The sequence below is a fragment of the Pan troglodytes genome, chromosome 1, assembly GCF_028858775.2.
Source record: "Pan troglodytes isolate AG18354 chromosome 1, NHGRI_mPanTro3-v2.0_pri, whole genome shotgun sequence".
Lineage (NCBI taxonomy): Eukaryota > Metazoa > Chordata > Mammalia > Primates > Hominidae > Pan > Pan troglodytes.
This window is the reverse complement of record NC_072398.2, coordinates 212,297,597-212,367,817: the sequence shown is the minus strand read 5'-3', so window position 1 is coordinate 212,367,817 and position 70,221 is coordinate 212,297,597. Positions and strand designations below refer to the sequence as shown.

The 70,221-nt window shown below is 52.6% G+C and overlaps 2 protein-coding genes and 1 non-coding gene across 4 annotated transcripts; all 3 read right to left on the bottom strand.

Annotated features, from left to right (window-relative positions):
- Nucleotides 1–6,666: 6,666 nt before the first annotated feature.
- TAS1R2 (taste 1 receptor member 2) lies at nt 6,667–26,759 on the bottom strand. Its single transcript, XM_016950300.2, has 6 exons — nt 26,578–26,759; nt 24,382–24,682; nt 21,267–22,040; nt 16,394–16,603; nt 8,786–8,909; nt 6,667–7,595 (listed from the first exon to the last, which is right to left on the bottom strand). Exons 1-6 carry the CDS (start codon nt 26,757–26,759, stop codon nt 6,667–6,669), a joined length of 2,520 nt encoding a protein of 839 aa, XP_016805789.1.
- Nucleotides 26,760–38,542: 11,783 nt separating this feature from the next.
- Nucleotides 38,543–69,918, bottom strand: ALDH4A1 (aldehyde dehydrogenase 4 family member A1). Of its 2 annotated transcripts, XM_009449480.5 has the most exons (16): nt 69,580–69,918; nt 57,131–57,224; nt 56,481–56,573; nt 53,585–53,632; nt 52,592–52,747; nt 50,398–50,547; nt 50,243–50,317; nt 48,819–49,006; nt 46,401–46,474; nt 44,517–44,713; nt 44,309–44,356; nt 43,412–43,564; nt 42,479–42,600; nt 41,559–41,677; nt 39,901–40,054; nt 38,543–38,934 (listed from the first exon to the last, which is right to left on the bottom strand). In XM_009449480.5, the coding sequence occupies exons 1-15, from the start codon at nt 69,639–69,641 to the stop codon at nt 39,942–39,944; spliced, it is 1,692 nt and encodes a 563-aa protein (XP_009447755.3). In that variant the 5' UTR covers nt 69,642–69,918; the 3' UTR covers nt 38,543–38,934; nt 39,901–39,941. The 2 variants fall into 2 exon arrangements, with proteins under 2 accessions (XP_009447755.3, XP_003307883.3); XM_003307835.7 differs by having other exon boundaries at nt 38,543–40,054.
- MIR1290 (microRNA mir-1290) lies at nt 64,186–64,262 on the bottom strand. The gene has a single exon (NR_035641.1). It is a non-coding gene; the product is annotated as a microRNA mir-1290 (primary transcript).
- Nucleotides 69,919–70,221: the final 303 nt, after the last annotated feature.

Sequence of the window (70,221 nt, the reverse complement as noted above, 5' to 3'; positions counted from 1 at the left end):
GTCTTCCCCTCCCCAAGCTCACCCACTTTCTCTCCAGCTCCAGCTCCACTAGCCCCCACTCTTTTTTTTTTCTGACCTTCCCAGTCTCCCTGCCCTGGGTCCTTGCCCAGGCTGCTCCTCTGTCTGGTGCACTCCTGGTGACACCTCCCTTGCTTGGCTCACAGTGATTCGTTCTTCAGGTCTCTACTTGAGGCCTGAATGCTCAGGGAGCCTTCCTCCACCTCCCAAGGCAAGAAGCCTTTTCTGGGTGTCTCTGTGGCACCATGAGCCACCCCATCACAGAGGATCGCATGGTGTTGTGAGCATCTGCCTGGTGTCCTGAGTCCTCCACTAGAATGTGAGCTGCTTGGGAACGGGGACTATGCTCCTGGGTGCATACCCTCAGTGCCACACAGGGCCTGACCCTTAATAGTGCTCAATAGCCATGTGCTAAGTGAATGAATAAGTGAATGAGAGTAAATGAATGAATGAGTGAATGAGGTGTTGGCCACCAACACCCTCTCCTTGCTCACAGACTCACTCTGTCCATTACCTTCCCTATTTCCTGGCCTGCTGCAAGTTCTCTTGGCTTCTGACCTCATGATCCATTAAAGTTCTGTTTCACTCATTCATTCACTCATTCTTTCTTTCTTTCTTTCAAACAGCGCCTACTGAGCACCATTCTGTGCCAAGTGCTTTTCTAGGTTCTTGAGACACATCTGCAAACAAAATGGACAAAATTTGCTGCCTTCACGGAGTTTACAGTATATTGGGAGAGACAAAGACAAAGAAGTGAACCATATAATGAGTTAGACAGTGGTAAGTGTTAAGGAAAAGAGTTAAGCAGGAAGAGAAATAAATGAGGGAGCGAGCCACGTGCCTATATGGAGAAGAGCATTTCATGAAGCGAGAACAGCCAGTGCAAAAGCCCTGGGGCAGAAATCATGGCATGTTCAGGGGATGGTGAGGAGGCCAGTGTGGCTGCAGAGGGGTGTAGGAGGCAAGAGGAGGCTGCAGAGAGGTCACAGAGGTAGAGGGGAGCCTGTGGGTCTGACACACACATCAGGACTTTGGATCTTCTGTCCAGTGAGCTGGAGAGCTCTGGAGGGTATGGAGTAAAGAACGAACATGAACCATTTCAGAGTTTTAAAGGACCACTCCTGACTCGGAGGGCAAGGATAGAGGCAGAGAGGGCAATTAGGAGGCTGTTGCAGGAATCTGGGCTTACCTATGTTTGGGGTATATTTTGAAGGTAGAGCAGATAGTTTTGCTGACAGTGTTAACAGAAAAACCAAACTCTGTCAAATATCTTAAAGAGGTTTATTCTAAGCCAATATGAATGACCACAGCCCGGGGACACACAGTCGCAAGCAGTCCTGAGAAAGTGTGTCTGAGGCAGTCGGATTACGGTTTGGTTTTATACATTTCAGGGAAGCCAGGGTTACAAGAAAAGAGATAAATCAATCCATGGAAGTGATACATTGATTTGGCCCAAAAAGACAGAATATCTTGAAGTGGGGGCTTACAAGTCATAGGTGGATTCAGAGATTCTGTAATCCACAATTGCTGAAAGGAAGAAAACTTTGTCTAAAAAGTTTGAGTTAGCAGAAAGGAATGTTTAAGTTAAGATAAGGATGCTGTAGGCTGGACACAATGGTTCACACCTGCAATCTTGGCATTTTGGGAGGCCAAGGTGAGCAAATCACTTGAAGTGAGGAGTTCAAAACCAGCCTGGCCAACATGGTGAAAACCTGTCTCTATGAAAAATACAAAAATTTAGCCACGTGTGGTGGTGGGTGCCTGTAATCCCAGTTACTCCGGAGGCTGAGGCAGAAGAATTGCTTGAACCTGGGAGGCGGAGGTTGCAGTGAGCTGAGATCATGCCACTGCACTCCAGCCTGGGCAACAGAGCAAGACTCCATCTCAAAAAATAAAAAAATAAGGATGCTGTATCAGAGTCAGTCACGCTATGGCCTGTTTAGCAAGATCAATGGCCTGCAGGTTGACTTAACCCTTCCTTGCCATGGCTTTCGGTCTTGCTTATAACTTGGTATCTTATTGCCACAAAGAGCCTATTATGTCTGTCTTATGATCTCGATTTTACCATGAATGCTGGTTAGTTGTGCCTAAACCCCAAAATGGAAGGGACATAACGAGGCATATCTGACTTCCCTTCTCTTCATGAACTAGGACTCTGTTTTTAAGGTTTCTCTGGTCCCCTTGGCCAAGAGGGGGTCCTTACCATAAGGTGCGGGATGGGAGAAAAACAGAGTCAAGGATGACTCAGGTTTCTGGTCTGAGTGATGGAGATGCCACCTGTGAGACCCGACCACACCTTCCTCCTTACCTATGAGGCTCAGCTCCAGCCTCTGCCTTCCCCTTGTCACCCTTTCCTTCCCCCTCTGCAGCCCCAGCCACTGGAGGAAATTCTGGCCCATTTCACCTGGTCTGGAGCCAGGTCGCCCGATTGCAGCCAATTCCCCACAAAGGACACTCCCACCAGGTCAGTGCCAGCCCTGCAAATGGCTCCAGGGATTGCCCTGCCCAGCCAACAAGTGCTCAAGGCTTCAAGCAGCAATGGGCCGTAGATGACCACAACAGGTGAGAAAAGAGCTGCACAGAGAACAGAGCTGACCCTCTCCTGCAGGAAGTCCCAGACCAGAAAGACAGCAGCCAGGTCCCAAGCGTTAGGACCAACGGTATGAAGCTCAAGAGGCTATGGGAGCAGAGAATCCCCTCTGCCACAAGGCAGGAAAGGCTTCCCGGGGGAGGAGGCATTTGACCCGGGCCCTGAAGGATAAATACAAGCTTCCCATAGGAAGATCAAGAAGGAACATCTTGAGCAAAGATGTGAAATCAGGAACCATGTTTGGGGACAGCCAGGAGTCCAGTGGGGCCACTGGGAGGTGAGGCTGGGAAGATGAGCAGGATTCAGATTTTGTGAGGCTTTCCACACACAAAGGAGGTCAGGCATGACTGTCCAGGAAGCCCTCACTTAATGCTGTCGCGGATAGGTTTTTGGAAACTGCGACTTTAAGCAAAAGGACGTACAGCGGGTCCTCAAATAACGTTGTTTCATTATAATATATTATAATAAGGATGAGAACAAAATATTGGTTTCATTATATGCCTTGTCTTTTTATCTAAAGTCACAGTTTCCAAGAATGTAGCAACGACGTTAATGAGGACTTACTGCCCAGGCACTGGGGAGCCACAGGAGGTTCCTGAGGCAGGAGGGCTCCTGACTGTGTCAGGTTTAGGGGACATGACTCAGGCGGCCAGAGACTGTGGATTTGGGAAGGATGACAGGGACCAAAGAAAGGAAAGCTCGAAAAGTGGTCGAAGAGAGGGGCTTGCAAATCAGAGTGTCCAAAGGAAAGGAGAGGGATGGTGGCCAAAATCATGTCCTAAGAGCACCTGGGACCTTCAGACCAAAGAAGAGATGGCGTGAGGAGAACACAATTGCTGTAACCCCTCCCAAATCCCCCCCTTGAGCCCAAATCCTAGCTCACTCACTTAAGAGCTGGGTGACCCTGGGCAAGTTAATCAGCGTCTCTGAGCTTCAGTTTCCTTTACAGTAGTACAGGGATGCTTTGGGTTGCAGAGGACAGAAAATCCAACTCAAGTTAACTTAAGCAATAAGGGATATTAACTGACTCATGAAATGGAAGGTTTCAGAGGCAGGGCTGCCGTCAGGTGAGATCCAATAGCTCACAAAGAGTTTTAAGGGCTGAGTTTTTCTATCCTTCCTCTTTGCCTTCTGTAAGGTTCAGCTTTCCCCTGAGGCTGACTCGCCTCGTGATCCCACAAGAACTGCCCCCAGCTCTTCGCTCTAGGGCCTTGCAAGTTACTATACAAAGAAGCTTGGTTCCAGCAAAGTTCTGAGAGTCTCTCTGATTGGACCAACCAAGGTCATGTGCCCACCTCTGAGCCAATCACTGCAGACTGGGAAGAACAGTGCTGATTGGCTTGGCCTAGGTCACTTGCTGCAGCCCTTGGAGCCAGGAGATGGCCTCACCTTCCCTGGAACCATATAGGGGCTGCCAGGTAGGGCGGAGGGAAGGGGTGTGGGAGGCATCAGCCTGTGTCCACCAACGTCACTGGTACCCATGGGGCATGGTCATTCTGGGGACTGGAGATGATGTGTGAAAAGTACCTGGCACACAGCAGGTGCTCCTTGAAAGGCAATTCTTTTTGTTATTGTATATAAAAGGCATCATGAGAAAGAGGAATTCGATTTTGTGGGGAAGGGAGAGACAAGATCTTGCTCTGTCACCCAGGCTGCAATGCAGTGGCACAATCACTGCTCACTGTAGCCTTGAACTCCTGCACTCAACAGATCCTCCTGCCTCAGCTTCTTGAGTAGCTGGGACTACAAGCGTGCACCACCATGCCCAGCTAATTTTTACTTCTGTAGAGATGGGGTCTTGCTACATTGCCCAGGTTGATCTCAAACTCCTGGCCTCAAGCAATCTTCCCACGTTGGCCTCCCAAAGTGCTGAGATTACAGGTGTGAGCTACCATGCTTAGGCTAGGAATTAGATTTAATTCATGGTCCCAAAGGATAAAACTAGTGTCCATAAACTGAAATCCCAGGGAGTAGGGTTTTGATTCAATCTAAGAAGAATTTTTTGACAACTACAGTTGTCCTCGGTGAGGCTCCCATCACTGAGGGGAACTTTAAAGGCTTAAGATCCCAGCCTCAGGGCTGCTTTAGGAGGTGTGGAGCAGAGGCCCCCTGAGGTCAGTGGGATTCCAGGATTCTCTTCTCTCATGGTGGTCTGTGAGGCAGAACCAAGAAATTAGGTGATTATCTCTTTTACAAAAAAAAAAAAAAAATTAAACCAAGGCATCAGAAGCATGCAAGAAAAGAGAATTAATAGCTTAAAACTCTCTGAGCCTCTGACAATCTGGTCCCCAGGGCAAGGGGGATGGGACACAGCCGCACCCAGGGACGGATCATTCAGTGTGGCTCCCTGAAAGCTTGGGGCTGGGGTGGGCCTTGGCCCAAGCTCTGGGCTCCCCTGGGAAGTAACTGGAGGGGACAGAGAAAGGACATTCTGGAAAGACCCTGACTGTCTATTCTTGGGGTCTGTGCCCAGCAGTCTCCAGCCCACTAGGCCAGGCCAGCGCTGGGGACTGTGGGAAGAGGACCCAGCCACAGAGGAGGCTGGTCACAGTGGCCAGACAGGGCCTGGATGGCATCCCAGGTGACCCAGGAGAGGGGTAAACCAGCATGTGCACAGGATGCTGACAGTAGCCACCCAGAGAAGACAAGGTCCAGACACCCAGGGCCAGGCGCCCCACATATGACCCTAGCTGTCCTTCGAAGCTGGGTTCTCACAGTCCGGCCACTCTCAGCCACACGATCCTCCTGGAACTGCCTGGTCTTCCTTCCATCCCAACTTTCCTCCTGCTGTCCCCACCTGCCCCTCCCCCACACACCCAAATTTCCTGCCTTCCAACACTTCTCTGTCCTTCAAGACTCTTTCCAAATGTCAGCTTCTCTCAAAGGCTTTCCTGGTCACTGCACCCACCAGCCACCTGCCTAAAATCTGAAGTCCCTGCCATAGCACAGTTCCTTGTCCGGGGAGCTGGAGCCTTCCCCCTGTGCACTGTGGTGGGGACAGCTTCCCAGGCAGGGCTGCCTGGATGTTACTCTGTAGAGGACAGTGGCTCCAGGAATGGGCTCTGGGGAGGGGAAGGAGGTGCTCAGACAAGCTTTATGACTCTGGGTAAGCTCCATAAACTCTTTGAGTTCTTCTTCCCCCTGCCCTCACCCCACCATCTGTAAAATAAGGAGCATAATTGCACCCAACCAACAGAGTTTTGTGAGGAATACATGGGTAAAGTAGTAAAGTTCTTAGCCAGGGACTTGGCAATAAATGTTAGCTGTTGTCCCCATCAAAGTCAACACAACGGCCCAAAGTCACACAGTTTGGAAGTGGCACTACTGGCATTGAGACTGAGGTCTCTCTGATTCCACATGTTCTTTCTCAGGGGACGTCCAAAAACAGGAAGGAAGTACATTCATTTCACCCAAGTGAGGTTTATTCACAAGCATTTGGGAAGCACGCTATGCCTGGCCATCCTTTAAAGATAACCCAGGGACCTGGGCCCGAGCGCTTCGGGAATAACGAAAGGAAATGGACACGTGAGACAGCTACCAAATGGAGCCATGGCTGCACTATCCGAGCTCACATGCTGAACGGCAGGCCCCACCCGCCTACACCAACCCTGGCCCAGACCAGCCCAGCCCACCCAGCCCAGCGCACCCAAGGCCTCCCTTGGCCTTGAACATGAGTGAAGGGAATGAGCTGCAACCCGCAGGTGCCCACTGTGACCGCCAGATGCGGCTATAGGCTGCTAAATCAGACTTTGTCTTTGGAGACCAATAGGTCACCTTGGGTGGTTTTTTTCTAGAAGATGACAGTGCCTGGCATGTAAAATAGGTCAAGGGAAAGCAATGAAGTGTGGATGTTTTAAGACACCCAACACTAAGTGGGTAAAAATGGCCCAGATGCAAAGGACCTCCAAGGAATGCTAAATTATTAACCAGGGCAAGGTGGGAGTAATTGGGGATGGCTTCCCTGCTTCCATCTGGAGTTGAACCAGCCAGGGAAGAACCCTGGCTTCTGCCTCCCAACTCCGTGGCCCTCCCTCCCTCCCAGATGCCACCGGGTGGCACTAGTCCCTCCTCATGGTGTAGCCCTGGATCATGCTGTTGAAGTAGGCGGGCGTGTTGCGCTCCGGGTAGAAGAGGATCATGTAGCACTTGGGGCCGAAGTAGCCCAGGCTGATGGCCAGGAGGTTGAGCACAGTGACCAAGAGGTCCACGATGGTGACCAGCACCCCACTGTAGGCAGACATGAAGGTGCAGAGGGAGACGGATGAGGTGAAATAGAAGGTCATGCTGAGGGTGATGAACTTGGCCTCGTTGTAGTTGGTGGGCAGCTCTTTGCCCATGTAGGCGAAGCTGAAACCCACCACTGAGAGCAGGAGGTCCAGGCTGGTGTTGAACAGCAGGCTGTTGCGGTAGTTGGGGTTACAGGAGACAATTGTGATCTTGGGGTCATCGGGGTCAGTACGGGTGGTGGGACTGAGGCCCGTGGCCAGCATGCCGATTACCACAATGACCATTTTGAGTACCGTGATAAATGCCATAGAGACGTAGGGCCCCTGGTAGCGGACCCAGTAGCTGTAGGCGCGTGGGAAGCGGCTGGCCATCTTGAAGGCGCAGACGATCTGGAAAGAACGCACGGCGATACAGGAGATGCAGATTGTGAAGCAGAGGGGAAAGAGGGCCTGGCGGCAGAGGCAGGTGGAGACCTTGGGCGGCCCCACGTACACCGGGACCACCATGTATGCCACCAGCAGCAGTGTCAGCATCAGGAAGCACATGGGGCCCCCAGCCGAGCGAACTATGGGTGTCTGGAAGTGCCTCCAGAATATCACCAGGATGGCCAGGGTGCTGAGGAAGCCCAGGGCGGCCAGCAGGGCCACAGCGATGGTGGGTGCCTCATGCCATTCCAGGAAGACCAGCTGCCGCTTGAAGCAGGAGGTCTCACTCTGGTAGGACCACTCGTTATTCGGGCAGGCCTGGCATTCATATTCATCTGCAAAAACCACAGCGACTCCCATTAGCCAAGCCCATCTTCCAAGCACCTGCATCCTCCCAGCCCTGCACAGGGCCAGGTTCCAGGGATGAAGAGAGAGCACCAAGGGCAACCCTTGCATTCACAGCCAGTACTCCTCAAGTCTCATGTGCATTGGCTCATCAAATCCTCACAGCAACTGCATTTCACAGATGAGGAAACCAAGGCTCAGCCAGGTTAAGTAATTTGCCCAAAACCAGTAAGTTAGAGAAGCAGGACTTGAACCCAGGTCTCCTTGACCCAGAGCCTACCAACTGCAGTTCCTCCCTTCCAAGACCTCACCCTCTGGTGTGAGAGGCATTCAACCACTTACTCAAAGAATGCATTCAATACACGTGTTTTTGAGCACCATCCATTGTGATAGGGACCTGGGGTGGAAGGCCACAGAGAGATGGATAAAACCCAGCCCTCACCTCCCCGCTATTGACTGACTGTGGGAGGAAGGCCAATGAAATCATTCCACAAACTTGTTCACCACCTCCTCTGTGTCCTGTGGCCTGCTAGGCACATATTAAATACTTGTATTGGTAAATGTCATCATCCATTTAATTTACATGAAGTCATGAAAAAGAATTGAGCTCCAAACTCTGAACTGTGCTAAACACTAATGTGGACAGAGATGACGTTGTCTGCATGTTCCTAGATTTTATGTTCTATAGGGAGAAATGATCATTCTTCTCATCAAGGAAGTCATTCAACAAGCACCCACTGAGCAACTGTGCTGTGCTTTGAGCTACACTAGGCACTTGGGAGGCCAGAGGGACAAATGAGATGGTGTCTTCCCTGTCTGCCAGAAACTTTCCTCCTATTGCAAATACCATTCATTCATTCATTCATTCATCCAGTGGGTGTTCCCCAGCCTGACTCCCTGGGCCCTGGGCTATGTGTGTGTGGAGTGGGATCAGCTGCAGTCCGGCTTGGGGGAGTGTCGTCCCTTCCCTTCTCCCTCCCTCTCTTAAGCAGCCTGTATGGAGGATTTTGCTCTACACTAGGTTTTGGGAGGATACAAGAGGAATCAGATCTGGTCCCTGGCCTTTGGACACTCACACCCCCTGGGGGGTACTCCAGAGACCCTGCCAAGGAGGACAAGCCCTAGAGACTCCAGGGGCAGGGCAGGGGCAGGTCAGGAGTGCTAGACCTGTGAATCATACCTTCAGTGTGGTTGAGGAAGGTGCCGGGAAGGCAGTCGATGCACTCGAAGCAGCAGACATGGATGCCCACAGGCTTCTTCTTTTGCCCTGACTGGCACCTCTTGGAACACATGGACACAGGGATCTGGAGGGAGGAGGGCAAGAGACCCTGAGTCCTCTTTTCCCACATTCTGGGGGGCCCCTCCCCTCTCCAACCAGCAGGATGTTCAGGGGAGGAAGCCTAGAAGCCCCCTAGGTTTTGGGGTGGAAACTGTAGAAAAAAAAAAAAACTCTCATGCTTCTAGCAGGGGATAAGGAAAGGAGCCATTTTGAAATATGCTCAGAGCATTCTGTTCTCCTTAACAGATGCCTTTCCTCAAGGGAAACCATTTTACCAGAACCCAACTGATGTGAATTTTACCAGAGCTTAACTGACATGGAAAGAGAAATTCTGAACTCCAGCCCTCTCTAGCCTTCTTGTCTTACCTAAGGGGGTGGGGTGAGAAGCACTTATGAAGGTCACAGTTCCGGGGCACAGGCTTACTGAAAGATTGAGACCTAATCACAGGATTACAGAACACTTCCCCTCTATCTCACCACCACGTCAATCAAGGGATACAACCGAAATAACTGCAAGGCTGAGACTGCATTTAAGAAGGAATATCTAGGGAAACCCAAAGATAAAATGGGAGACAAAAAAGGACACTGGAGAAAATTTTGGCCTCTGACACCATTGCTATTTATTTATAGCAAATAGTAAGCATAGTTTTAATAAACTTGAAAGGACTGAAATAATAACAGGTATGTTCCCCAACAACAATGTAATGAAATAGAAATCAATAACAGAAGGAAGTTTGGGGAATTCATAGACATGTGGAAATTAAACAACATACCCTTAAATAACAATAGGTCAAAGTAGTATTCACAAGTGAAATTAGAAAATACTTTGAGATTAATGAAAATAAAAACACAACTTAACCCCACAAAAAGACAAATACTGTATGATTCTACTTATATGAGGTGTCTTAGGTAGTCAAACTCATAGAAACATAAAGTAGAAGGATGGTTGCCAGAGGCTGGAGGAAGGAAGAAATGGGGAGTTGTTCAATAGGAATAGAGTTAGAAATTTGCAAAATGAAAAAGTTCTAGAGATCTGTTGCACAAAAATGCGAATATACTTAACATTACTGAAATGCATGCTTAAAAATAAACAAATTGGTAAATGTTATGTTATATGTCTTTTATCACAAAAATAAAAAATTTTAATGTACCAAAATTAATGGGGTACAGTGAAAACAATACTTAAGAGGGAAATTTATTATTATAAACATCTGTATTTAAAAAGAAGAAAGATGTTACATCATTAACACTCACTATCTTATCAAATCACTAACATTCACTATCTTATCATAGAGTTTACTCTTTCACTCTCGATCTCAATGTAGTCCACATGGAAGTTGTTCATCTTGACATTCTGCAGAATATCACGCTGGTCTATGATATTCATGACACCGTGGTAATTGGACCTGGTTAGTAGAAAGTAGCAAGCACTTTTATATCCAAGTAAGACCTATGAATGCCAGAGGATTGGAGATAAACCTTGTAAAGATTCAAAACTTGGGGCTGGGGGTGCTGTTACGTTGGTGATGTTTTTAGGAGGCCAAAGGTACAGAGAATGCCAGGACATCCATTCTAAGATAATAGACAAGTCATCCACCCTACACCTGCTACCATGAAAGTATGGAACTTTATAAACTTCTTTAGATTTGCGGGACAACATAAATTGCTCCTGGAAATACTACTGCAACCCGTTTATCAGGTGATTCAGAAGGCTTTCAGTTTCAAGGCAGAGGGTAACAAGTCCAGAAAATGACTCTGAAGAAGGCCCTGGCTTCTGTATAAGCGATCCTGCCACTGGGGCCACATGATCGAGGAGATCTGATGATGTTTGAGTTATCTATGCTTATAAGAATTGGCAAGCCCAAAGAGAGAGATGCAACAATGCCATGCCTTCTACAACAACATTCTACTCACTACTTGAAAATCAACTCTTGGAGTCCTGCTGGGCCATCATGGAAATTAAGTACCTGGCCCCAGGACATCAAGTGACTATCAGATTCACAGAGTCTTATAGAGAGGCAGGAATAAAAACAAGTCTTCATATAAGGGAAATGGTATCCAAGAAGCACCAGTGGGTCCAAGTAAATTTCTTAAATCAATTATTGTGACTCCTGTATCTATTTCTGTTGTAACAAATGCCTCTCCCTCAAATCATACCTAAGACCTCATGGAGAGATTCTTTATGACAAATAAATAGAGGAGAACATTCAGGAATGATTCACAAGTAGGTTGGTTTGATATATTAATGTGAGCTGACAGTGGACTGCTGCCATACTAAGCTTTTTTCAGGGATACAAAGCTTTTTTCAGGGTGAATTCTGAAGGACAGTAATGATGGGAGATACTGCTTGTATGTGGAGATGCAAGCAGGACACTTGGTTGTTTGCTTTGTGTGAATGGAGAGATGTCCTGAAGGATGGATATTCTTGAGATCCTGGACATATGGAATGGCTTGGCTGGTTGTTCAGGGGCCTGGAAGGAGCAAGAGTGGAAGAATGGAGACAAAGTTGCTTGGGGAAAGGTATATGTATGGATCCATGAGAGTGAGCACAAAGCATGAAGATCTCTGTGTCTCATGTTAATGCAAACCAGAGAGCAAACACAGAGTAATAGAAACCAGATTGAAAGGTTGACTTGTCCCAGCCAGGCACCGTGGCTCATGCTTGTAATCTCAGCATTTTTTGGGAGGCCAAGGTCGGCAGATCAATTGAGGTCAGGAGTTCCAGACCAACCTGGCCAACATGGCGAAATGCTGTCTCTACTAAAAACACAAAAATTAGTCAGGTGTGATGGTGCATTTCTGTAATCCCAGCTACTTGGGAGGCTGAGGCAGGAGAATCACTTGATCCCTGGGGGCGGAGGTTGCAATGAGCCAAGATTGTGCCACTGCACTCCAGCCTGGGCGACAGAGCGAGACTGTCTCAGAAAAAAAAAAGAAGAAGAAGAAGAAGGTTGACTTGTCCAATGAAGGTCGGCTGGCTTTTGTCCTCAGCCACCCCAAGGCCTGCACAGAGTGGCCATGATGTCAGGGATGGAGGCTACAGATATGAACCCAACAGCTTGAGCTTCCTCTCATCATGGCTGACCTAGCTACTGCCATTGCAGAACACCTAACATTCCAGCATCAGAGACCCACCCATGCTGAGCCCTTGAGTTGATACAATTCTTCAAAAAGACCAGCCAACCAACTGCTGAAAGATCTATTACATCAGATCTTTTCCTCTCTGGGAAAATTCCAGGAAGGGAATTTTCCTTCCCTGATTTCAGTGCAGCATCGCCATCTGGGGGCTTACAGAGCAAATGATTTATTGATGCAGGACACTGTATCACCTCAGATCAGGAGTCAACTTCATGGTAAAGGGGTGTGACATGGGCATGTGACCACAGGCTCCACTGATCCTAACATATACCACATTACCCAGAAGTATCCTATCTAACCAGGTGATGAGATGGCATACTAAAAGCTCAGCTAAGGTACCATCTTCAGGACCCCCTGCAAGGTGGGGACACTGCCCTTTAAGATGAAGTTTTGAATGAATGGCTTGTGTATAGTGTTGTGGCCTCAACAGCTAGAATATGTGTATCCAGCAACCAGAAGGATTGGCTACATGCACCATTATTCTCAGGAACCCATTGCAGCATTGGTGCTTCTCCTCTCTACAATCTTACACTCTGCTGGAACAGAGATTCTGGTCCCCAAAGGGGGAATACTTCTGCCAGCAGACACTATAGGGCTCTACGATTACCATGTGGTCATTTTGGGTTCCTCATGCCAGTGAATGAGGAGGCCAAGAAAGGAAGAGGTAACTGACCTGGATTCGTGGATGGAGCTGAGGTGGTTGCTACACAAGTGGAGTAGGAAGGAGTAGGTCTGGCACCCAAGGACTCACCAGGCAACCCTGGGTGCTTCAATCCCAGTGCACCTGCTGGTGGGGATCTGCAGCAGGCACAGCCCAGAAATGCAAGGCAACTAATGGCCCAGACACCTTGGGGAAGAAGGTCGGGATCACCCCCCAGGCAAGTGACTGAGAGCAGCCAAATGCTGGCTGAGAGTGAAGAAACCCAGAATGGTAAGCAGAAGAGAGAGATGAATATCAGTGACAACTTTGGGTAGTGGCTAAGTCCGCCAAACTCCCTTTCTGTTAGAGACTGAGCTGGCGGCTGCTCTAAAAAGTCTGTGACTCCTCAGGCTCAAGGAAAGCCACTGAGTGGAACAAGAAATGGGCCTCTCTGTGGCCTGCCTCATATTTTCTCAACCCACTGTTTATTCCAGCCATTGCTGCAGTCACCAGTTTCAAGCAAGTGCCACCTGTCAGCACCTGGCCTCGGCTACACAGCTGTGTCTTGTATTCTGCCCTAAGGCTGCAGTATGAAATGCCCATGGGAGGCCTCTGAAGCTAACACCCCACAGAGCAACCCCTGACCACCAGGTGATGGGAGCTAGTGGATTACTGCCACCCTCCTCCCTCCTCTGGGAGACAATGCTAAGGTGGCTCTTCGGGAGGTCCCAGTAAGATTGACCTCCAGTTGCTCAGAGTAGTGTGTGGCTTGAGGTTGTTCTCTTGGACCAACTTTCCCTGTTCCCTGTGGAACTCTCCCCAGTCTCCCACTCCTGTTCCTGTCCATGTATCATGTCCTGGAATAAATCTTCTGCACATAAACCCTTGTCTCAGGCTCTGCTTTCTGGGAGACACCAAAGCTAAGACAGTATATGGGCTGAACTATATCCTGCTTAAAGTCCTAGTCCCCAGGACCCCAGAATGTGACCTCATTAAGAAATAGGGTCATTGCAGTCAACATAGTCATATAATTAGTTAAGATGAAGTCATCCTGGAGGAGGGTGGGTCCTTAATCTCATATGAGTGATGTTCTCATAAAAGGGATGAATTTGGAGACAGACACATGGAGAACACCACCTGAAGGTGAAAGCAGAGATGGGGTGGTGATGTGGGTGTCCCCACCCAAATCTCATGTCCAGTTGTAGTCCCCAACGTTGGAGGTGAGTCCTGGTGGGAGGTGATTGGATCATGGGGATAGAGTTCTCAAGAATGGTTTAGTACTATCCTCTTGGCACTCTCCTCCTGATTGTGAGTGAGTTCTTGTGAGATCTGGTCGTTTAAATGTGTGTGATATCTCCTCCTTCACTCTCTCTTGCTGCTCCAGCCATGTAACAAGGTGGTTCCCCCTTTGCCTCCCACCATGACTGTAAATTTTCTAAGGCCTCCCCACAAGCTGAGCAGATGCCAGCATCATGCTTCCTGTACAGCCTGCAGAACAGTATGCCCATTCAACCTCTTTTCTCTATAAATTACCCAGTCTCTGGCATTTCTTTGTAACAATTCAAGAGTGGACTAATATGGGTGGTGCATCTACAGTCAAGGAATATCAAAGAGTGCCAGCTAACCACCAGGAGCTTGGGGAGAAGCCTGGAACAGATTCTACCTCACAGCTCTCAGAAGGAGCCAACCCTGCTGACACTTTGATCTTGGACTTCCAGGCTCCAGAACAGTGAGACAATAAATTTCATCTGTTTAAGCTCCCTACCCACCCCAGTCTGTGATACTTTGTTATGGCAGGCCTAGGAAACTAACACAGACACCACCCTAATTTACTCCACAAAAATCCCCAAGGCACTCAGAAACTCACAGCATCAGGTACCTCTGCAACTGGGGATAGAGTGCTGTCGGGGACTGGGGGGAAGAGGGTGCAGGCTATTAGCAAAGGAGAGTGATGAAGTCTCTTCCAGAAGCTTTTAGATCTCTAGATCCCTTCCCCAACTCCACAAGGCAGGTCTCTATCCTTTCCTACTCCAGCAGAATTCTGATGGTCTACTCTCTAAAGAGGGTAAAATAATGGATCTTTAGATTGACAGATGTCAGACTCAGTTGAAGGCATAGCTACCAAACTAAAACAAGAGTATCCAATGACAGGCTGTATTAGTCCACTTTCAAGCTGCTGATAAAGACATACCCAAGACTGGACAATTTACAAAAGAAAGAGGTTTAATGGACTTACAGTTCCACATGGCTGGGGAGGCCTCACAATCATGGCAGAAGGCAAGGAGAAGCAAGTCATGTCTTAAATGGATAGCAGCAAGCGGAGAGAGCTTGTGCAGGGAAACTCCCATTTTTAAAACCTTCAGATCTTGTGAGACTTATCCACTATCAGGAGAACAGCACAGGAAAGACCCACCCTCATGATTCAATTATCTCACACCGGATCCCTCTCACAACATGTGGGGATTATGGGAGCTACAAGATGAGATTTGGGTGGGGACAGAGAGCCAAGCCATATCACAGGCTTTAGCCTGAATGCTGTATATAGAGAACCTCCACCACAGACTAGCTGTATGCTGTATATAGAGAACCTCCACCACAGACTAGCTGTGTGGCCTCAGACAGGTCACACAACCTCTTGGTGCCTTCAGTTTCCTAACCTATAAAATGGAGAAAATGGTAGCATTTATCCCCTAGGGTTGATATGAGAATTGAGGTCCTTAGCACCAGGCCTGGCACACACATGTTCAGTGAGTGTTTAGTTTGCAGAGGTCTCTGAACCCCTCTTCCTGGGGAGCTGGAAAGCCCTGAACATGCATAGTTCCCAATCAATGGGGGAAGGACAGGACCCCAGACTGTATACCCACGAATAGAGATCCTACCAGCTATTGATAAAGCAGAGGTCCCTAATCCCCAGGACACAGACCAGTACCAGTCTGTGGCCTGTTAGGAACCTGGCCACACAGCAGGAGGTGAGCAGCAGGTGAGCGAGAGCAGAGCTTCATCTGTATTTACAACTGCTCCCCATCACTTGATTACCACCTGAGCTCCACCTCCTGTCAGATCAACATCCGCATTAGATTCTCATAGGAGCACAAACCCTATTGTGAACTGTGCATACAAGGGATCTAGGTTGCACACTCCTTATGAGAATCTAATGCCTGATGATCTGTCACTGTCTCCCATCACCCCCAGATGGGATAATCTACTTGCAGGAAAACAAGCTCAGGGCTTCCATTAATATTACATTACGGTGAGTTGTACAATTATTTCATTATATATTACAATTATATGTTACAATAATAATAGAGATAAAGCACACAGTGTAATGCACTTGAATCATCCAGAAACTATCCTCCTCCCAGTCTGTGGAAAAATTGTCTTCCACTAAACCAGTCCCTGGTGCCAAAAAGGTTGGGGACCACTGCTCCAGGGTTGATGTGAGAATTGAAATCCTTAGCACCAAGCCAGGCACACACATGTTCAGTGAACATTTACCTTGTAGAGGCCCCTGAGCCCCTCTTCCTGGGAAACTAGAAAGCCCTGAACAGGCATAGTTCCCAATCAATGGGGGAAGGAAAGGACCCCAGACGATACATCCACAAATAGACATCCCCCCAGAGATTGATAAAGCATCTCCAGGCTCTGTCCCTAATGAAAAGGGCCCTAGCCACTCCAGCAAGAGCCCCAGGCCCCGCCCCAGGCCTGCCCACCCACCAGGCCCCCTGGCTGACCGTGTTGTTGATGGTGTGCCAGGAGATGTCTTGGATGTTCTTCAGCTGTCGCTGCAGGGGGTAGTAGGAGGCGACGCTCTGGAAGGGATTCTGGCTCCGGTCCCATTGCCACTGGACAATCTCCAAGTGCAGAGCCACGTCCCCTTGCGGGTCAAAGAAGATTTGGTGGTCCAGGAGAGTGAAGTTGACCTTCCAGATCTCCTCAAGCAGCTGGCGGGGTCAGAGGGAAGGGAAGTGGAGCTAGCATCAGAATCTGAGCCAGAATTTTTCCTGGACCTGGGAAAGATTCTACCATTCCATTAGCCCTGATTTCCAACTCTGTAATATGGAGGCAATAAATCTCCGAAAGGGTGGCAATTTAGGAGTCAGTGGCTGAGAGCTCTGCTTTGGAGCCAGGCACATCTGGGTTCAGGCCTCAGCTCTGCCCCTTGCTGTGAGGCCTTGGGCCTGTTTCTTAACCTCTCTGAACCCGTTTCCTCTTCTGCAAAGTGGGAGCAATAAAAACTCTATCTTCTGGGCTTGGAAGCAAAAAATAAGTTCATCTATGTTAGAGACTTAGAGCAGAGCCTGAGACAGGAAGCACTCCTACCAAGGTGCTGATAGATTTCCTTTTCCCTGGAAGTCACCTCAGTCATCCCTCTTGAACCCAATACATGAGATGAGGTATAGAGTCCACTGTCTCTGTCACCTGCAAAGGTCAATTGGGGTCTCCCCTGATCCCTGGGTCCTTCCTACCTCCCCAGACCTTAGGGTCAGCTCTCATTCCAGTCTCTCCCCACCTCCCAACCCCCCATCACTCTCAGTAGGCAGCAGCTGGGACAGACTAGAGCACACTTTGAACTGGGCATCCTCCGACCTAAAGTCCAGTCCCAGTTCTGTTCCCAATTTGCTGTGTGACTCTCAGCAAGTTTCTGAACCTTGCTGGGCTAACGCTGAAAGGACTTCCAGCTCAAGTATCCCATGGACCTGGCTCCTAGATTTTCCCTCCATAAATGGTAGTGTCCATTTGGCTATATCTTTAGGGCTCACCTGGCCTCAGGGACTGATACACACAGACAGGTAGCCAAGGGAGTCGGGCCCTGGCCTTCTCCCTTCCCTGCCTAGCAGGTGAGGTCCTGACTCAGAAAGACTCTTTGGAATGTGCACAGGTTGCTAAGCCCAAGGGCAATGGTCCTTTGAGCCAAGAAGGAGGCTCCAACCAGGTGGTCGGCCTGAGGATGAGGATCAGGATGGCAGAGGCCCCTGGGAGTCAGGTCCTGGGTGCCCATGTTGCACCTCTGCAATGACCTGCCCAAGCAGGGTTGAGCACTTGGGACTAGAGGGATCCAAGATATCACCCCCAAGGGGTCAGAAAGCACTGGCCTTGTAATTGTCCTGAGTGGGTGGGAGCCTAGACTATTATTGGCAGGGGCTTGGGCACCTTGGGGTTCCCTCATCAGGTTGAACCCCGTTTCCCCTTCCCCATCTAGCCCTACCCCTATCCCAGCATAAGCTGTACATTTAAGGCAGACTCAAGTCCACCTCTCCAACCCCACACTCTCTCCTGAGGCCAGCACTCGGTGTCAGAGAAGAGGAAGAGGAGGAGTACATTCAGCCTCTTCGCTGCCCCAGGTAATTTGCATCATGATTGCACATCCCCTCAATAACTCAGCAGGGCACATATGATTCCTTCCATTTAACAGATGAGAAAATCAAGGCTCAGAGATATTAAATTTGCCCAGGTTTGCACAGCTAGTAGTGGCAGCACTGGGATTCCATTCCAGGTCTGATTGCTAAGCTCTGCCCAGCTCACCGCCACCTGCCTTACAATGTACAAACAGGTGGGCCATATCCGAGATGCCCGAGGGGTGGAGAAAGGTGGAGAGAGCTGTGCGGGGAAGAGCCAGACCAGTGCCAAGGGCCCCATTTGTGAAATAAAAGGATTGGACCAGAACCTGAGAAGACCTCACAACCCTGACCCTCCTGATTCAATGACTGGCTGAACATTTTTTTTTTTTTTTAAGACGGAGTCTCACTTTGTCGCCCAGGCTGGAGTGCAGAGATGCGATCTCAGATCTCAGCTCACTACAACATCCGTCTCCTGGGTTCAAGCAATTCTCCTGCCTCAGCCTCCCGAGCAGCTGGGATTACAGGCGCCCTCCACTATGCCCGGCTAATTTTTTGTATTTTTTAGTAGAGACGGGGTTTCACCATGTTGGCCAGGCTGGTCTCGAACTCCTGACCTCGTGATTCATCTGCCTTGGCCTCCCAAAGTGCTGGGATTACAGGTGTGAGCCACCACACCTGGCCAACCTGCTGAACATTTTTGCTGGGATGGCCACAAATTTGCCAGCCTGGATTTACCCAACCTCCCACTGATCTGACCCCACCACCACCAGCACGGGCAACACATCTACCCAGTGTCATCTCCAACTCTTCTCATTGCCCCTGAGTCCTGTCTCTCTACCTCGCCTCTCATGGGGTGCCCATCCCCACTACCCCAGCACTATTTCATCACCATCCCTTACCACCACCCCTGGCCACTCCCTAGCTGGGTGCTGTCACCTCTTTGAACCTCAGTTTGACCTGTGTATGGGAGAGCAACCGTGTAGTAACAGTATCTGCTCAACAGTGTCTGTCTGGGGGTAACTGAGAATTCATGTAAAGAGGTGAACACCGTGTCCGGCACATAAGTGCCCATTCATTCATTCATCCAATATTCACTGAGAATCAACGCCAAGCCAGACCAGTGCTAGCAACTTGGGATACAGCATTGGAAAGGATTGACAGGGTCCCTGCTCTCACTGGCCTCAGTTTGGGAGGTGTGGGGAATAGCCAATAAACAAACAAAGGATATCAACACAATCACAACTTGGGATACCTGTTATGACAAAAATAAACAGAGTGCCGTGGTGTGACCCAGCAAGGAGGATGGGAGATAGTAAGGACACCACATACCATTTTGCAGGTTGTGCCCTTCATGAGGGGGTCCATTTAGGACAACTGGGAGGAACAGCTGGAGTCCAGCCCATTCAGGCCACAAAGCCATGTGCCTGCCACAGGTCTGCGTGCATCCAAAGCCAAAGAGCATCTTGGTCTAACTTGTCTGCACAAAAGGGCATCATTTTCTAATTCTCACAAGGACGCTGTTTATGCCAGCAGAGACCCTGGGTGAAGCCTACATAGGGTGGGCTGGGTTCCCTGCCGCTTGACTGCATCATCCCCAGCCCTAAATTGGCTTGTTGGGCTGTCTCAAGAACGTCATCTCAGAGCTTGGAATGCTCTATGAACTCCTGCTGCCTCTAGACAAAGCCGCCTCTCCTTCAGGGCACTAGATGCCCTCCAGTATCACCTGCAGTTCCCGTCGCCTCTCAGTCTTCGCCACTCAAGCCCAATCACGTGGCCAGGCCACCACTCTCCCACTCTCCTCCTGGAAGGTCCAGTGCCTGTTTACTCCCTTCCTCAGTCCTGCCTTCCCTGACCCTCTCCCACCATGATGATGCCCCTGCTCTGTGCACAGCTGCAATTCTGACTTCTTGCTGCACTTGGCAGACAGATCTTATTAACTGTCCTCATCTCCTCCTAGGTTGGAGGTCCCCCAGGCCTGGCACATAGTAGGTGCTCAACAAAAGGGATGGGACATCCTGGTTGCTATGATTGGTGCCCTTTGGTCTCCGCTGCTGGGAGAAGGAAGAAGTCAACTGTCTTTCATCATAGCTCCTGCCAGTTGCAGCTGGGAGGATGCCCAGAAGGTGAAGTGGGAAAATCACAGCAGAATGGGCCAGACCTGGGTTCAAAAGCATGGTCCACCACTTACCACTGAGCGATCACGGGCTAGTCACATTGACTTCCTGCCCCTCAGCTTTTCTACCTGTAGATTATCCTCACAGGAGGGTCATGAGTTAGATGTGATGTATACTCGGTATTCAGTGCCTAGTAGGCACTCAAAGAGGAGTAAAGCACCCATGATAATTATGTATATTATTAATATAACAGGACATACAGCAATACGCAGTATTTTTACCAACTGGCACCAGAATTCCTTTTAAAGAATAACTGCAATCTTTTAAAAGAAAAGTGTTTAAGGTTGCAAGGTTAGGATCTGAGATTATGGGATAGAGAGGTACAATTAAATAGAATGAGAGAGAGAATTTCTTCAGAGCAAACTAATTTGTTCTGTTAAGGAAGTGAACAGTTATTTGAGGATGGGAGAGGGATCTAGCAAGTGGGCGAAAGGGGAGAACAAAGAGGGGAGCTGGACAGGGTTTAGGGAAGTGGCTAAATAGCAGGGTGGGAGGCTGGCCCCAAACTGTGAAAAAGCCAAGGAACCATTTAAGAACAGAGATCTCCAACAGCAAAGTATAAAGTGTGCGTCTCTAATGTAAATCCCCCCTGCTCCTCTGATCCTCAGTAAAACCTTCTATATCCCAGAAAGCTTCGTGGTGGGAGGTCTCTGTGTGTGCCTGTGGATGTGGATGTGTGTGTTAAGCCAGAAGAACAGATTTAAAGTCTATGTCTGAACCAGGGTGATAGAGAACTAGGGTAATGAAGACCCATAAAAGCAATGCAAGGCCTTTAGAGGGTCCACGCGAAAACACAAGCCCGTCCCAGGCTCTCAACCCTGGAGAGACTGGGGGAGGGGGGCGCTGCGGTTCCCACTGCCTGTGGGATTTCCTTCTGGTGAATTCCACCTGAATCTCCCAAGAACAGACTACTATCTTGAATGGTGAGTGTTCAATTAATTTAAAAAGCAATTTTGTTTTGGCACCAGGAATGACTAGTGCTATGTGTCTGGAAGAATGGGATACTCATGCCCTTTCACACCCATTTGCCCAGAACCCCAAGGGAGGAGGATGGAGGTGCCCTGCAAACTCTATGGCAGCCACCCCCTCACCTGCCAGGGGTAGACCACCCTCTTGGTGCAGGTGCTGTTGTCACAGCCGAGGAGGCTGTGCAGGGCATGGGCCACAGCATAGACCGCAGAGTACACGCTGTAGACGACACGCTCCCCAGAGAGCCTGAGAATGGTGTTGAAGGACAAGGTGGCGTTCAGGCAGTTGTCGCACTCCTGGTTGCAGGTATAGCTCTGGCTGGTCCTGCTGAGGGGTGGCGGCCCAGCCTGTGGGCCCCACTCGCGGAACTCACTGAAGCCCGGGATGGGCACGCTCTGGATGGTGATGCCCAGGAAGGTGCCCAAGTGGCGCAGCTCCGTGAGGTTGTGCAGGACCGGGTCGATGGCCCAGGACTCGGAGGCGATCCACACGGCGCCCGTGAAGTTCTGGCGCAGCACCTCATTGAAGAAGTCGTACAGGCTCAAGTCGGGCGAGAACACGACCACGACGCGCGCTGTGCTCTGCTGCAGCTTGTCCACAATGGTCACCAGGCGCTGGCGCTCCTCTGACGTCATGTTCTGGTTGGGCTGCAGTGCGGGCAGCGTCTCCTGGAAGGCGATGCAGATGTCGCGCCGGGCCAGGCGCTCGCCAAGCAGCTGGCCATTGTCGCGGCCATAGGTGTCGCTGCTCACCAGCACAATGATCCAGTTCCAGCGGAAGTGCAGCATCAGCTGCACCATGGCCTCGACATGGTGGTCGGCGCTGGGTGTGGTGCGCAGCAAAGCCGGGAAGCGCACCTTGTCTCGCAGCTCATCGCTGATGGCGCTGTAGGTGATCTGCAAGGGGAAGGGCTGTGGCATGAGCGAGTGCCCCGCTGGGTGCTCTGCCCCCACCCCAGGGCTCTATCCACCATCATCATCTGGGAAGCACCTAGTGCAAGCCACCCCAGGGGTAGGTGGTTTACACCATCGTCAATCATCATGGTCCCCAGGTAGCCCCATGCAATAAGAACCTACTGTGTGCCAGGCCCTAGGCCAGGTGCCTTATCTCAGTCTCATCATGATTATTGAGCACCTACTGTGTACCACACCCTGGGCCAAGCCACATACACCATCATCCTCATGGTCATCAGCACACTGGCTTTTATTGAGAACCACATCCTGGGCTAGGTGAATGACATAGCCATCATCCCCATCATCTAGAAACTCTTACTAAGCACAGCGCTTTCCTCCTCCCCCTCATCACCATCAGGCTCATCAACTAGCCACATTTCTTCCCTCCACCTCCAGGGCTCCATGGTTTTCTTCCCAACTCACTGGGAGTTCCATCTCCTTTCCTGGTTCCTTCTCTTCTCTATGACCTCTTAACCTTGGAGGACCCTGGGCTCAGGCCTCAGTCCCTGCCTTTTCTCCAGCTGCTCTCCTCCTCCCTTGGTGGTCCCATCCAGCCTCATGGCTTAATATCCCATTTCCACGTCAACTCCCAGTGGATAGCCCTGGCCGGGACTTCTCTCCTGAACTTCAGATGCATACCACGACTGCCTGCCTGACATCTCAAACTTCACAGATCGAAACTGAACCCTGTTCTCCTCTGAGCCTGCTCCATCCACACCCTCCCCCATCTTGGCTGGTGATGAATCCATCATTCCAGTGACTCAGGGCAAAAACTCTGGAGTCGTCCTTGACTCTTCTTTCACACACAGGTCACACTGGATCCATCAGCAAATCCTCTTGGCTCTACCTTTAAAATGTATCCATCCAGTGCCTGCCAGCTCCCCACTCCCTCCTGTCCAGCCACCATCATCCCCGGCCTGCACTGCAACATTACCCATCCACCTTTCCCCTATAGTCTATGCTTAACATGGCAGCCCAGTGACCCTGCTCACACACATGTCAGGTCACTTTACTCCTCTTCTCAGAACTCCTCAACAGCTCCTAACTTCACCCAGGAAAAGCCAGTCCTTGAATGGCCCCTAAGGGCTCTGTCATTTATCTGCACAACTCTCACCTGTCTGATTTCATCTCCTTCTCCTCTCCCTCTAGTTCCAGTTCTGCTCATCTAGTTCCGCAAACATACCAGGCACCTCCTGGCCTTGGCACTTGCTAACCTCTCTTCTTGGAATGTTCTTCTGCTAGGTCCCTCATGGCTCCCTCACTCCTTCACCTCCCTCAAGTCTTCGCCCAATTGTCAGTGACACCCACCTGACCACCCTGTTGAAAATTGCAATCTCCTTCTACCAACTCCTCCTTTCCACTGACATGCCAGACCCCCCCACCCTGCCCACATTTTTATTTTATTCATTGCACTTCTCACCTCTAACATCCTGCATCACCTATTATTGTTTACACTTATTTTCTGTCTCTCTCCACTAGAAGAGAAACTCCATGAGGGCGATGATTTCTAAGTTGTTGCCAGCTGTATCCCAGCACCTACAACAGTACCTGGCACATAGTAGGTGCTCAATAAATATCTGTTACATGAATGAAAGAATGAATTCAGTCCTCAGCTAGATGCTTCATGTAAAAGTACTAACATTAAACAGTAACAATCACAATATTTGTGACTACCTACTGTGTGCCAAGTCTTTTGCTAGCTGATCTTTAATGAATATATAGCCTGTACCAGTACTGCACTTGGCACTTTCAATCATGATTATGATAATAGTTATAATAATAGTAGTAATACAAATCACCCTTTTGTGAGGACCTACTACGAGGCAGACCTTGTGCTAGGCAGCTGTAGAGAATAATACTAAGCACTTCAAGTTTTTATTCCTGTGCAAGATGCTTTATAAAACAACATTATTTACTACCTACTGTGTGCCAGAAATTTACACAGGTTGAACACTAACCTTCAGACAGTCCTGGGATGGAATGCTTATCATCCCACTTTACAGGTGAGGAAACTGAGGCTAGAAGAGTTAAGAGATTTGCCAAAGTCTTCACTGTGGCCAAGGCTCGGTGCCAAGTTGCACAACCAGATCTGCCCACTTCCAAAGCCTGAGCCCTTACTCCATAAGCTGGGCTACCTTCTCAAGATTTGGGCTGATGTCCTGACCCTGCTTCTGGTCCTATCATCACCTCCCATGATTGATGGAGGAAGTGGCTTCTGAGGCCTCTAGACAGCCATTCCTCTGCCCCCCTCCCCAGGTCCTTCTCCAGGGCCCAGGGGCCTCACCTGTGGAAGGAGAAATAGGGAGAGGAAGTTGGCCACAGTCATGACAGACTCGGAGTTGTCAGGGCCAATGACAGCCACCACACGGGAAATGTAGTTACTGTAGTCCTCTTGGATGGGAAGGAGGTTGTCCTCGTGTGCCAGGAAGTAGAGCACCGGCTGGACATTGTTGGAGATGTAGCACACATCCACGATCTCATAGCCCAGCAGCACACCAGGCAGCAGGCTGCTGTCATTGTTGATCTCCTCCACCGCGAAGCGCATGGCCTGCATAAGGTTGTAGCCTATCACCTTCACTTCATACCTGGAGGGGCCACAGCATCATGAGGTGGAAGCAGATCCAGAATGAGGAAGGAAGAGATAAGAGAACCAGCCCACTCCTCCTTCCTGCCACAGGAAAGCCAAGGCATTGACTGAGAAGAGCCACTCCAGAAGACTCGGGCATTTTCACCATGTCATTGTCACCATACCACATCTCTAGGGTCACCATTGCCCATATGGCCACCACTGATACTGTTATCCATGTGGCCATCATCGCTACTATCCCTATAACCTCCATCACCACTCTACCAATGCCCACCAATGTGACCATCATTATCCACTAAAACTTCCATCACCACCATCACCACTATCACCATCATCACCCACTACCCATATTACCAATATCACCACCAGGGCCATCACTGTCACCACAACCTTGTGACCATCATCACCACCATCATCACCGTCACCACCATCACTATCAGCACCACCATTATCACAGCCATCATCACCACCATCACCACCACCATTTCCACCATCACCACCACCAACATCATCATCACTACCATCACCAACGCCATCAGTAACACCCTCACCACCATCACCATCATCAGCACCATCATTATCAGCATCACCATCATCACCACCCCCATCACCATCATCACTACCATCACCAACGTCATCACTAACACCATCAGCACCATCATCAGCATCACTACGATCACCACCATCACCAACACCATCACTAACACCATCACCAGCATCACTACCATCGCCATCATCACCAACACCATCAGCACCATCTTCAGCATCACTATCATCACCACCAACACCATCATCACTACCATCACCACCATCTTCAGCATCACTATCATCACCACCAACACCATCATCACTACCATCACCATCATCACCAACACTATCATTAAAACCATCACCATCAATGCAACCATCACCATTATCACTACCAGCACCATCATTACCAACACTATTACCACCACCGCTGCCATCATCATCACTAGCATCACCATCATCACCACCATTACCACTATCATCATCATCATCACCATCATACTTTTTATCATTGTCATCATCACCAGTATTACTGTTATCAACATTATCAGCATCACCACCATTACTTTCATCACAACTATCACCATCATTATACACCCCACCATGATCACAAGCATTAGAAAACCCAGCATCATGCCTGGTGCCATCACCTTCACCATTCTCAAGCCAGCATATAATCTTCCCCAGTGTCATAAATGATGCATTTCTTATAGTCAACCCTTAATCATCTTTTGCACTGTCCTACCTTTCTCCTTGTCTCCCACAATACCTTCACCCTCTCTGCAAGAGGTCACTCTTTCTTTTTTAGTCCCAGGCTGGCTCCATGTCCTTCGTGCTTGCATGCAGATGCACACAGCCCCCACAATCTCCAAGTGATGCTGCCACCTTAAGGGGCTCAGGGAGGAGGTGGGGGAAGAGGAACTTCCCTCTAGGCCCAAAAGCACCCCTACCCACCACGGAACCTGCTACAGAAAAATCACATTCTGCCTCCCAAAGGTTTTCAGAATGGGTTTTGACATGGACCCATTGGGAGTCCCCCAGTTGCCAAAGTGGGTGGGAGCAGTCTTGATGGCCTCTAAGAGCCCTCTAGGCTCAAACATTCTGTAACTCTATTTTAAAAAATGGCACTGAGATGACCCAAGTCTCAGTGTTTCAGACCACAGTCACCAAAGATTTTGGTAACCCATATTATACGGGGCCTCCCTGAGGACTAGGGGCATGGATCCAGAATAAGGGGATTGGCAATGAATGGGGAGGAGTGCTTTAAGCCCTTGGTCCTGGTCTGGCTCCCAGGGACCCACAGGACCAGGCCTGGCCTCCCACCCCATCCCCACTGCCACTTCCAGCCCCACACTGGAGACTCACTCCTTGCACATGGGCACCTGCAGGAAGTTAAGGTGAACAATGCCCTTCATGTTGGCATGGAGGGAGAAGAGGCCACCCAGGAGGTAATCCCCAGGCAGGTAGAAGTCCGAGTTCTCAGCCGGCTCAGCCAGGACCCATAGGAGGAAGAACAGGGAGCAGATGGTCTTTGCCCTGGGCCCCATGGCTGGGAAGTGATGGTCTCAGGAGGTAGTCCTGCCTCACTGGAGAATTGGCGGCTTGACACCAGGGTATTTGCACAGACATTTACATAGCGATGGTCCTGCCACCGACTGTGGGGCACCTGGAGCAGGTGGAGAGGTTTGGGGGCCCAGAGGGAGGAAAGGAGGCTGGAATTATGATGATTCTTTCTTAGAGCATAGAGGGGCTAGGTGGTCTAGGGGAACCCTATTTGGAAAGAGAGAGCATCCTGATAACTTGGCCATGCCCTGGCCTTCTGCCACTTGTCCAAGGACAAGTCTCATCTTCCTGACATTTCAAATATTTCAGGAGTAAAGGACATAAGTGCTATCAGGAAACAGAGTACTGTGGCCAAAAGAGCCCAAGCTCTGGAGTCCAGCCAAGTTAGGCCAGGCATGTAGTGATGTATAGGTGTGGAGAAAGTGGTAGCCATTGTCAATAAGAACCAGGCATCATGCAGGTGTTGCGGTTCATCATCTCATATAATGGTTGCAGTAACCGGGACTATTACTAACCCCATTTCAAAGATGAAGAAATGGAGGCACTGAGAAATTAAGAAATCCAGCCCAGGCTGCCTGACTAGCAGAGCTGAGATTCAAACCACATGGTCTGACTCCGGGGCTGGGTCCTTCATCGCTACATCACATTACATCACAAAATTAGTGCTTTTGATAAAAAAAAAAAAAAAAAAACACCCAGCGGTGTCAAAGAGGGTGGGGGAAGGAGGGAAGGGAGGGGTGCTCTCACTCCCTCTGAAGGCTGCCATCAGTCAGCCTAGCAACACCCACTCTGGGTCCCCGACCCCTTGGACCCCACACCAAAGGGCAGGGTTGTTGGCAAAACAGAAAGTTGAAAATTCCTAAATTCAAAGGTGAATACGCCCAAGGAGTCAGAAGCGGGGAGGTGGCTCCAGTGAATTAGGGACCCATTTGAATCAGAGACCCCTGTCCATTTAGTGCTGTTTTGCTCCTTTCCAGGCCTACCAACATGTGGCCGAGCCCTAGGGAACCTGCCACACACCACATGGCTGGAATGGGTCTGTCACAGGCACATACCCGGCTGCTGCGCTCCACGGTTCTGATGGGCAGAGGCTTCAAGGTAGAAAAAGGTGATCAAAAACCCCATGATCGGCTGGGCACGGTGGCTTACGCCTGTAATCCCAGCACTTTGGGAGGCCGAGACAGGAAGATCATCTGAGCTCAAGAGTTTGAGACCACCCTGGGCAACGTGGTGAAACCCGGTCTCTACTAAAAATACAAAAAATTAGCTGGGTATGGTGGCACACACCTGTAATCCCAGCTACTCAAGAGGCTGAGGCACAAGAATCGAGAATCGCTTGAGCCTAGGAGGCAGAGGTTGCAGTGAGCTGAGATCGTGCCACTGCACTCCAGCTTGGGCTACAGAGTGAGACTCCATCTCAAAAAAACAAACAAACAAACAAATAAAAACATGCTCTCTCCTGCCCCACCCCAGCCAAGCCCTGCTCCTCCTTCAGGGCCCAGTCTGAGCTTCTCCTCCTCCTAGGAACCACTCGTGAACCCAGTTCAAGGGAGTCTCCCCCGCTCTGAGCAGCAACAAGCCTCCTGTCTGCATCGTCGCTGGGCACTGGCTACCAGCCTTACACCGTTAACCGGATCCTGCTGCGTGTGTCCACTCTACTTGAGGACCCTTGAAACCACGTGACTTGGACCCACCTGGATTTGACATCAGCTGTTTGCTGGATGAGCATGGGCAAGTTCCTTAATCTCTCTGAGGCTCTGTTTCTTCCCCATTGAAACAAGGATAACAATTTCAGCCTCATGGACTTGGTGTGGGAATTAAGTGAAATAAAACTGGGGGGTGTGGAGCAGGCTTGGAGAAAGGTGAGTTTGCCAAAGTGCGAGGTTGTTTCTTTTTACAACGAAATCAACTGCCTCAGGGGGCACCGTGGGCTCCATGACCAGCTGAAATTGCCCCTTTGTGTCCCAAAGCCTCTTGAAGTTACCCTGAAGGATGTTGGATATCTTTAGCCACTGCAGAGCCGAAGTGGCGCCTCCTCCCCTGCCCCGACCTCTCCTGGGACGGGGTCATCCCGTGGGCCTGTAAGCCAACAAGGGGAGGCCTCCTGGTGCTGCAGGAAGACGCAGAATTGGCTGTGTGATCTGGGCTTGTCCCTGCCCCTCTCTGGGCCTGTGTAAACCAGTGGATTGGAGGTGGGGACTCATAAAATAAAAGGAAGCGCCCTGCAAGGGGTGTTTGGAGGTGCGGGTTCTGGGCCTGACTCTCCTCTCTCTGGGTCTCAGTCTCCTCATCTGTACAGTGGGGAGCCCCTCTTTGCACTGCCCGTGTCTGCCTCCATGTCAGCTGGCCCAAAACCCCAGCACTGACCCGTCACCACTGCCCCATGGGTTCTCTCCATGCCCTCCCACTTTCCACGCCACAACCCCCGCAGACCCTCATCACCCCCTTTCTGCACCTCTCCATCTGCCCCACACTGACTGTTTAAAACCCCAAACCACAGCTGTCAGCTAATCACTCTTCTGCTCTAATACCCGCCGGGGCTCCCCGTCACCAGCTGGATCAAGTCTGAGCTCCTTGTCCTGGCATTTGAGGCCTCCCCAGCCCAGCCCCAGCTCACTCATCCTTCCTTTCCTGGCCTTTCCAGCCTGGTCTCTCCTGCACCACGTGCCACAAACCACAGCCACACTGGCCTCCTTGGGTCTGGGTCCCTGGAGGATCTTCCTGGGGTGGCATTCTAGGGGCCTCCGAGACCATAGACGCCCGCCCTGCCAAATACCTAGGGGTTTATGAGTGGGTTGTAACAACAAATAGCGCCTTTCCCAGAGTGTGATGTATTGTTTCTGTTTTTTAGAGACAGGGTCTCACTCTGTCACCCAGGCTGGAGTGCAGTGGCATGATGAAAACTCACTGCAGTCTCGACCTTCTGGGCTCAAGTGATCCTCCCACCTCAGCCTCCTGAGTAGCTAGGGCTACAGTCACGTGCCACCACACCCAGCTAAGTTTTTTTAATATTTTGTAGAGATGGGGTCTCTTTATGTTGCCCAGAATGGTCGTGAACTCCTGGCCTCAAGAGGTCCTCCCTCCTCTGCCTGCTAAAGTGCTGGGATGACAGGTGTAAATCACCACGCCTGGTGTGTATTAAATCCACCCGGAGTCTATTAAACACCAGGCATTGTGCCAAGCATTTTATATACATTATCATTTAATTCTTACAACTCCCCTTCAAAGTAGCCATTTTTACTACCATTTTGAAGATGAGGAAACTGAGGCTCAAAGAGGCTAAGCAACTTTCCAGAAGTCACGAAGCTACTAGGTGGTGAAGCCAGAATGTAAATCCAGGCTGCCCAAGCTCTTAGCCCCTGTGCTAAGTATGTTCTGCCTACAGAAGCTATCACTGCACCTCCTGCCATGGGGGTTCTGGGATGGCCCTGCCCTCCCTCAACTCAGGTCCCACCCCAGGTGTTGGGGAAGGATTCGTTCCTGGTACAGCCACAAGAAGGCACATATGACTGCACATGTCAGTTCTGAATTGGGGAATAAAGAGGCCAGGAGGCACTGGGATGTTCTGGAGACTTCTAGAAAAGCCACATTATTTGGCAAAGCTTAGGGGTGGGGGTATGCCAGAGAGAGAGAGAGAGAGCATCTAAGTTAACTGGGAAGGCCAGGATGTAGCCCTGATCTCAGGGCACCCCCTCCCCTGCCCCTGACCACCCGTGGGGCAGGGCCATCCTGTGGGCCTTTAAGTCAAGAGGGGGAGGCCTCCTGGTGCTGCAGGAAGAGGCAGAATCGGCTGTGTGATCAGGGCCTGTCCCTGCCCCTCTTTGGGTAAACCACTGGATGGGAGGTGGGGACTCATAAAACAAAAGGAAGCACCCTGCGTGGGGTGTTGGGACGTGTGGGCTCTGGGCCTGACTCTCCCTTCTCTGGGTCTCAGTTTCCTCATCTATAGAGTGGGGAGGCCCTCTTTGCCCTCTTTGCACTGCCTGCATCTGCCTCCATGTCAGTCGGCCCAAAGCCCCAGTCTCAGGGTTTGGGACGGGGAGGGTGGTAGAGAACAAGAATGGTTAAGCAAGCTGTTTATCCAGTGGGCACCGGCTGAGCCCACTGTGTGACAGGGTTTACCATCCGGAGACAGAAACCAGGGCCCAGGTGAGGGCAGTGCACACTGGAAGACACCGGGGAACCAGGCCCATCCGCAGTGGGATGTATTGTGTCAGAGCTGAGAGAGCCTACGGAGACCCACAAACCCACCCAGTATACAGATAGGGAAACTGAGGCCTGGAGAGGGGCAGTCACCCAAGTCCAGAAAGGCATATTGACTTTCAGGACCAAGTTCTTTCTGGACCAAGTCCAGAAAGGCAGATTTCTTTCAGGAACAAGGGGCTAAGGCTGGGATTTGAGACCTCTGCTCTAATAAAGTCAATCAAAAGTACATCAGGACAGTGTGTGATGCCACCGGGATAGAGTAAAGAGGAAGGAAGGCACCGACCAGCCAAGAGCTCCTTGGGGAAGGCAGGGTCTGTGCCGTGAAACATGGGACAATGATGGTGATGGTGAGCACGAGCGATTTATGTTGTTAATGTGATTTGAGTGCTCACTCTCCGCCAGGTGCTGCGCTGAGCCCTTGTTATGCTCCGCCATTCTGTTTTATTCTACCTCTTTTTTTTTTTTTTTTTTTTTTGAGATGGAGTCTTGCTCTGACACCCAGGCTGGAGTGCAGTGACGGGATCTCGGCTCACTGCAACCTCCACCTCCCGGTTCAAGCGATTTTCATGCCTCAACCTCCCGAGTAGCTGAGATTACAGGCATGTGCCACCATGTCTGGCTGATTTTTGTATTTTTAGGAGAGATGGGGTTTCGCCATATTGGTCAGGCTGGTCTCAAACTCCTGACCTCAGGTGATCCACACGCCTTGGCCTCTCAAAGTGCTGGGAATACAGGAGTGAGCCACTGCGCCTGGCCTATTCTACCTTTTAAGGTGCTACTGTCTCCTCATTTTGCAGAAGAGGAGACTGAGGTTCAGCGAGGACCAGTAACTTATTCAAAAGCACATAGCAAGTATGTGGATTGGAACAACCCAGCACCCTAATGGGGGCTAATGGGAGTGGTAGACATGCAGGGGTTCCAACGAGGAAGAAATAATGGGGGTCCCATTGACAGGGAGAGCTTTTTAGAGTGGGCTGCCAGTATGGATAGATGATGTCCCTGAAGACCGAAATCTGAAGGCACACTGGACAGAGAGTCAAAATCCTGGTCCAGCTCTGCCCCAACTTGCGATGCTGCCCTTGAACAAGTCACTTCCATTCTCTGGGCCTCATCCTCCCATCTGTAAAATGGACTCAGTGCTTCTTAATGGTTTTGAGATGAGCATCCTTTTGAGATTCTGACGAAAGCCCCGCATGCCAACACGCCCCCAACAAATGCAGCCATGCACCCACATCCAGGGCACTGCCAGCCCTTGAGGCTCATCTGAGAACTCTGGACTGAGATGATCTGCAAGGTCCCCTCAGGCCCTGACGTTATCTAGGAGGGGCAAGCGGACACCCCCCAGAGCACTGGCTTCCCTGAGGACAGATGCCTGGGAATGCTATGGGAATGCCTGGGAATGTCACTGGGATTCTCCTTCAGTGCCACACACACAGCACATGCCCCCGTGTGGCTGGACACAGCGCAGGCCAGCCCCAGCCATCACCCTCACCGCCTGGTCCAGGGCCTGCCGTCCCCATGCTCATACCTGTGTGGCTGCCAAGGTGACCAACAGCCATGACAGACTTATGCAAAGTCCACGGGGGAAGGAGAGAGGGGTGAGCCATGGAAACAGCCAGCCAGGAGCTACCCATTTGCCTTGGCATCTGCTTTCCCTGAGGTGCATGGAAAGGAAATGGGCATGTCGGCTGGAAGGGACTGCCCTGAATGTCCTTCCTCCCCCTGCCCTGTGGTTGGATGGGGGCTGGGGCACAGGGGGAGCCCCCAAGAGGATCCTGACCCTAGGGACTGGGGAATACATCAGCTGCTGCCCCTGCCCCACCCTCTGATCTGTCTCTGTCTCTCTACTTGCATATCTCTCCATTCACTCCTGTCTCCTCCTTCCCCACCCACCATTCTCTCTCCCTCTTTCTCACCAGCACTCCATACTCCAGGACAAAACTGGGATGCTAGAAACCCACCTCCAGTCTGGCTTATGATGGGGAGGGGGTGGGCATGCAGGGCCACACCAAGAAAGTTCTGGGAGATGGGCAGTTCGTAAGCCAACCCACTTGGTTCAGAAGCACCTCGGAGGAGGGTTGCTGGGAAGGCCTCAAAGCCAGTTCTCAGAGGGCCCAGCCTCATCGGCACTCCTCACCCAACCCCTCTGAGACAAGAAGTCCAAGGAGTGGAGTGGTGTGTGCTCCTAAAGTTGGGAAGCCAGGGATCGGCTAAGACCTCAGGAAGGGACTCTGCTGTGGTTGGGATACTCTTTTGCGCCCAGGGATCCACTCAAGCCTCCTCACCAAACTTTGCTGAGTGACGGTGAGCAGTTTGCCTCTCAACCAGAAAAAGAGCTGGAGGTCTCAAATGACCACAAGCTCAGTAAGAGCCGAAAGGGTAATAGTGACTAAAGCCTAAAGGAAAGGAAGCAGCTTTTATGGAGCCTCTGCAATGCTTTCAAACATCACCGCATCTGCTCTCCAGAACTCCGTGAAGGATTTTGTATCACCATTGTACAGATGAAGAAACCAGAGCTCAGGAGGTTAAGTGGCTTGTCCAAAGTCCCTGGGAATTGACTTTTTTTTTTTTTTTAAGAGAAAGGATCTTGCTCTCTTGCTCTTGTTGCCCAAGCTGGAGTGCAGTGGCGTGATCATGGCTCACTGTAGCTTCAACCTTCCGGGCTCAAGAGATCTCTTGCCTCAGCCTCTCAAGTAGCTGGGAGCACAGTCACATGCCAGCATTCCTGGCTAATTTTTAAACTTCTCTTCTTTTTTTTTTTTTTTTTTTTTTTGGTAGAAGTCGGGTCTCACTACGTTGCCCAGGCTGGTCTGAAATTCCTGCCCTCAAGTGATCTCCCTCCTCGGCCTCCCAAAGCACTGGGATTACAGGCAAGAAACACCGCGCCCGGCCTGAATCCACTTTCATTGCACTCCAGAGCTCTTAATCTTTCCACTGTATTCGTGTAAGCCAAGTGAAATTTAAGGTTATAGCCAAAGGAGCAGATTGTCCAGAACAAGAGAGGTGATCGTCCTGCCGTGTGATGTTGTGATCAGACCTCACACAGGTGCATGACCTTAACAGTACTGGCTCATGTTGACTGACCTGTTCCTGGCCACCAGGCCCAGCACTAAATCTGTTTTCACATTTCAGACCATTCAGTCCTCCTAACAATTGTAAGGGATGAGTACTATCAACATTATGTCCCCATTTGACAGCAGAGTAGACTGAGGCCCAGAGAGGGGGTGTGATTCAGCCAACATCACACAGCCTGGATCCCAGTTCAGGATGATTCCAGACTCTGCTCCCTGGGATCACCAGAGCAGCTCACTAGGTAGACAAAGATCCAGAAACTACATCCCACAGAGAGTAGCTGAAGGAATAAAAGATGTTCACCCTGGGAAGGAAGAGGCTCAGGGAGCTCTTGATGGAAAATAAAGGGCTGGGATGAGGACAAGGGAGTGGTCCTGTTCTGTGGGGCTCCTGAGGCCCCAGCCTGGCCCAAGGGACAGGGGACAACAAGCAGGCTTTGACTCCTCGAAGCTTCCCCACCTGTAAAACGGCCACAGGCACCCTCAAATGGTGATTAAATGAGGTTAATATATCAAGCACCTGCTTAGTAAATGATCACCAATAAATGATGCCCTCCAGTGCCGATGGCTTTGTGCCTGGCATGGTACTGGCAAGGGACCCTCAATTTTTTTTAATTTTTATTTTTGAGACGGAGTCTTACTCTGTCACCCAGGCTGGAGTGCAATGGCACAATCTCAGATCACTGCAACCTCTGTCTCCCGGGTTCAAGAGATTCTCCTGCCTCAGCCTCCTGTGTAGCTGGGATTACAGGTGCTCACCACCACATCCAGTTAATTTTTGTATTTTCAGTAGACACGGGGTTTTACCGTGTTGGCCAGGCTGGTCTCGAACTCTCGACCTCGAGTGATCCTCCCGCCTCAGCTTCCCAAAGTGCTGGGGTTACAGGCATGAGCCAGCACGCCCGGCCGGGACCCTCAGTTTTAGCCCTAGTAAAAGGCTGGGGTCTGTGACTCTATGGCTGTCGACTAACACTCTAATCTGACTCACTGGGGTTCCAGTTCTGGCTCTGCCACTTGCTGTGTGGCCTCTTCCGGGCATTTCCCTCGCTGAGCCTCACTCTCCCTCCAGCGATGCCTGCCCCGATGCACATCCTGGAGCAGGTGCCCAACAGAACATCACCTCCCTCCAACCTCTATGGACCAGATGCTTGGGGGATGAGGGCAACTGCCTGGGCACATAGGGCTGAAGGAAAGCATGGCAGAGGCCTGGAACAGCCTTCTGCTTTACCTTGGGTGCCTGAGGGGCATGTGGTACCTGCTCCATCATCCAGGGGGGCTGGCAGCTCCCCGGACACAGAAGGACAAGGCTGGCTGGTTGTGTTCAGAGCCATGACAGCAGCAGTGCCTCCTCCCACCCATGCACAGAACACCCGGAAGGATGGATTCCTGTGAGGGACAATGACAAGGGGTTGCTGGTATGTTCATCAGAAACAAGTTCTTCTCTTGCCCCTGTCCCTTACTAAGCAGGTCTCTCTTCACCTCTTTAAGCCTCCGTCCTCATCTGTGAAATGGTGCTAAAATACTATCTCACAGGCCGGTGTGGTCCAAGAGAATTCGTAGGAACGATTGGCCTATTGATAGGTGCTCATTTAAATCTGGCTTCTCCTCTTTCCTGGAGAACACACATATCTAGGATGAAGAAGTGTTGAGGTTGAAAATTAAAAGTTCACATTGATTGGGCACCTCACCCTGGCAGGCCATGGGATGCAGCGTTTTGTTTTTAAATATTTCATTTGGTCCTCAGCTCCTGGAGGAGTCTGAAGCTGGGAGGTCAAGGCATAGGAACAAGGGGCTAACGCTGGGATCTGAGCCCAGCGCCTGTCCAGCTCCAGGGCACTGTGCAGTGGTGGTTATGGCCAGGGGCTTGGGAGTCAGAGGTGTGGAACTAAAACCCAGTTTGTTCATTTCCTACTGGCATGTTAGTTACTTAACCCATTGGTGTCAGTTTCCTCCTTTGTAAAATGGGAGTAACAGCACCTACTTTATGAGACTTCCATGAGGATCCGAGGCCATGATGCCCGAAGCATTTAGCCCAATGCCTGGCACACAGCCTGCATTCAAACAATGGTGGCTCTTGTTATTTACTAATCTGGCCCCTAAACAGAACACCCAGGAAGTAAGACGATGAATGGGGCGGGGACGAACTAGTGAAAATGAAGACTCTCTGGAAAGGGTGGGTCTGCCTCCTGCCACTTCCCCTGACTCCCCCCGCCAGGAGCTCTGGGTCAGCCTGGTGGCCTGCAGCCAGCACAGGTGGCCCCTCATTTCCTTAGAGGGCATGCTCCACTGGCGGCCCATGGGACAGTGGTGGCAGGGACATCCGGCCTCAGTCAAATGGTTCACGCTCCAAGCCCTGGCCCTGGCCACAGCAGGGAAATGAAGGGGCTCCTTGGGCCACCGCAGACACAGGGACTTATTGTGGTGACCATGCAAAGAGGCCTCAGGTCCCCGAGCAGGCACTGGGCCCTCAAGAGCCACCAGCCCCAAGTCTAGGGGACGAGGGAGAGGAGAGAGAACAGGGTAAGCAACAGCTTTGAGTCACCCCTAGTCCAAAAGGAGGCAAAGGTGGCAGGTTGAGGAAGGTTGGATAAAATAATAGTAGGAGAGGAGGAGCTTGGAAGTCAGGAGCCCAATGGAGCAGGTGGCAAAGAGCGTGGGCCGTGGGCAGCTGCAGACCCGGGTGCAAGCCCCAGCCTTCCTCCTAACCAGCTGCGTGAGCTTGAGCTAGTTATCCCACCTCTGACCTCTGTGGGTCCTGCCACAGTTACCTGGTAAGGTCACTGCCAAGGCTCTAAGCGACCAGGTAGGTAAAGCATTTAGTAATTAGCCAACTCTGTCTCAGTGTGATCTTAAGCAAGTCACACCAATGGTTCAAACACATTCACAGCCTGCCGGTCCCACGACTATAAATGCAGTTGCCACCCTTCCCTTCTGTGCTCCAGCCTGGGGCACTCTGGGTATTGCCTATTGTCCCTGGAGGTGTCAGTGTGGTTTACAAAACAGCCCCTTTTACATCATGGGCAGGTGGGAACAGGCCAGGTCACACGTTTCCACCCCTCCACAAGTCACCTGGCCTGCATGGGCTAGGGCCCACAGACCTGGGCTCAAGCTAACTGGCTGCAGTGGCTCCTCTCAGTCATTGTTTGGCCAGCTGAGCGTGTCTTTCCAAGACAGCAGTCATATGTGCCTTCTTGTGGCTGTACCAGGAACGAATCCTTCCCCAACAGACCAGGGTTTACGTCTCAGCAATACCATACCCCCAGGAAGGCCCCTGACCTCTGTACCTAAATTTCCTTCTCTCCAAAATGCGAGGGTGGCAGAATTTCCTTCCAAAGGCTGTTGTAAGGAAACATACTGGGCCTTCAGCACACATATTCATCAGGGTCCTCCAGAGACACAGAACAGGAGCAAGAGAGAGGTTTTAAGAATTTGCTCATGTGATTATGGAGGCTTACTAAGTCCAAAATCTGCATGGCAGCCGAGCAGGCTGGAGGCCCAAGGAAGAGCTGCAGCGATTCAGTGCAAGGGTAATCTGCTGGCAGAATTCCTTCCCACGTGGAGAGCTCATTCTTCACTTTATGAAGACCTTCAGCTGATTAGACCACGCCCACCCACAGGACGAACGGTCACCTGCCTTGCTTTTTACTTTTAAAACTCCACTAATTTAAATGTTAATCTCATCCAAATACACCTTCACAGAAACACCCAGAATGTTTGACCAAATACCCGGGCACCATGCCCAGCCAAAGTGACACATAAAATTAACCATCACCACACAGGATAGTGGTTCTTACAATGAAAATGGGTAACGGGTATTTTTTTTTTTTTTTTTTTTTTTGAGGCAGAGTCTCACTTTGTCACCCAGGCTGGAGTACAGTGGCGTGATCTCAGCTCACTGCAACCTCTGCTTTCCAGGTTCAAGAGATTCTCCTGCCTCAGCCTCCCCAAGTAGCTGGGATTACAGGTGCATGCTGCCATGCCTGGTTAATTTATTTATTTTTAGTAGAGATGGGGTTTCACCGTGTTGGCCAGCCTGGTCTCAAACTCCAGGCTTCAAGTGATCAGCCTATCTCAGCCTCCCAAAGTGCTGGGGTTACAGGCGTGAGCCACCGCACCCGGCCTTATGGGTAATATTTTTGAATCATCATGTGTCTGGCACTATTCTAAGCATGTGGAAGTCTTAACTCATTCAATTCTCATGATGACCCATGGCGGAGGGAGGGGGCGGTTACCCCATCTTATGGATGAAGAGATGGAAGGTCAGAGAGGTTGCATAACTTTGTGGCAATCATCTGGCTGGGGGGGCAGTGAGCCAGGATGTGAACCCAGCCCCACCGCCTCCAACAGACAATTTCAAACATCAGCACCTACTGTTCCTTCTGTCACACTGAGAGCACTGTGCCCATGACCAGGTGACACATTGGCAATGCCACCAGACTTAAAAGATGTTGGCTGCCCCCACCATCCCCTCCAGAAAGACCATCCACCACTTTGATTAAGTAACAGGCATTTTATTGGGTGGCATCTGAGCAAATCCCATTGCAACCTCACAGTGTAGAACCAGTAGAACTGAGAATACTCCAGCCCATGCCCTCCCCAGCCACCTGCCCTGGCCCCTCATGGGAAATGACACAGATCCTGGAAGGACACAGAACCCACACCCAGCCCAGCTGGCACCAGCACCCACCCCCATCCATGGGCCAGTGGCACTTGGGGAATGGCCACACCAGCTCCGGGTGGGGTCCCATGCAGGCATCCTGGAGGAAGACCCAACACTTTCACAGTCCCCTAAGAACCATCCTTGAAAGTCATGCTTTACGGATCCCTGACCACTCAGAATCCAAGCAGGAGGCATCTGGGAGGAATCGTGGTCACAGATTGGCTGCGTCAAAAAAAGAATGGGCCAGTGAGGGACTGGTCCACGCAGAGCCACTCCCACACAGAGGAGGATTCTACAGGCAACGTCCTCGGCCCACGCTTACGAACCCAAGGCCAGGCCTCTGGGGGCTGGGAGAAGGGAGGGGCAATGTCTGCCTTGGCCTGTGTCACCATGGCACAGTGGTGGCTGAGCTCCTGCAGGGAAATCCCAGACCCTGAGACTGGCTCTAGGAGTGGAGGTCTCTACAGGTAGGGCCTGAGGATCAGAGGGAAGGCTGACATAGGACGAAGGCCCATCCAAGGTTTTCCAGAATCACGGCCTAAACCGGCAGGACCATCCCATCCCACGCCTTGGCAGGTGGCCTCCAGCGGCCCCCCAACCCCGCCATGTGGTGCAGACCGGGAATCACAGGCCTCGGCCAAACACAGGCACCTGGAGTAAGGCATGCCAGCATCTAAGGTGTGTGGCTGGGGACAGGTGGGTCTGGGCAAAGATACAGTGAGGAAGGTAGACAGCCCAGACCAGAGAGGGCAAGGCCAGCTGGTGCCCCCTGTGCCCCACAGGTCAGTCTGAGTTACACTTTACCCTGGACACCTGGAGGGGCAGGGATCAAGGCCAGGAGCCTCTGTGAGTGGTGAGGTTTGCCAAGGGGCCCAGAATGGCCTCCTTTTCCCCAAAGGATCCCAAGAGCTGCTCCATCTCCTTTCCCCAGGTCCCTGAGCCACTGGGCCCAGTGGAGGGGAGAGGGAGAACCTGCCGGGCACCAGGGTCATACCTCCCACATGGCCGATGGGATAAGGGGTAGTGGCCATGTTCCTCCCCAGCACGATCTCAAACCAGAACCTGAGGCGTGGGAGAGGCCAGAATACAGTGGTAAGAAGGGAGTCAAGCCCGGATTATAGAAAGGCAGCTATGCATGAAGAAGGGGTGGAGGGGCTGGAGTGGGGTCTGTGCAGTGAGGTCAGCCACCTGGACGGACAGACAGCTGGACGGTGGAGCCCGAGAGGGGCTCACTGCATGTACGCGTAGCTCCAGTCCCCCAGGGGCTTATGTGTCTCCTTGATGACCTGCGGCGACGTCCAGCGCAGGATGTAGTGTGGGCCCCCTGGCTTGTCATTCGTTCCTGCGGAAAAGACACTTCTGTTTTTCTCTGAAAAGACGCAACAGCCTGGGCAGAAGGGGAAGGGAGGAGATGATGGAATCAACGGACCAGCAGCGTGGCGGCCAGCAGCGAGCCTGCTGCCAAGCTTGGGGCATGCAGAAGAGCCAGAGGGATGGACAGGAGACCCTGCCTCCAGTCTCCAGTCTGTGGGGAGCCTCCATTGTTCTCTCCAGTCGCACCCAGCCTTGCATCCTTGCTGGGATGCGAGGATTCTAAGAGGCAGGGTGTGGTGTGGAGAGAGCACTAGACTGAGAGGCAGGGACTTGGCATGGTCCTGGGGTGCCATAAGAGGTACATATCTAGCCTTCACCCCTGGTTCCTAGCCAGAATTCCTAAAGCTCTTGGAATTTCCAGAGTGATGGGGGTGAAAGGAGTGTCTTCCGTTATTCATAACGAGCCCCTTCTAATCACACATGAGTTTATGCTAATGAGGGCTCTTGCAGGATGGCACTGATTGGCAAAGGAACCAACCCTGTGATTAGAGGCTTGGAACCTTCAGCCCCAGGGAGGGCAGAGGGGCTGGAGGTTGAGTCGACCCCAATGGCCAATGATTGAATCAATCGTGCCTGTGTAATGCAGCCTCCATAAAAACCTAAAAGGACAGGGTCGGGAGAGCTTCCAGATTGGTGAACACGTCCACATGCCAAGGGGGTGGCACAGCCCGAACTCCAGGGGGACGGCGGTGCCCAGGCTGGGGACCCCTCCAGTCTTTGCCCTATGTGTCTGTGCATCTGGCTGTTCATCTGTATCCTTTAAAATACCCTCTGCAATACATGGGTAATAGTAAGCACGCTTCCCCTCGGTTCCGTGAGCCGTTCTAACAACATATCAAAACTCAAGAGGGCATCATGGGAGCTTCTAATGCGTCGCAAAGTCAGACAAGGTGTGGGTAACCTGGGGTCCCAGTACTTGTGATTGGCATCTGAAGTTGGGGGGTCCGTCTTACGGGACTGAGTTCTTAACCTGTGGGGTCTGCACTAACCCCAGGCAGTGAGCATCAAGTTAAACTGTAGGACACCCAGCCAGCATCCATCAAGAGCTGGAGAACTGGTCGGTGTGGGAAACCCCAGCACGCCTGGGTTCAGCCCTGGCTCTGCCACTCAGGAGCAGTCACCTTTGGCAAGCCGTTGCTCCTTCTGAGCCTCAGTTTCCCATTGTGAAGTAGAGGTTGTTGGACTTAAGGGACACTGGCTATGGTGCAGAAAGTGCGGCTGCTGGAGCCAAAATTACAATCCCACCAGGGTCATGTGGCCTTGAGCCTCAGTTTCCTCCTCTGTAAAATGGGAAGAATAGTCCCTTTGCTCACGAGTTTGCTGAAAGGACCCTGAGCTAGTGCACTTGCTTGGCCCACAATAAGTGCTCAGTAAATGGTATCCTTCCTATTACTCTGAAGCCCCTCGAGATGTAACATCTAGGGTCTCCCACCAGGAACTCAGCTCCCCTGTGGGAAGGGGGACCCACTCACCAGAGGCTCGGGCCCCCCCAAAGGGCTGCTGGCCCACTATCGAGCCAGTGGACTTGTCGTTGATGTAGAAGTTGCCGGCAGCATTCCTCAGCACCTTTGTGGCCTCCTGCACGACGTCCCTACAAAGCAGAGCAGTGGTGACAGAGCAACCAGCTCATCTCCCCTCCAGCCCCAGCTCCAGCCTCAACACCCCTGCTCCAGCCCACACTGGCTTTCCAGGTTCAACACGAGGCCGAGTCAGGGATGAGGGATGCTGGCCAGCTGTTGGCTGTGGGCCTTCGGTCAGGTTACCCAGTCTCTGAGCCCAGCTTCCTCCTCTGGGGAGGGGCTTGGCACGCCTCATTACAGGGCTACTGCGAAGTTGAAGGGAGTGGCCTGTCCTGGTCCAGTGTTCCTGTCCCTCAGGAGCAGGGGAAACTCCAGCTCCCAGGCCCATACCCTTCCTCCCTCTCTAAGCTCACCTCCACTTTCTCATAGAGGCAGACATGGGGGCAACCAGTGCCATGGAGGAAAGAAGAGGCGAAGCCTCAAGTTTAGCCTCATGTGACCCAGGTTCGAATCCTGCCTCTGCAGCCCCTGGCCTGCCCTGCTTTGTAGCATGGGACAATCACCTCACTCAGTGGGGCAACACCAGATCCCGCAGAGCCAGTCGAAGACACCAATTCCTGGCCCTGCCCCTAGAGGTTCAGATCCACTGGTCCCCAGTGGCGCCCTGGCACCGGCACCACCAGTACTGGCAACAAAGAGCCTGCTGCTGTGGGCCCATGTGGCGAGCCCTGGCTGCCTGTCTGGGCTGAGGGGAGGGGACAGAGAGAAGGTAGGGGCAGCATTATTACTGGGAACCACGTCCAGGAGGTGGGGATGGGGACACGGACAGGACACCCGGAGCACAGTACCAGGGCTGCGGCCTGGCCACTCACTTATCCTGGGAGAACACTGCCCCCGTGAGGCCATAGCTGGTGGTGCTGTCAACCAGCTGCAGCGTCTCCTTGTACTTGTCGTCCGGGTAGACGTACACAGACAGTACAGGCCCGAAGATCTCCTAGGAGAGAGGCCCCAGCGTCAGACCCTCCACAGGACCAGGGACCAGGGCCCTGAGCCCTCCCAGTGCCCCTGCTCTGGCTCACCCTCTCCCCAGTCCCTGGGCCTCAGTTTACACTTCAGTGTCTGCAAGAAGGGTCAGGTGCCGCCTCCTCCTGGGTTCCCTCCAGGACAGCAACGTGCCCAGCTCCCTGTCCTGTCCATCCCACCACAAGCCGGCAAAAGATGCAAACATTTTCTGGCTCTCCCTGCCAAACCCACACCCGGAGAACTAAGGGTCCAGGTCCCAGAGGCTTCCAGCAGCAGCTGGCATGAGAGTTGCCCAGAGATACCATTCCCTCCAGAAGGGTTCATGGTTCCCTCTGCCACCAAGGGGCTGGGAGGAAGATCTTCTCAGGCACACTCCAGCCCTGCACTACCAACTTGGGCAAGTGCCTTGACCTCAGTTTCTCATCTGTAAAATGGGAACAGTAACACCCACGTCATCTCAGCCAAGTGCTCAGCCACAGCTGGCCCCACAGTAAAAGTCTATCAGTGTCAGCCATTATGATGGCTGCAGTGAACGTGGTTGCTGAGGGCACTGGAAATGCTCAGAACCCAGCCAGGGTCAAGGACACAGCCCCGGATTTGGAGGTAGGCAGCCTGAGCTCAAAACCTGGCTCTACTCTCTCCCGGTCGGAGGCATTCCCTTTTAGGGTCTCCCTTTAGGGCCTCATCTGTGAAATGGGAGAATGTCTCCAGGAGAACTGTGTGTGTGCTGTGCTCCGGTGGGACTGTCCTCCTCTGGACCCCAGGCTGCCCACCCCAGTCACCTCCTTCATGATGGGCTCCTGAGGGTCCTTGCTCTCCACGATGCAGGGCTCCACAAAGTAGCCCACGGAGTCATCACACTTGCCCCCGGCCAGGATGGTGAGGCTGGGTGAGGAGCGCGCGTGCTCCAGCCACTTCTTGATACGGGCAAAGGACTGGGGTGGGCAGGGAGGAGGGAGGTCTAAGAGGCTGGGAAGGCATCCCTGCGGCAGCCCCCACAACACACTCACCCCGAAACACCTGCACCTGAAGGGCCCAACTCCTGAAACAGGGGCAGGAGTAGGGGACGCCAAGGGCAAAAGCCAGGGTCTGGCTGAGCCACAGCAGAGACAAGGACAGACATGCACACTGTGTGTGTATGTGTGTGTGTGTACACACACAAGTGTACATGTGTTAGTACTACAGGTGCACTCACATATAAACATAGACACACATCAATCAATGCATATATAGGCATATGCATGGTCACATGTCTAAGCATGTAGGGATCTGCATGCCTTCTCCATGTACATGCGTGTGGGTGGACTTATTGACATATGCATGTGTGTGCTTATGTGCAAATGGATATGTACGTGTTTATATGGAAAGACCTACATGTGGAGCCACACGGAGCCCTATATGAACACATTCACAAACACACGTGTACATGCACTCATGCAAATGCTATTAGGAGCTCGCTGAGCCTGGTTCCAGGGTGGCCGCAAGATGAGCTCTTGTCTGGCTACGGCTGATTCTGCCCTTTCTGAAGCTGGAGGTGCGTGTGTGGCTGCTGAGCTGCCTTGATCAAAGCAGTGGGGCTGGGTCATGCCCTGGGTCAGGGTACCCTGTATCTCTTCCTCCCTCTTCCACCCACTCCAGGGCTTGCCCCCACCCAGGAACGCCCACTTCCCACCCCGTACCTTGGCATCAATCACTGCAGAGAAGAAGGTCCCAAAATCCTCTGCAGGCTGGAGGCAAGGGAGGCGCCAGAAGAGATGAGTCACTGCAGGCCGAGACAAAGGGAGACCCCTCCCCGCACACCCCAGCCCCGGCTGCAGAGGAGCCTCCCAGGGACCCAATCCCATCAGCCCCACGCTGGGCCGCGGCGGGGGTGACGGTGCCACTCACGTCGCCCACTTTGATCCGACTGTGCTCCTCCAGCAGCCGCCCTTTGATCTGCGGCCACAGCGAGTGCGGCACGTAGAGACGCGAGCAGGCGGAACACTTCTGGCCACCGTACTCGAAGGCTGAGCGGAGGGTCCCGCTCACCACGCTCTCCACGTCGGCCGAGCGGTGCACGAAGTGGAAGTTCTTTCCGCCGCACTCTACAGGGGTCGGGGGTGGGGAAATGACCAGAGGAGCTGGCTCCCCCAGTTGCCCAGGGGCCCAAAGCACCACCTACGCCATCCATGGCCCGGGACCAACACGAGCACGGAGCAGCCCAGAGCGGGCGGAGGCTCAGAGTGAGCGCTGGCCAACATCCCAGAGACCCACGGGCCAGGCCCATTCTCCCACTCCACAGATGAGGAAACTGAGGCCCAGGGAGGGGTGAAGGGCATCAGAGGTGATCAGGTCCAACAGCCCCATTACACTGATGGGAAAACTGAAACTACCCAACACAACAGCAGAGGACAGATGAGAACCCAAGGCCCCCGAGAGCCAGCCATTCCCAGAAGTGGGCACAGCTTTTTGTAAGGTTCTCCTGAGCCCTCGTCCACGAGGGACATTGGAGCCTACCCTATGTCGGCTGCCAGGGTTGGGCCCCTCCTCCCCACCCGTGCTGGAAACCACTCCCCCATTTCCCCAGTGGGACGGAGCTTCAGACAGGTCACTTCACTCTCCCGGCCTCAGTTTCCTCCCTCCGTGGGAAGCAGCAGCTAACAGCAGCTGAAAGCACTTAATAGCTGCCCAACTCTGGATGAAGTACCCTGTGCTTTGTCTGACCAAAGCCTCACAACAACCTCCCATTACTATCCCCAATTTCAAGCCAAGAAAACTGAGGCACAGAGAGATGAAGTCACCTGCTCCAGGTTGGAAAGTGGTAACCAGCGGCCTCTCTCCCTCAGGGAGGCAGGGAAGGAGGCTCTGAGAGCAGAAAGCCACACAGCTGACCCTGAGGAGCGCTCACCTTCCCTGACACCCCCATCCGAACTCCCACCAGTCCAGGAACAGGGTCCAGACTCCCCAGTGGGCCCCAATTCACGCCACAGAGAAACATGCTGGACCACCGGTCCCAGCTCTGCTGGTCACGTGCTGGCTGCAACTCTCCCTCCCTCTAGGCCTCAGCACATTCCCAAAATGTGCTCCACAAAACACTTGGTCCATGGGGGTCTTTGCAGAAACGGGGTTCCATGGCCCAATGAGTGTGGGAAACACTACATGGCAGACCTTGTCCTTGAAGATGTGCCATGCGTATTAGAGCATTCAAGGCTCTGAGAAGTTCTGCACGGGAGGAGTCCATTTTGCTTTAACACCACACATGCCAAATTTCCTTGACCATGAAACTGTTTCTTTGTGGGAAAACTTTAATATGCCAACAAGGTCCAGCCCTGCCTACGTCTCAGCCCGTCTTCTCCTACCAGCCCTCCTCCCTCCCTACTCATGGGCCTTGCTTTGTTTCTTCAAATACAAGTTCATTCCCACTTCTGGTCTCTGCATTTGCACTTGCCTCCGCTTACAGCTGCATTGCCCGACACGGCAGCCACCAGCCACGACTGGCTACTAAGATTTAACTTAATTAAAATGAAAGAAAACTAGATAATGCAGTTCCTCAGTCACACAGGCCACCCTTCAAGGGCTCCATGGCCATGTGTGGCTGGTGGCTGCATATTGGAGAGTGAAGGTACTGGACGCATCCCTCATCACAAAAAGTTCTACTGGGCAGTGCTGGTGCCTGAAATGGTTCATCCACCTGACTTGTGGCTGGATCCCCTCTACCTCCCTCCTCTTTCATAATGGCCAGGGGAGGGGTCCCTGGGGCCACAGGGGAGGAGGAGGTGAGGCAGGCCTTACCTCCAGCCAGGCGTGGGAAGGTGTGGAACCGGTCCAGGTTCTGGGCCACCTGCTTCCACAGGTGTTTGAAGGTGCTGGAACCACAGGAGAAAGGGTGGGGTTCAGGGAGCCAGGCCAGAGGAAGGGGGCGGAAAAGCCCAGGGAGGAGCATTGCCGGGGGCAGCCCAGCAGGAGGTGGGAGCCAAGTCGGGGATGGCGGCTGGGAACAGGCTGCATTCCAAGACTACGGGGAGCGGGCAACGGGGGGCTAGGCAGCAAGATGCTGCAGAGGAGGTCCTTGTTCTGCAGCCAGGAGGACACTAAGGGCTGTGTGATCCTGGGTTCATTACTTAACCTCTCTGAGCCTCGAATTCTGCACCTCATCTGGGAAACAGGGAGAACAATCCTGACCTGGCAGGGTTGTTTTGTGATAAGTTCAAGTGTGAGGCATGTGCTTAAGACATGCTGGGCACACTGCAGGTACCTGGCAGGGAACAGACCCCGCTGTGGTCTGCGAAGGATCCCCCCCAAGCCCAGCGCCCAGGCCTGAGAGGCCAAACCGAGGAGAGTCCTGGGAGAGGGAGCTCAGGCCCCGCCCGAAGCTGCCACCCTGGAGGGCCTCGCCTCCTCCCCAGGCTCCAAGTGTGACCAACCTCAGCACCACAAAACAATAAAAATGCTAATCACCCGGGAGCCAGCGACACAGTAGCTAATACTAATTTATGGCCTTCCCACCTTTAAGGCCGCTGCTCATCAGAGCGTGGAGAATGGGGGCCAGGCCCGCTCCGCCTAGCTCCGCCCGCTGATAGGCGGGGAGCCCAGGGGCCCGTGGCTGGCAGAGCAGGCCTTTTGGAAAACGGCCCTTCTCAGCAGTTCTAACGCTGCCACCACCCACTCCCACCCCCAGCAAAGCTGCGGGGAAGGGGGTGGCAGAGCCTGGGGCCTGGAAGAGGAGGTAAGAAGGACCCTGAGCTGCAGACCCGGGCGTCTGGCTGCCTCCAGGCATCTCCACCCAGATAACACCCGAAGTGACCAACAGGAGATTCATCTTCCCCCGAGCCCGCTCGCCCTCCCAGGTGCCCATCTTGAACATTCTCGCTGACAACCCCCCTCATCCCCACACGCACCCCAACCCCAACTCCACGACAGGCAATGGCCACTGTGCCTCCCTGCATCCTTCTCACCTGAACCTGCCCCCTTCTCCACATCCCCCATCTCTCCCCTGGTTCAAGCCCCTACCACCCCTCCCTGGAGGTCAACAGTTCCTGGCCAGTCTCCTGCATCAGGTCACAGAGAGATCACTGAGAATGAGGGTGCAAACACAGGGGCCCAGAGGAGCCAGCAGGGAAAGGAAACAGCGTGGATCAGGTATGCAGGGAGCCAGAGGGCACCCACCCACTTCCAGCCAGTGGTACCACCAGGAAATGCAAGATCAGAGCATCCAGGTCCAGGGGACCAAGACAGGCCAATATTTGGATTTATCTATGAAATTGTCCCAATTATACAAAGTTGGGCCATCACTGTTAGGAGTCAAAGAAAGTAGAGCCTCTTGCCAGATCCAATTTGGGGGCCATTATTTGCAATCTCTGCCTGACACAGAACTCTGACTCAGCCACTCTCCCTGCTTGAAGCCTTCCATGGCTCCCATCACCTTCAGGATAAAGGCCAGACACCTTTGCAGACTCCTAAGTATCTTATGGTCACTGAACCACTCCCCGCCGCCACCTCCAGCCTGAGAGCCGGGACCTTGTCCCTGGTGTGTGCTCACCACTGAGCCTTAGTGTGAGCTCCAAATTTCCTGCTCAGCCAGTGAGTGCATGGATGGTCGAGATCAGGTATTGGCCTGCCTCCCCTACCTCAACTCAAACCATGCCCTGCCCTCACTCTCTTGCCCTGTCGCCCCCAAACTCCACACTCCAGCCACACAGGATCCTGCCATGCCCCAGAGCACAAGTTTTTGGCTTGACAACATTGTATGTGCTATTCCCTCTCCCAACATATATATTCTTCTCCTGCCTCTTCCCCTCTGCCTGGCCAACTCCTCTGCTTAGATGTCACCTCCTCCAGGAAGGCTTCCTGACTCCTCCAATTCATTCTGTGCTCCCCTGTGCCCTTTCCAGTAGCAGAGGTAGCACTGAAATCAATATTACCCACAGCTGTAGGGTGCACTTCCAGTCTGCGAAGCTCTTTCCTGTTCATTAACATGTTTAATCCTTGCAATGACTCTGCAAATTAAGGATAATCACTCCCTGTACAGGTGAAGAAATGGAAGCTCAGAGAGGTGAAGTGGCTCACTCATAGCCACACAGCAAGTAAGGGAGTAGGGTCCGTGCATGACCCCTAGGTTCACAGCCCCATCCCTAGGCAGACAGCAGGTGAGCAGGGTTGCCTGTGAACGTCCCCTAGCCACCACAGCCTACACCATCCCCAGGGACTTACGGCACACTGCCTGTGAAGTTGATGCCACAGAGGTGCTCTGAGCTGGTGACAGTGTCCCCAAATAGGGGCCCATCAGCTGGCACAAACTGGATGATGTTGGGGGGCAGGCCAGCCTCCCGAAGGATGCGGTAGACAGCATAGCTGGCCAGCATGGCAGTGTCACTGGGCTTCCATAGGACCACGTTGCCCTGCCCGGGAGGTGTTTCAGTGATGCATGAGGATGGCGCCACCAGCCCCCAACCCCCACCCCACCCTACCCTACAGCATGGTCGTCCCTCACCTGGAACCACCAGACTCTGTGCCAACCAGGACATCCCCTACCCGACCCCACTCCTCCAAGGCGTCTGGCCCTATCTCCAAAAGTCCCTGCCAAGGAGGCCACGGCACAGCCCAATCTGCCCCACGCTCTGGCCAAGGCTCCCTTTCCCCAGAAGCCTGCACCAACCGGTCCTGCCATCACCTGGGCAGGTCTGTTCTTACTTCTAGAGTCACTGAGTGCTCACCCGGCGCGGCGGGGCAAGTACACATGGGCTCTCTCAGCACATGTCCTGGGTCAGGCATGTGCAGCAGCCAGGCACGTGGGCGCCTGGCCATGCACCGTGTTTGTCTGTGCACAGATGCATGAGGACGTCCCCATCCATGTCCCTAGTACACACTCCGGCATCAGCATCCAGTGCCCCTGTCTGGGGCTCGGGGTTCCCGACAACTATGTGGACCTGTCCCACCCAGGCTGTCTGGGAGCTGGGCTGCGCCTCCCCCACAGGCCTGGGACTTCATCCGGTAATAGCCAACCTCACTCCGATAATGGCAGAGGAGTGACTTGAATACCATCAACCCCGAGAGAGACTACATCCAAATCTTTCTCTGCTCCATCATTTATTTACTAGTCACTCAGTCTTGCCAAGTAAGTCACGGCTGTGTGTCTCAGTTTTGTCATCTGGCAAAGAGGCAGAGTCACAACTCCCTCTCGAAGCTGCTGAGAGGGTGAAATGAGATCATCTCCATGCCGTGCTTGACAGCAGCAGGCACGTGGTGAGCATTGAAGGTCAGCGGTAATGATCATCAACAAAGCCACCAACACTCAGCCAGCTCCGGGCCAGCCCTGCCTGCTGCTGGATGTGTCTCATTTGAGCCTCACAACCCAGTCATGGAGCCTTTCCTATTATTTCCACTTTGCAGATGAGGAAACTGTGCCTCAGAGAAGTTCAGGGATTGCCAGGGTCTCCCAGGCAGAGAGGCACGACGCTGGGATTCAAACTGGGTCTCTGGTCCCAAAGCCTACCCACAGCCCCAAGCTGCCTCCACCTTCTGTGCCTCTCCCCATGACTAGGCTGAGACCCAAGGGGCTCAGGGTGGCCTCTGTCTGTCTGTTGGGACCAGGAGGACAACCAGCTGCCGCTGTCCCACCTGTGCCCACATCTCACCATCAGGGCCGGTGCCCCCGCCAGGTTGCCGCCGATTGCAGTGAAGTTAAAGGGCGAGATGGCCGCCACGAAGCCCTGGGGAAGGAGGCAGCGGTGAGATCAGGCCCATGGCATTGGGCTGCCCCGCCTGCTCGCCCGATGCCTCCTGCAGGTACCTCCAGACCCCGGTACACCATGCTGTTGGTGCTCGGGGGCACGCTGATGGGCTGCTGCCCCTCCAGCTCCACCGCATACTTGGCATTGAACCGGAAGAAGTCGATGAGTTCCGCTGCAGCGTCGATCTCCGCTTGGATCACGGTCTTACCCTGCAAGGCAGAGGGCCGGGGGTCAGGAGCAGCCAACAGCCTCCTGTCCATCCTCTTCTCACATCTGACGCTGTGCCCAAAGCGAGCACTGAGCCGGGCCCCAGGAGGGACCAGGAAACATTTGGAGGGCTCACCAGGTCCCATCCCAGGGGCTGAGGGGGAAAGGATTCTCAAGCCCCTGAGCTAGCACCTCCTGTAGCCGGCCCTCTGGGCTGGACGGGGATCAGAAGAATTTTAGTGATCCTCTGTAGCAGGCCAGGTACTTCCCATGCACTGTCTTCATTTCATAGCAACTCTGAATGGTGGTGCATGGCAAAGGATCTACGGTCAAGCCTCAGACTAAATTCAGGATCAGAGCCTTCCAGACAGAAGGGCAGATTAGCATGAGCTGGAGATTGGTCACTGGAAAACCAGGAGAGAGACTCGGTGTGTGGGAGGTGGATGGCTCCTTCCCCAGGAATGATGTTCGGCCTTGCTGGTTAGTTTGGGCCAAAAACCAAGAGGCGAGTGACTGTGATTCCCTTAAACCGTCAATTCTTAATAACAGCAAATGTGAGCTGTGGGGAAAAGAACTGTGGACAGCCAAGAACGGGGCTTTTCCAGATTGACATGGCCTCCTCTTGGCACCCAAGGTCACTGGCAGGTGCACGACCTATTAGAGACACACAGCCCATGAAGCTGAGCTAAGATGTGTACCTTGCTTCCTAGAAGTTCCTGAGTCTTAGGCCAAATACAGAGAAAGCCTAAACTGATCCTAGACTGTCTTCCCAGCAACGTGCGGCTCACCAGGAACACGCAGAGCTGACGCCCACCCCAGAGGGCTGCTGAGCCAATCTAAGAAGGCATTTAGCAGGATGAGGGGCTGTCATACCAGCTCTGTGCAGCAGAGGGGGCGCTCACCATGGGGACCGAGGAGCAGGCAGTGGCAAATGCCTGATCCAGAAAGCAGCCTGGGTTCTGGCTCCTGCAGTTTACCCTTCAGGAACCCAGGTTAGTTGGCAGCGTAGGGCTCAGGTCCTGGAGGTGGTGAAATAACCCTTTCTCCCTCGACTCCTGTCCCCCGCACACTCTGCCTGCTAGAGCCACTCCTCACTCAACTTGCATTTAGCAGGGTGAGGAGCTGTCACGCCAGCTCTGTGCAGAGAAAACCATTGATCAGGGGCTTGCTATGCCTCCTGAAAGGTATCATGCAAAGCCCAGAAAAAGACCGAGAATGTCAAGACATGTTTACTATGTCCAAAAAGCTTGTAAAGGGGCAGTACCTAGGAACTCAATACACTCCAGTGCAATCTGACCTATAACTGATGCAGTAACAACATGCTCTGGGGAAACAGAGGCAGGAATAGTCCTTTCGGCTGGAGAAGGCTCAGGAAGTCTCACGGAGGGGGTGACATCTGGGCTGGACCAGGAGGTAAGAGTTCACTGAGCACAGAAGAGACAGCAGGCATTCCAGGCAGGAGGACACGTGGGCAGAGGCAGAGAGGATGCCTGCCATGGCCGGGGAGTCCTGCTAAGTGCCAAATGGCTACACTATGGGCAGGACAGCTTGGCAGGGAAATGCAGAGCAGTGGGCGAGCTGGACTGAGGTGGGCAGAAGGGCCCTGGGTATGGGGCTCAGGTCTTGGGACTTGCCTCTCAGTGGTGGAGAGGTCTGGGTGGGTCATAAGCCAGGAGTAACATCCTGGAGGTGTTGGAAAGACCACTGTGAGGGCGGCGAGGGGCTGACCAAGCTAGGAGGCAGGGAGACAGTGCAGGCCACCACCAGTCCAGGCAAAGCATGACAAAGGCCTAGGAGCGAGGACAGAGGGATGGAGGAGAGGGGACATTTCCGAGGCAGGACACACGGGCTCTGCACAATCTGTCTCGCCTAATAATCTGTGATCATCCATCCCAGCTCCTAGGCCTTGTCCCTTGAGGACATCTCTGGGTCCCCAAAAGGGCTTGGGACCCAGAAGCGCTTCAGCTGATGTCTGCTGCCATGGGTAGGGCACACCTGACTCCCACCCCACCCCGCCCCACCCACCGGGGCCCACCAGCACCTCACCTGTCCCACCATGGTCTTGGCGAGGATCTCAGCCCTGCGCGGCCCACTCAGCATGTCTGCCGCCTTCAGGAAGATCTGGGCCCGGTCTGCAATAGGCTTCAGGTCCCACTCTTTCCGGGCAGCCAGAGCAGCCTCAATGGCTTTGTTGAGCAGGCTCTAAAGGGAGAGGGAGAGGTTGGGGACTGCCACCTGCAGCGGGAAAGGCCCTGGGGAGTGAGCGAGGGAGGAGAGACCTGGAAGGCCCACTCTCTTCCATCCGGGGACAATGCCTGTCTCCCTGGGCCCTCAGCCCCCTGCCACCATAGCTGCCAACAACAGCGTCCCATCAGAGCCTGTAGTGGCTGCCAGTCTGAAGCCTGAAGGGCCCGGCCAGGTTGGTCAGCTCTCCGAGGCCTTGGCACTGAGTCCCGCAGCTGTTAACACTGGCTCCACTTTCTCTCATGGTCTAATCAAAACCTTACCTTATTCTTGGGACCTGGTGCCCCTTAACCCACCATCCAGAAACTTGAGGTCAACTGGAGCCTGAGACACGGCTCTGCTGCTGGCCTCCCAGACCCCAACTGCCCTCATCACCACACAATGCCAGTTCCTGGACCCCCAGCCACCCCAGCCCCTCCTGCTGGCCCTTTCCAGTGCCAATTCTTGGCCTAGCTTTCCATCGATGGTGTCTCCAATTGCCCTGACTCAGCCTTCCAGAATCCACCTCCTCCCCAGTCCAAGGTCTGCCCCACCACAATGGGCATGTCTGGGAATGTCTCAGCCCTGGCTGAGGCAGCTTGTGTTTGGCTCAAGTTAACCTTTGCATGCCTGGCCCAGTCAAAGACATCACCCAGGGACTCCCTCAGTGTCAGCCACCCCCTGCCCACCTACCCACCATGGCCAAAGAAGGACACAGCAACTGATGCCCCCTGCCCCCACCATATCAGCAGCTGGCAGGGCAGAGCAGGGGCAGCAACCCTAACCCCAGGTCACCAGGCACACAGGCTCACTCACCTTGTCTGCATAACAGAACTTGGCCACCTTATGTCCATGGTTAAAAGGCTGAAAGGAGAGAAGAGTGAGGTCCTTGCCCGGGAGGGAGGTGCCAGGATAAGGATGAAGAGGACTGGACTCAGAGCCGGTTTTCCAGGAAAGTCCTGGACACGCCTGCTGTCCCCCCTCCCCCGCTCCCATGAAACCCTCCCCAGTGCCCGGCCCACAGGTTGCTCCCTGTTAAGGGTGCTGGTTTACCCGCTATACCATGAGTAAGACATGGCTCCTTCTCCAGAAGGCTCAGGGTCCAGGAGAAAGGCATAGACCCCAGGGTCTTTCCAGGAAAGCACGGACCTTTGTGGTCAGAGAGACATGGGTTCGAATCCTGGCTCTGCCACCTACTAGCTGTGGGGCCCCAGGTAAGCTCACTTCCTTCCCTAAGTCTCTTCATCTAGGAAATGGGGACTGCCCTCCCTGTCTCTTAGCATGGACAGGAGAACCAAAGGGGATCATGGATGAAAATTCTTTGGTCCAGTATGAGGCTGCGACTATGGGCAACAAAACCAGGTGAGGCCCAAAAGAATGCACTGGTGTTGTGACATGCTTGGGACTTCCGCCCTGCCCCAAAGCCATCATGGGCAGAGCAATTGTTTCCCAAGCCCCAGATTTACTAATCTAAATAGGAAGATCCTCAACAAACATTTATAAACACAACCTGGTGTTGGTCCAAACCGCACCATTTTGTCAGCTCCCCGCTATTTTGCAGACCTTGGTCCAAGTGAAACATTTCACAGGAGCTCAGGCCATGAGAACCATCCGGCTCAGCCGCCTGACCGCAAGGCGGACGAAGGCCCACCTAAAGAAACTTCCCTATCGGCCGGGCGCGGTGGCTCACACCTGTGATCCCAGCACTTTGGGAGGCCAAGGTGGGCGGATCACGAGGTCAGGAGATCGAGACCATCCTGGCTAACATGGTGAAACCCTGTCTCTACTAAAAATACAAAAAATTAGCTGGCCGTGGTGGCGGATGCCTGTAATCCCAGCTACTGGGGAGGCTGAGGCAGGAGAATGGCATGAACCTGGGAGGCGGAGCTTGCAGTGAGCCGAGATCGCGCCACTGCACTCCAGCCTGGGCGACAGAGCGAGACTCCGTCTCAGAAAAAAAACCCATCCCTATCATATCTTGCTGGGTAAAGGTACAAGGAACACCACGATGACATCCCACCGGAGAGGGCCAAACCACCTGATCACAACAACATCTTATCAATATCCTGCCAGGCAGCAAGCCATACTGCCCAGACCCGTCTCAGCCATACCGATGAGTACCTCAGCCTGTAAGCAGCGGTGGGCCCTGGCATTAAGCTGGTCCCCCACTTCCTCAGGTTTCTGCAATATACTGGTGTTGCTGTTTCAGCTGCCCTCTCTGTGTGTGTGTGTCTTTCTTTAACCCCTGTCTTCCCTTCAAAACCTAATGCCCGGCAGTGGTGAACGCTAGCATGACCAATGAAGCAGGGAGAAATTTCACTTCTTTCCTTCCTAGGGCTGGCAAGATAGTTTATATCGTAATAGCTGACACTTTTGCTACCTATCCGTCTTCTGGTGGGTTATTGGAGCTTTCCTGTCTAAAAGAGTAGCCACGAGCCACATTTCACGTGCTCGACAACCACACGTGGCGGCTCATGGCCGCTGGAACGGACAATGCAGATCTGGAACATTTCTGTCCTCACTGCAGGAAATTCTACTGGCCGGCGCTGGTCTAGGCTTGAGTAGAAAGTGACCATTCTCCTTCATGTTAAAGCTTGGCACAGTCACTCTGTATTCGGGCCACACCTGAGATTGGCCTGTGATGCTTAAGGGCAGAGAAGGTGGCTGCAACCTGGGCCCCAGTGGACTGCAGAGCCCCGTCAGCACTATGTCCTGGCAAACATAGATCCTGCCCTCACATGCCCCAGAACCCCAAATGTCTGGTGCCACAGTGATCAGCACATGGCCAGAACCTCCAGCCAGGTCAGCGAGGCAATGTGGGAAATGAAAATCAGCAGTATCCACCCAGGGGCTTATCAGAATGCCGGAGCCTCGCTGCCTGGAAAAATCCCAGCTGCCATGCAGCCTCAGACGCCTGCGGAGCTACAGGTGAGGGCAAGCTCTAGGCAGCTACAGAGACAACCAGGGAGCTGGGTGGCAGGTGCTGCTGTCAGCTGGCACCTGCACACACACCCAGTGACAGACAGAGTGACCTGGCCAATGCCTGCAGACCCCAGGCCACGCTTGGACAGCTCCAGGTAGTCCTGACCCAGCAACTAGAGCTCCAGGACACCGCTGTGGTCAACTCCTGCCCCAGGCTGTCCTGGGAACCTTCACAGTGGGGGACCTGGGTCCTCCCCCTCAGTCACCCCTCCCCCTGCACACGTCTGCCCAGGGTTTCAGCCAGACAGAGCCAGAATGTGCTTGCCCTGTTTGCAAAAGGGCTGACCTTTTACTCTCCCTCAAATCACAGACCTATGAGTTTCCTGGCCCACGTAAAGTGCATGCCAGTTTCTGGATGGATAAACTCCAAGCATGGGGGCTTCTTAGGCCAATGCCATCTGAGGTGCTCGGGGCCCGGGGCCCAGCTTTTTGTCATTAGCTCCCAAACCCCCTTGGCAAGAAATCTATGAGGAATAACAGAAGATGCTGTGTGGCCCCCTCATGGCCTTTCTTGCCTAGACACAGGATGCCGCTATGGGCTGGATGCAGTGTGGGTGCCGTCCTTTGCTTTGGGAGTTTTACTGGTCCACAGAATTCAAAATCTGGGGTGGGGAGGGGCACTATAAAGGTCTTGAAGTCAGAGCCCACACATTATAAGCTTACGAGCTGTCAGAGAAAGAGGTCACATATTCAGGGGAGGGGCTGAGCCCTGCCCACCCGCTGGACATACCGACACTTGGTACTGCACGTCCGAAGTCCACACCTCCTCATCCCCCACCACGCATGGGATGGCTTCCGTCCGGCCCTTCAGGTCCTTCAAGGCCTGGGGAAAGGGACAAGAGTGGGTATGGTCACCGCCTTCCTCGCTTCCTCCCATCTAAAACCCTAACGCAGAGTCCACAGACGGAGGTGCCCAGGCAATACAGAAATGAGAAGGGGGCCAGGCCAGGTCGGTGGCCATCAGAGAACATGTGCTGCCCTCGGGGACAGCCGGACTCTGCTCCAGCCATTGTCACCCTGCAGGAAGGTGAGGTCTACCCATGACACAGAGATAAAAAAACTGCACCTGAAACTTTTATGAAATCTCATGATCTTTAAAATGCCGGCAATTAATTGGAAAACATGTTTAAGTATAAAACAACTGGGCTTATAACATCTGACCTGGCCTGAGAAGCCCCAGAGTAGCTCCAGGCTGCCACCCTGGTCCTCCCAGCTGTTCCCACACTCCAGACCCACAGCCCTCCCAGGCTTCCTCCCAAGGCTGGGAGCAAGGGTAGAAGCGGGTGATGGCTGCAGGCACAGAGCGCTATCTCAGGGCTGCTGGGGATGGCCTCTGCTCCATGCCCTGCACCTCTCGGGTGCCTCCCACCCTCCCATTACCTTTTGCAGGGCATCTCGCTCAGGGCTGCCCTGCGTGAAGGCTAAGACGGGCTCGTTGGCCACCTTCAGGGAGGAGGTGTGCTTCCACCGCAGCCTGGAACACAAGGGCAGGGGACAGAGGCAGAGAGGTCAGCAGTGGCCCCACCACCAGACCCCAGCCCCTCTACCTCCGACAGGGGGTCCTAGGTGGGCACCCAGAGCCTGAAATCCAATGCAACTAGAAAGTGGGGGGTCAAAACCCCACCTTGGGCTGGGCATGGTGGCTCACACCTGTAATCCCAGCACTTTGGGAGACCAAGGCGGGCAAATCACTTGAGGTCAGGAGTTCGAGACCAGCCTGGCCAACACGGTGAAATCCCGTCTCTACTAAAAATATTTTAAACGTTAGCCAGGTGTGGTGGCATGTGTGCCTGTAGTCTGAGCTACTCAGGAGGCTGAGGCCAGAGAATTGCTTGAACGCAGGAGGCAGAGGTTGCAGTGAGCCGAGATCGTGCCACTGCACTCCAGCCTGGGTGAGAGAGCGAAAAACTCCATCTCAAAACAACAACAAAAACCCACCTTGGGGGTCCACAACCCAAGGTTCAAGTCCCAGTCCCACGGTTGTGTGTCCTTGAGCCTGTGAGTTGCCTCCTGTGAGCGTGGTTCTACGTCTATCAAGTAAGAATAATCGCACCGAACTCACGCAGTTGTTTGAAGTTTAAACACACAGATGCAAAACCACGTTTAAGTATTTTGCACATGCAAAGCGTTACTCTCCCTTTCTTCTCCCACAAGGCAGGCTTTATCCCAAAAAGACCCAAGCTCCTTCTCTCTCTAAGCTGAAAGGGCAGCACATTCCAGAACACAGTCTCAGAATGTGAACTAGCTGAGATCCCCTTGGCACAAAGGGCTGAGATCTCCGGGTGGGCAGGAATGTCCAAGATGTGGACCATGAACTTGGAGGGCTGCCCTGAGCTCAGCTCACAGCCCCAGGAGGGCTGGCCCTGGGGGTGAGGTGCCTGATTCCAGGACACCGAGTCTCAAGAACTCCTTGCTCAAATCCTCTGACCTCTTTCCACCACCCCACCACATCTGAGGGTCACAAGGTGGGAGCTCAGGTGGCTCAAAGCTAGGACGCTGGGGTCAGTCATTCCAGAGCTGGAGCCTCAGCCCTGCCACCTCCCAGCTGTGGGCCTTCCCCTTCAGGCCTGCTTCCCCCTCTGTAAATGAGAAGAATGATGATGACAAAGTCAACTAATGCCCAAAGGGCACTTGAAATTGACAAACTTCCCATCTACCGTGGCATAGGACGGGCCTCACCAGCCACCTCTCTACAGAAATAAGGTCATTTCGGTCCTAAAAGGAAAATGACTAGTTCAAGATCAAGAGTAGGGGAAACCTGCACTTGAGTCCAGAAGGCCCAGATACCATCTCTCTCTGGTGTCAATGGCCCCGACAACCCGAACAGCTGGAAGTGCACAGGTGGGGTTCACTGATCGGCGCAATGAGGGAAAACACACAGCGTAGGGAACCACAGGGCATCTCAGTAAGATGCTGTTAGGAAACCCATGGGGTTTGGCAGGGTGACTTGGTGAGGGTTTAAGGAAGCCACGGTTAGCTCTGGATTGGCTGCCATCAGAAAGTGGGGGTGAGGCTGACTGGGAAAAAAGGAACATTTACCAAGATGTGCAGAGCTTTGTGGGTGGCACAGAGACCTTGTTTTTGTCCGTGCTTAGACAAAAATCATGAAGAGAAGGCCGGGCATGGTGGCTCACACCTGTAATCACAGGAGTTTGGGAGGCCAAGGTGGGCGGATCACTTGAGGTCAGGAGTGTGAGACCAGCCTGGCCAATATGGTAAAACCCCGTCTCTACTAAAAATACAAAAATTAGCTGGGCGTAGTGGCCCACTCCTGTACTCCCAGCTACTTGGGAGGCTGAGGCAGAAGAATCACATGAACCCGGGAGGCAGAGGTTGCAGTGAGCTGAGATCACGCCACTGCACTCCAGCCTGGATGACAGAGCAAGATTCCATCTCAAGGAAAAAAAAAAAAAATCAGGAAGAGGGCTTATTGTGTCTCATCTGATCATGGTCTCAGAGGGACGTGGCCTGAGGCTAGTGTTCTGTGAGATTGTTTTTGCCCTATGGGAGACAGACTGGCCCGGCTATGAGTGTCGGGGGCCAGAAGGAGTCTGAGGCTCAAAGACCCAGCCTGGGAGGCCTGAAGGAAGGACACAAAACCAAAGGAGTGTGGCCAGGCCCTGTGTTCATTCCACTTGACTTGAGGTTGACTGAGGACCTGCTGGGTCTCTGGTGCCATCTCAGACCCTGGAGATAAAGCAGTGACAGAGACAGCGAGGCCCCTGGCTGCACACAGGTGACCTTCAGTGTGAGGCCTGGTCAGGAAATAAGGTAACCGCAGATGGTGAGCATGGCAAACAAGGGGGAGAATAGGGCTGCTTCAGCCAGGGTGGTCAGTGAAGGCCTCTCTGAGGAGGTGACCCTGAGAGGGACTTAAAGAAGGCTTGAGAGGAGCTGGGAAGAGCATCCCAGGTAGAAGGAGGCAGAGGGAGGGGCTGAGAGGGGCCTGCGTGGTAGAAGGAGAGGGAGAGGCAGGGGCAGGGCACCCAAGATCCTGACAGGTAAAGTGAGCACATAGGACCTTCTCTCCCCTCCCCTCCCCTCCCCACCAACCTCCACCCTGAGCCGGTAGCTCTGCACTCCCCACCCCCACTCTGCCTCCCACTAGCTGTGTGACCTTGGGCAAGTCACATGTCTTGAAGCCAGTTTCCCTCCGTAAAACACTGACACCCCCTCATGGGGTTACTATGGAGATTAGATAACGATAAATACGTTAAAATCTGCACGGCCCTCTCCCATCTACCATCATGAGAAGAATGGAGAGGCAGCCACGAGTCTCCACAGTCCCTCAGGAAGGGGCAAGGCAGTGTCAATCCCCTGGGACCATCTGGAAGCTTCTGACAGGGACCTCAGCTAAGCTCCTGACCCTGCATTCAAGCTGCGCTCCAGGCCTCAACAGCACCACACCCACCAAAGATGGTGAGCCAGATATACCATCGACTCTTTCAGCCCAGAAGCGGGACTCCAAATAACTGAGTCTGTCCCAGCCCCTCTTTGGAGCCCAGGTCCCAGTGGATGGGAAAAGCACAGGCCCCTTAAGTGGACAAATCTGGAGGCAAAGCTCACACCTGCTCCATGACCTCAGTGCATTCTTAGAAAGTCTGCGAGCCTGTTTCCTCACCTGGAAAATGGGGACAATACTACCGAAAAGAGAAAAATAGCTCAGAGCAGTGTGAGCTATGTGAAGTATGCAAAATGTATCAGGCCCAGGGAGACACGAATACGGGACCTGAGTCATGCCCTTTGCATCCACACCCGATGGCAATTATTTCAAGGCATTTTGTTTCTGACTAGCTGCCTCATCCATTAACTTCATGATCCTGGAAAGCATCACACAAAGAACAATGCACAGCCAATCAGTAGCTTTTTTTTTTTTCTTTTTTGAGTCGGAGTCTTACTCTGTCACCCAGGCTCGAGTGCAGTGGTGCGATCTCAGCTCACTGCAACCTCCGCCTCCCGAGTTCAAGCAATTCTCCTGCCTCAGCCTCCCAAGTAGCTGGGATTACAGGTGCCCGCCACCACACCCAGCTCATTTTTTGTATTTTTAGTAGAGATGGGGTTTCACCATGTTGGCCAGGCTGGTCTCGAACTCCTGACCTCAAGCGATCCACCCGCCTTGGCCTCCCAAAGTGCTGGGATTACAGGCGTGAGCCACCGTGCCCGGCCAGTAGCTTATATTATTTTAATATAAATTTTTGGTAAATGACTTAGAAACTGCCTCTTTCCTCCGCACCTTAAAATCCCACTTGTTACTGCAGCTAATCGGAGTGTATATTCGAGGTAACTTGAATCTATGCTCCCCGGTGGCCATCCTCAAGTTCTGAGCTCGAATAAACTACTTAATCCTTCTTTCTGAATCTCACTATTTAAGGTTGACATGATGCACCTTGCAGGGCCATCAGGAGGATTACAAGTGTTGGCCTTCCCTCACCCCTCCTGCTCTTGCTTTCCAAAGAAAATTGTAAAGGTCTCAGAATACTATTTCAGTAGATCAGGCTTTCAGAGACAAATGGGCTCCCAGATGCCCCCAAAAATCACAGCCTCGGGGACTGGCCCAGGTACTCAGCAACTGCTGGAGGAATACACAGCACCATATTCCATCCCCAGGTTAAAACGTAGTAGGCTGGTTGCAGTGGCTCACGCCTGTAATCCCAGCACTTTGGGAGGCTGAGGTGGGCGGATTGCTTGAGGTCAGGAGTTCGAGACCAGCCTGGCCAACATGGCGAAACACCATCTCTACTAAAAATACAAAAAAATTAGCCAGACGTGGTGGCACGCGCCTATACACCCAGCTACTCAGGAGGCTGAGGCAGGAGAATCACTTGAACCTGGGAGGTAGAGGTAGCAGTGAGCCCAGATCGTGCCACTGCACTCCAGCCTGGGCAAGAGAGCAAGACTCCATCTCAAAATATATAAATAAATGTAGTAGCGGCCAGTTCTCCTTTCTCCGTTCCCTCCCGGGAAATGTCAGAGTCAGAGATCCTGCAGGCCTCCCTCCTCCTTCCACAGGGCAGAGGCCCAGATGCCCACTGTGACCTCAGGATCACATGCCCCCACGGCTTTCCCTGTGCCTGGAAGTCTCCAAGCACTGGCCCAGCTGTCCGTCCATCAGTCTGAGTGTGGCCTGGAGAACAGACACTAGTTCAAAGTTCAGCCTGAGTCGACTGCAGCTAAAAATAACCTAAGGACTCCCACCCATCAGTGCTTTCTTTTTTCTTTCTTTCTTTCTTTTTTTTTTTTTTTTTTTTGGTTCATGACCAATTTTGGGCTAACAGGAGTATCCATCCTTCACCCTGGCTGCTCGGGTGAAGGCAGAGATGAATCAGTCACAGGACTTGGGGCCTCTCTGAGGATCCATGAGGACCTTCTTGGCAGGACAGCATTCCTCATCCATTCACGCATTTATGCAGTCAGTACACATTTATTCCACATGGCAACGATGCAGAGATAAATCGGATCGGGTCAATAACAGCTCACTCAATTATTCAGCGCACGTTTTCCAAGCACCCAGGAAGTGCCTGGCTCTGGGAGGCAGATATGGATCCAACCCAACCTTTCTCAGAGCAGCCCTCAGTCCTCCCACTTAGGGAAGGCGGCACAAGACAGAGTCTGAATCTGACTCAGGTTTCCCTGAAAATCTGCAGTGCCCTTTCTGCTCATGCCCTGAGCCTGAGACCTCGAGTTGGTCCCCCTTACCCTCTACAAGTGGGATCTGATCTACGAAGGCCATGCACCGTTTCACCTCCTGCACCGGAAGTTGTCAGGGCTACAAATGCTGGGATCTGATCCACGAAGGCCATGCACCGTTTCACCTCCTGCAGCGGGACATGTCAGGGCTGCAAGTACTGGGATCCGATCCATGAAGGCCATGCACCGTTTCACCTCCTGTGGCGGGAGATGTCAGGGCTACAAGTACTGAGATATGATCTACAAAGGACATGCACCATTTCACCTCCTGCACCAGATGTCAGGGTTGCAAGTACTGGGATCTGATCTACAAAGGCCAGGCACCGTTTCACCTTCTGCACCAGGAGATGTCAGGGTTGCAAGGAGCTGTGGGCCAGCCAATGCAGCTTCAGAAATCTATAGAGGGCAAAACTGAAAAGACACAGAGGGCCCAGACTCCACCTTGCCCAAGACACCTGGTCCGAGGTACTAGTCACTTTCACCTGGACTCACGCCATGCCAGTCCTGCTCCAGTCTCCAAGTCATTCAGGTCCACACCGCAACCAAAGTTAACATGAAAATCTGATCATCAGAGAGACGGCACAGTGGGGAGCTCAGTGAGAAACTACTCAGTGGCTTCTCATTTCTTCTAAAATAAAGACATCAGAATCCTTACCAAGGCCTCCAAATGTATTCCCCATCACCCTGCCCCATTTGCTGCAATCCGGTCACCCCGGTCTCTTCTGGGGTCCTCTCTGCTTGAGATGCCCTCCACTGGTCCAACCTCACACAGCCAGAATGGGGCTCCTATCGGATTCCTCTCATAGCTCTAGACTTTTCTGGAAGCACTAGTGAAAACCCTATTATAGAGCTCTGACTGACCATCTGTGTGCCCGCCAGGCCACAGGCTCCACACAGCCAGCCCGTACCCATTCCATTCACCACCAGGCACCCCAAGCCTAACACACTGACCGGCCACAGTAAGCACCTGAGAAATACAATCAATGCATGAGTGTCAGAGCTGACACCAGGCCCCCAGGACTGGACTCCAAGGCCAGTGCTCTTCTGCTATCACCTGGGGCTGGACACTGGCCCCTTGGGTTCCCCAGTGGCTAAGGTGAGGGGTGGCCAAGGACAAGGAGAGGAGAAATAGAAAGGAAATTATCTTTGCTTCATGCAGCCTCCTGGCTTTTCCAGCCATTATCTGGAGCCTGATAAGGCTAATCCTCCCTATCACTGAGATAAAGGCAACACTAAGTGAGCAGAGAAAGTGCAGGGCCCAGGGCAGGGCCTGGAGGGAAAGAAAGGCCCAGCCAGGCAAAGTGGCTCACACCTGTAATCCCAACACTTTGGGAGGCTGAGGAGGGTGGATCACTTGAGGTCAGGAGTTTGAGACCAGCCTGGCCAACATGGTGAAACCCCATCTCTACTAAAAATACAAAAATTAGCTGGACATGGTGGCACATGCCTGTAATCCCATCTACTTGGGAGGCTAAGGAAGAATTGCTTGAACCCAGGAAGCAGAGGTTGGAGTGAGCCAAAATCGTGCCACTGCACTCCAGCCTGGGCAACAGAGTGAGACGATGTCTCAAAAAAAAAAAAAAGAAAGAAAGACCCAATGCCAGGGATGAGCTGCTTCAGCCACTGCCCAGCAAACATCAAGCAACATTTGTCAAGCACTTGCCACCACATGCCAAGCATTAACCTAAGTGAGACAGGATCATCTCACTGAATCCACCACATAAGCGTATGAGGAATGCATGACAGGTTGAGCATCCCTGATCCAAAAATCCAAAATCCGAAATGTTCCAAAATCTGAAACTTTTTGAGTGTCAACACGACGCTCAAAGGAAATGCTCATTGGAGCATTTTGGACTTTGGAACTTGGGAGTAGGGATGCTCAACTTGTTCAGCAAATTCTCCAAAATCCAAGCAAGTCCAATATACAAAACACTTCCGGCCAGGCGCAGTGGCTCATGCCTAAAATCCCAGCGCTTTGGGAGGCGGAAGAGGGCGGATCACTTGAGGTCAGGAGTTCTAGACCAGCCTGGCCAACATGGCAAAACCCCATCTCTACTAAAAGTACAAAAATTAGCTAGACGTGGTGGCGTGTGCCTGTAGTCTCAGCTACTTAGGAGGCTGAGGTAGGAGGATGGCTTGAGCCCAGGAGGTGAAGGTTGCAGTGAGCCAAGATCTGGCCACTATACTCCAGCCTGGGAGGTAGAGCGAGACTCCGTCTCAAAAAAACAAAAACCCAAAAAACGAAACACTCTGTTCTCAAGCATTTCAGATGAGGGACACTCGACCGTAGAATGATCTGTTTACGGATGAGGTTCAGAGTTACTCACTCCTGGCTCAGGGTCACAGCTCATGAGTGACAGAGCAGGATTTGACCCCAGCTGTTCCTTACTCAGGAGACTTACAGTATGGCTGAAGCACCTGGAACATCTCAGAGGCCCATGGTCAGGTGGGGCTGATGGGACACGTTCATCCTCCTCACCATACAGCTAGAACCTCATTTCCACCTGAGGAAAGGCGCCGCCCCAAGGTGGGCAGTGACTTGCCCAAAGTCACTCAGCTGTCCACTGGCACAGCAGCTCAGCCCAGGGACTCTTCACTCCATGCCATGACCTCTGCCAGGAAAGGGAAGGTTTGGGGATTAAGGAGGCTTCAAGAAGGGGAGAAGTCTCTTCCATCCCCTGAGGTGAGCAGGGTCAAAACCCTAACAGAAGGTCAGAAGCAGTGGCTCACGCCTATAACCCCAGCACTTTGGGAGGCTGAGGCAGGAGGATCACTTCAGCCCAGGAGGTTGAGATCATCCTGGCCAACATGGTGAAACCCCGTCTCTACAAAAATTAGCTGGGTATGGTGATGTGCGCCTGTAGTTCCAGCTACTTGGGAGGCTGAGCTGGGAGGATGACTGAGCCCAGGAGGTTGAGGCTGTAGTGAGCTGAGATCGTGACACTCTACTCCAGCCTGGACAACAGAGTGAGACTCTGTCTCCAAAACAAACAAACAAACAAACAAACCAACAATAATAACAGAAGAGGTTTGGCATCTGGGGTACTTAATTGGAATAAACGGAAGAGACCGAGGACATCTGAGTTCCATACCTCCCCTCCTGCCACCATCCTTCACTGCTGGGCCCTGCTGTCTTGATATTCCTGATCGAAGATGATCACTCCAGGAAGCCCATTGGTGGGAGAGGGGGATCATCATAACCACAGCAGCACTTACTGAGCATTTCAGGTGCTGGGCACTCCAAAGTGCTTTTCATGTATGAGACCATTTAACCCGCAGGACAATCCTATGAGGTGACTACTACTGTCATCTTTATTTTCCATATGAGAACATAAGGGAGCCCAGAGAGGGTGAGTAACCTGCCCGGGGCCACAGAGCTGCCAAGAGTTGGAGCCAGGATCCAAGCCATGCTGTGTTCTGGACCATCTCAACAGCAACCGTTCAACGCCTACTGTGTGCCGGGCCAGATGCAGGGCACAGGAGGCAGGCTGCTCCCAGGGGTGCCACTGCCAAGCACTGCCTCAATGGCGCTTTCACTACTTTAGAAGTGTGACGATAATCACAGGTTTTAATTATTCTCCAACTCAAATACTCACAGAGCACACATTCAGTACCAGCATCCAGGAAACCACTGATCACATCACCGCTAATCCTTGCAGCCACCTGCTACGTGGCTGTTAATACAATCATCCCCATTTTGCAGACGAGGATACTGAAGGGACAGAAGCTGCCTTGCCAAAGCCACAAAGCACTGGATGGGCTCACCGAGGTGGCCAGCAGGACATTCCAGGCCAAAGGCACTGCCCCAGCCACTAGTTGGAGGAGTTCAAGAGCAGAGAATGTCTAAGGAATGGTGGGAAATGCCAGCCCTCGACCCAGGGCAAGCTGTGCCCATCCAAGGGCCGGGCAGACTGGGAAAGCATTGTGTGCTTTTGATATTTTGAAAATTAAACCATCAGGTAGCCTGAGAAGAGTCCAAAATCACCCAGGATCACCGCAGGGGACACGGTAGTAACCAATTCCGGCCCACAAGACCCCTGATGTCAGATGGGCTGAGCTGGAGTCATGTCTGGGCTTGGCACAAGAAGTAAGGAACAGAAGTGAACTCTTACAAGCCTACTACATGCCTGGGCTGGCTATTAATCTGTATCCTGCCTGTTTCCAAAGAGAACTGAGGATACTGATGGTAAAGTTGATTGAGAAAAAAACAGGAAGTCAGGGTTAAAGGAGAAAAGAGACAGTCAGTTGGGAGGCCTGGTGTTCACCAGCTCAAGGCCTCGGACAAGTTTTCCTTAATTTCCATGGGCCTCAGTTGTTTAATCTGTGAAATGGGGGTGGTAACCCCTACATCATAGGTTGCTGAGAGGCTGAGTAAAATAATCCACATGAAAAGTAAATGGCAGTCATTGTCACCAGTTGCCATCCCTGGGCCCACCTATAAAGGCCACACTTTATGGTGACTGTCCTGAGGCTGGCCGTGATAAATATCGATTGACAAGGAAGGGCTCACATGATAAGTTCATTCATTCCCTAAATGTTTGCCAAGGGCTTACCAGGTGCCAGACACAGTTCCAGGGCCTGGGAACATACTGTAAGGCAGAGAAGTGTATAAAGGGAAAAAACAAGCTACAATAAAGTATAGGCAGATGAGCTTGTTTCTATGAGGTTTTTTTTTAAAGCATATATATTCATGGAAAGTTAAAGGACATGAATCAAAATGTTAACAGTGGGTACCTCTGTGTGGTACAATTCCAGGTGATTTTTCTATTTTTTTGCCTTATCTGTACTTTTCACAGTTGACATGTATTAAACTAAAAGAAAACATGTATCAAGGGCATTTTTTAAAACTAGCAGAGATTCCTGGCACTCAAGGCAAAAAAGAAAACACTAAGAAGCATCTCCTATACCCGTTCCTCAAAAGCAGCGGTTTTTCTCAGGACTAGAGTTTTACATGTAGGACACTGAGGGATGTCACTGAAAATGCCCTGCGACTGTTTCTCCATAAATGCAGACATGGCATGTCACAGGTGTGCTCTAAATATTCGCTGAGTAAATGAACAAGTGATCAAACATCAAAGCTGTTCCTCTAGAGCACTGGCTCTCAACCGGAGGTGATTTTTGTCCCCCAGGTAACATCTGACAATGTCTGGGAACTTGTGTTTCCTGTCAGGGCCAGGGTTTTTTTCGTAATTGTCAGGGCCGGGGGTGCCCCTGACATGCAGTGGGTAAAGGCCAGGGACGCTGCTAAACATTCTACAGTGCACAGGACAGACTCCACAGCAACCAAAATGTAGCCCCAAATGCAAATAGTGGTGAGGTTGAGAAATCCTGTCTAGGGCAGGCGGCCAGCTGCTGTATCAAAGGGGTAACCTGAGCCCAGGGAACCAGCTGCAAAATGCTCTTTCTCTTTCCCCTCTCAATTCAGGAGGCCTCATAATTCAGAGCATAAATCTGGATTTAGACCAACTGTAATTTCAGTCATATATCTCTGATGGCAGATCGTTTCCCATGATAATACAGGAATGAGACAGTACTTACCGGCTCGGTGTTAAGCCCGGCTCGGTGTTAAGCCCGTGGTGCTTGATTGCTTGATAATTATTATTGTTATCATGGGCTTATCTTTTAGAATATGGATTGCTTTCTACTAGATATTGGAGGGTTTTCCTATGCATTTCTCCCCTATTAAGCCGAAAACCCCTCAAAGGCCCCACCCCATGTAAATTCCCTGGGTACTCCTCATCTCTAGGGTGTTTGGCAGAGCACCAGCTCACAGTAGGCACTCAGTAAACACAGGACTCTATAAGCTCCATCTTCCTGAGTCTCAGAGTGCAGGGAAGGCCTGCAAATGGGATCACACAGGGAGTATGGCAAGTGTGGCCCCAGTCTCAGCCTAGAAGAGGAACCCCTCTGTCCCATGTCCTCTTCCTGCGCCCTTTCCTATCCCCTCTCCACCCACAGAGGACACACAGCAGTGTTGAAACTCACTTGTGCTCAGAGCACCACCATGCCATCCCTTGGGGGAAGGGAGAGGGCCACTGATTAACTCAGAAAGGGCACAGCTCATCAGGAAAGACACTGCCACTAACAGCCCCAGGGGTCAAGCAAACAAACCTCAAATGGGAGCGGGGGCTGATCCACAGGTGGGCAGCCCCACCAGACTAGGAACCCCTCTGGGGCAGGGTCTGTGTCCCACCTACCTCTCCAAACCTAGCTCCGAGCTGGAGGGGCTCTGAGAATATTTGTCATTGAGTGGGCAAGGGTCCAGGCACCTGGCTCCACAATGTCGGGTTTGCAAATCGGGATTTGAAGGGCAGGTCCACCCCTGAACTGCTCCTGGGTTTCTTCATTATTTGGAATAATGACCTGCCTCACAGGAGTGAGAAGTTTAAATAGAGGTGATAATGATGATGATCGTGGCAATAATAATAACCGGGCGCTGCCTTTGTGCTGGGCACTGTTCAGTGCACTCCCCATGTATTAACTCATTTAATCCTCATGATAAGACACCTGCCAAGTGCCCGGCCAGCATTTGGTTCATTATAAGCACTCTATAAATATGATTATTCCACCTACAAGAAGAAAGGAATCCTTTTTTCGGTCCAACATTTAACTTGAAAAAAAAAAAAAACGGGCGGCGGGGTGTGTGGGGAGCTGAAAAGAGAGCGGTAGAAATCCTGGTAGAAGGAGAGGACTGGGGGAATCCGGGGCGGGATGGGGGCACTGAACGTGAGACGAGGGTGGGGAAGTGAGATGTGTGGAGTGCTAAAAATAGAAGGGCCCCTCAGGGGAAGCCAGCAAATTGCGAAGATCCAGTATTAGGAGTGAGGTGAGTGACTACAGAGGCTACTTTCCAAGCGTGGGAACCGGCAGGGCCACCGAGGCACCCTAGTCGGTCGCAGGATTCGGGAAGAGGGGTCCCCTCGCTAAAGGAAGGTGACTACCTGAGGGAGGAGGCTAAGGGATCTCAGTGGGAGAAAGGCCTGGGTGGGGGTCGGAGGGGAGCCCCTGAGGAACCCGGCGTTGACCGAGGCAGCTTGGGGGTCCGGCAGGGAGGGAGTGCGGCGCGGAGGACGCCCAGTGACTCTCAGGCTCCCGGGCCCCAGGCGCGCGCTCGGGCCGCCCCGGGCCCCGTGCTCACTCACCCGGCCCCGGTCCAGGGGCGGGACAGCAGGGCGCGGCGGAGCGCGGGCGCCGGCAGCAGCATCTCGGGCTAGAAGCGGGGCTGATCGCTGGGTCGTCCGCCCGGGCGCGGCTAGAATGCACAACCCCGTCCAGAGCGCACCACCTCGATCCTCGGGGGGAAACGGATCACCCCGGCTGTCCTCCGAGCTCGGGATCAGCCAAATTCCCACTATATTTAGCTTCGGCTAATAAAAAATATTTCTAGTGCCATAACGGGGGCATTACACAACACAGGACAAGGGAACCCGAAAGCGAAGTCCTGAAATGCATGCGTTTTTCCCCTCCTCTCTTTATGGTATGACCCGGGAGAGAGGGCGTGAACTCTGTCGACCAATCAGAGTGACACACCAAAGCTTCTGAACCAATCAGCGGGGCGGTCCTGCTGCAGCCTTCCAAAGCGGAGCAGAGAGGGGCTGAATAGAGCCAATGAGATAACCGGAATGGGACACGTGCTGAAGCGGGGCAGGACTCGCTGAGCCCGGCCCTCTGGCGTGCGCCCCGGGTGCGGTGGGAGTCCGACTGACTTCTCTCGGGCTGCCGGTGGCTTGTACTAGGCTGGAAACTTGTCCGCTACCAGACTCCTCGACCCCGCAGGGCCACAG

Bases quoted from the DNA above. Each gene is read 5' to 3' on its own strand.
- ALDH4A1 (XM_003307835.7), bottom strand. From the start codon at position 69,641: ATGCTGCTGCCGGCGCCCGCGCTCCGCCGCGCCCTGCTGTCCCGCCCC. The intron at 56,574-57,130 runs GTAATGGGAGGG...CCCTTTCCCCAG, and splicing joins AGCGAGATGCCCTGCAAAAG to GCCTTGAAGGACCTGAAGGG. The intron at 40,055-41,558 runs GTGAGTGGGTCC...TCTTTTCCGCAG, and splicing joins TGGGGGGGCCCGAGCCTCTG to GAACGAATGACAAGCCAGGG.
- TAS1R2 (XM_016950300.2), bottom strand. From the start codon at position 26,759: ATGGGGCCCAGGGCAAAGACCATCTGCTCCCTGTTCTTCCTCCTATGG. The intron at 22,041-24,381 runs GTGAGGCCCCTG...TTCCCCTTGCAG, and splicing joins CCCTATTTCTCCTTCCACAG to ATCACCTACAGCGCCATCAG. The intron at 8,910-16,393 runs GTCAGCCAGGGG...TCCTCCCTCCAG, and splicing joins GGCACACCATCAACAACACG to ATCCCTGTGTCCATGTGTTC.